The sequence below is a fragment of the Engystomops pustulosus genome, chromosome 10 (assembly GCF_040894005.1).
Source record: "Engystomops pustulosus chromosome 10, aEngPut4.maternal, whole genome shotgun sequence".
Taxonomy (NCBI): Eukaryota; Metazoa; Chordata; class Amphibia; order Anura; family Leptodactylidae; genus Engystomops; species Engystomops pustulosus.
In genome coordinates this window covers 92,804,994-92,877,082 of record NC_092420.1, presented here as the reverse complement: position 1 = coordinate 92,877,082, position 72,089 = coordinate 92,804,994, and the positions used below count along the sequence as shown (strand labels likewise).

At 46.8% G+C, this 72,089-nt stretch overlaps 1 long non-coding RNA gene across 1 annotated transcript; it reads left to right on the top strand.

Annotated features, from left to right (window-relative positions):
* The first annotated feature begins 21,258 nt into the window (after nucleotides 1–21,258).
* LOC140105268 (uncharacterized) lies at nucleotides 21,259–51,319 on the top strand. Its single transcript, XR_011850523.1, has 4 exons — nucleotides 21,259–21,292; nucleotides 32,892–33,008; nucleotides 49,323–49,361; nucleotides 51,021–51,319. It is a non-coding gene; the product is annotated as an uncharacterized lncRNA (long non-coding RNA).
* Nucleotides 51,320–72,089: the final 20,770 nt, after the last annotated feature.

Here is a 72,089-nt window from a genome sequence, read left to right as displayed (position 1 = left end):
AGTGTTCAGTGGATTTACTTGTGGAAAACTACATGGATTAATGCTAAATTACTTTGAGAGAGAACGCAGGGCATCATGGGATCTGTGGGCAAGCTAACTGTCCTCAGCTTGAGGGCACAGACAGACAGACATTAGTTTCCGCCCACTTCACCTCTGGTGATAAAGATTTTTGTCACACACTTTCAGAACAGAAAAGGCCAGAACTTTGGGAAGAAAAGGACGAGCAGCACAACATAGGCATCAAAGGGGGAATCACATCTAATAATTTGGTATAATAACTTTACATTTATGCTTCAAGTCACATGAACTGTCTCATAAATCCTTAGTGGATTATGGAGGGGCGTTATTAACCTGGCACCCGGGATTTGTCACATATAATTAATGATTCATAACAAAAATATATTATAAATGTTTTATAATAATCTCTTGATCCCCTTAAGTCCTACATTACGGCTCATGCCAAGTGCATGCAGGTGGCACATGGGGTGATCTCTGAACCCTTCTACAAAACCTGCCGTAGAGGGGAATCCTGATGGAAGAAGGTGAATAAAAGACAGAGGTGAAGAAGGTACCAAGGTGACACACAGGTAGGTACACACCGAAGCCGTACGTATTAATGACTCCACTCAAGCTTGAAAGTACAGAGAGAAAAATGCTGGAACCATTCATAAAGGGAATTTAGGATATAGGGGAGCAGTGAGAGTTCTGAAACTTCTTAAAGGGAACCTGTCAGCAGCTGTGACCCTACAGATTGCAGCCAGTGTTATGTACTATCCCTGGAGAGATGTATAATCAGACCTCTGTGTATGTTGTTAGTAGCAGCAGGACTGTGATATATGGATTTACATTCCAATATTGTAACCACTCTAAGGGTACTGGGGTTGTGTCCTCACACTCCTGTGCTCTGAGCTCTCTGCAGCTAGTTTTATGTATTGTCCCTGGAGTGATGTGTAATCAGATCTTTGTGTATGTTGTTAGTAGCAGCAGGACTGTGATATATGGATTCATATTCCAGGGATGTAGCTGTTCCATGTGCACTGGGTTCTGCCCTTACACTGCTGTGCTCTGTGCTTGCTGCAGCCAGTGTTCAGAGGCGGATTAAGACTGTTGTGCGCCCTGAGCTGTAGGAATATTATAGCCCCTACAAGTCTGGAATCACTTCCTACATCTGGTACTAGAATCAGCTTCTTGGAGAATGGAGGATAAGTCCCTTCTTTCAATCTGCGGTTTCAGGACCTTCAAAAGGTCTGAAAATGCTACAGGTGTGTAATCAGACCTCACACTGCTGTGCTCTCTGCAGCCAGTGTTATGTAATGTCCCTGGAGAGATGTGTAGTCAGACCTCACACTGCTGTGCTCTGTGCTCTCTGCAGCCAGTGTTATGTATTGTCCCTGGAGAGATGTGTAGTCAGACCTCACACTGCTGTGCTCTGTGCTCTCTGCAGCCAGTGTTATGTATCATCCCTGGAGAGATGTGTAATCAGACCTCACACTGCTGTGCTCTGTGCATCCAGTGTTATGTAATGTCCCTGGAGAGATGTATAATCAGACCTCACACTGCTGTGCTCTGTGCTCTCTGCAGTCAGTGTTATGTATAGTCCCTGGAGAGATGTGTAATCAGACCTCACACTGCTGTGCTCTGTGCTCTCTGCAGTCAGTGCTATGTATTGTCCCTGGAGAGATGTGTAATCAGACCTCACACTGCTGTGCTCTGTGCTCTCTGCGGCCAGTGTTATGTATTGTTCCTGGAGAGATGTGTAATCAGACCTCACACTGCAGTGCTCTGTGCTCTCTGCAGTCAGTACTATGTAATGTCCCTGGAGAGATGTGTAGTCAGACCTCACACTGCTGTGCTCTGTGCTCTCTGCAGTCAGTGCTATGTATTGTCCCTGGAGAGATGTGTAATCAGACCTCACACTGCTGTGCTCTGTGCTCTCTGCGGCCAGTGTTATGTATTGTTCCTGGAGAGATGTGTAATCAGACCTCACACTGCTGTGCTCTGTGCTCTCTGCAGTCAGTACTATGTAATGTCCCTGGAGAGATGTGTAGTCAGACCTCACACTGCTGTGCTCTGTGCAGACGGTGTTATGTATTGTCCCTGGAGAGATGTAATCAGACCTGTGCTCTATAGAGAAACTCAATGTAGTAAGTGCAGAGCAATGTGGTTCCAAATAATTGAAGGGTCAGTGATGGAGTTCATATACAGAATCCGGTCAGTATTGGGGGTGTGGAGGGTCCAGGTCTGTAACTCTTGATGTGTTCCCCACTAACATATTGACCCCGCCAGATGTATCCATTTGCCTCTTCTCTATATTCTCGGTGTCTTCCGTGTTCTTATATCGATTACATTGTATCTGGACATAAAATATACAATTAAATTCACCCAGGAGGAATCTTTATAATTGATTAGTGATAATTGCTCTTTTATGCAGCTATTAATAACGGCGAATATCATGTTTTCTTATGTTCTATGTGGAATAATGAAGAAGGTCACATAAGGATAAAGCCAGAACTGGTGCTGCTGCATTCCCATCGGGTCACTCATGCATTGCTCCTTATTGCCAAGGTATGAAGCTGCGTACAATGCACGGACGTCACATGCACCTTCTCACCACTAGGTGGCGCTACAGAGCTGAGGGTTAGCGGGTAAATGGTATTTGTGTCATGGATATTTATAGATTTTGTGCTTATATCTATGAATCCAAAGATACGTCCTCTCTTCCCCTGGGACATGGCTATTGAGCTATAACTCAACTACAACTCCCAACATGCATATGCAGCAAACACCGATCGCAAGTATTAACCCTTTGATTGCTGCCGGTACGAACGCCGCCATCTTTCTTGAGATTGCAGCTCCCCCTGCTATGACAGCCTTGAGTCTTCGTCGGTAGTATTGCAGTATATGGTAGCAACAATCAGACTATCTAGGGTTGAAGTACCCTAGACAGTCTAAGAAATAGTAAAAAAAAAATCAAAAATAATAACATATTAAAAATTCTAATCACCCCCCCCCCCCCCATTTCTCAAAATCCCCGATCTGTCAAAATGTAAAAAAAACATTTATTCCCGACGGTGACCTCCATAATGGAAAATAGCGCCCAAATGTCCGAAACGCTACTTTTACACCATTTTACATCACATCAAAAATTTTATAAAAAGTGATCAAAAGGTCCCACAGTCCTCAAAATGGTAGCAGTGAAAAATGTCGGCTCCATCCAAATGACTCCCCCCACCCCCCAGCGCCGTACAATGAAATATGAAAAAGTTATTAGTAATCAGGAGGTGGCAATTTTTTTTTTCTCGTACACATTCATTTAATTTTTGAAATTGTAATAAAACACAATAAAACCTGTATAAATGTGGCTTCTCTGTGATCGTACCGAACCAAAGAATAAAGCAGACGCGTTATGTGGGGCGCAAAGTGAAAGTTGTAAAAACTGAGCCCATAAGAAAGTGCGTTTTTTGCCAATTTCCCCACATTTGGAGTTGTTTTCCAGCTTCCCAGTGCACACCATGGAATAATAAATAACGTCACGGAGAAGTAAAATTTGGTCCACAGAAAATAGAGGATAATGTTGAATTACTGGGGCACCTCCCACCTGTCACTTGTACCAGGGATCCTCCACACACGGCTGCAGGACTAGAGAAGTTTACACGGGACTGCACTTGGCTGCTTTCAGCTTTAGTTTGGTGCCGAGTGCAGGTTCTACCAACCAGTACAGTCCAGACTGACCGTATTAACGTTACCCAACCAAAAAATGTACCCCACTCCCCCCTTCCCAAAAACCAAACACAACTACAACTCTTGGGATAAAAAACAGGGGGTCGGCCACAGCTTTATTATTTACATAACAAAAATTAAATGACCTGTGGGAAGAACCCTGACCCTTACCCTAACTTCACCTTGCATGCCTGGCCCCGCCTCCGCGGGGGCATGTCCTAGTTGTTCCGTCAGGTGATTTAACTAACCGCCGAGAGGGTCAAGATTCCACCACAGGCCAAGCTGTGACTACCAACAACAAACATGAATAACAGAATAACAAAGATCGAATAAAAAATTAACAAAAACAATAACACAATACAAAATCAAAGAATAAAATTAACAAAAACCAATAATACAATATGAACATAGGGAGGGTGGGTGGGGATCTCTTGAGCGCGGAGCAGTCAAAGAGGCTGGCTAGCTCCGCGCTCAAGAATAAGTATCCTGGCCCGCTGCCCCCCAGTGGCCAGCGGAACTCACTGGCCACCAATGAGAACTTACAGCGGGGGAAAAGGGGAGGGGGAGAGCAGGAGGGTCCGTGCCCCTTAAAGGAGCAGAGCACGGCCAGTCCTGCAGCCCCCACGCTTATACAGCCTGCGGGCTGAGCAGACTGACCGTATTAACGTTACCCAACCAAAAAATGTACCCCACTCCCCCCTTCCCAAAAACCAACGCAACTACCAATTCTTGGGATAAAAAACAGGGGGTCGGCCACAGCTTTATTATTTACATAACAAAAATTAAATGACCTGTGGGAAGAACCCTGACCCTTACCCTAACTTCACCTTGCATGCCTGGCCCCGCCTCCGCGGGGGCATGTCCTAGTTGTTCCGTCAGGTGATTTAACTAACCGCCGAGAGGGTCAAGATTCCACCACAGGCCACTAGGAGAACAGTGTAACCCTACACTGTGCTCCGACCCCCACACAAAAGGAATAAGGCCCTCTCGATAGCGTCCTGCAAACCAGAAAGGAAAATATCCAGGCCGATGTCATTGAGGTGAACACCGTCCTCCCTCATGAGGCCTGCATTATCTCCCTCCAGCTGCCGATGCCTAACCACTACCCCACACCTGGACCTAACAAAACGCGCAACCCTCATATTCAGCATCCTCCTCGCCCTTTCAATGGATACTGGGTTACGGGCACCATTCCAGATTCCTCGCGGCACGATCTCCGACCATACCACCACCAAGTCCTGGAAGAAAACTGCGAAACGCTCAAAGTCCGACTTCATGACTGAAATCAATTCCGCCAGACGTGTTGAACACATGTCGTTCCCTCCGGCATGCACCACAAGCACCGTCGGACCCGGGGAGGACTTGCTGATTGCCACCACCTCAGGTAGCACTTGCAGCCATTTCAGGCCCCTGATTCCCCTCCAGGACAGATCCGCATTGGTGAACCCCAGGTTTAAACCTCCCGGCCGAACTGCTGCTCGCCGAGCCGCCCAATATATATAGGAGTGGCCGACCAGCCAAACCCTAGGCCGGGGAAAACCTAAAAAGAAAAAACAATTAGTCCAACAACAAATTTGGGCGAACATAACGCCTGAAACAATCAGATTTCCATCTGCCAATACGCATTATATCCCCGTCCGAAAGACCAGCAGCATCAGCTGCCGTTGCAGCGCCTATCCGAAATGAATGTGTCCCAAACTCCGCCGCCGGGACACCCGCCAAGGACAACGCTCTCCTGAACAACGAAGTGAATTGAAACTTGGTCAGAGGAGACCCATCCTGATGGCACAAAAAGGCTTGAGCTGCGGGGCGCTGCGCAATAAAACTACCCAGTAAATGAACCGGACAAAATGGGCCACCTACTTTCCCAACCGACAACCAAACCCCCCGAGCCATATATGTCTGTCTTAGACCGTTTACGCATGGCGCAAAAGAACGCTAACACGAAACTGCACTGAAGCAATAAGATCTCAAACGGTGAAGAGCATACATCCACCGTGACAGCACATAGGCGTTGTAGCAACGCAAAAGAAATGGGTCTACGGGAATCCCTGCGCACCGGCTCCTTGCCCCAACCCCGCAGCAGCAAAAGAACCTGAACATCCTTAGTGACATCCTGAATACCCCACAATTTAAAACAAAGGAAAACCCCGGCCAATCGTTTTTTAACTGCTGTGAACGACAGACCCTGCGCACGTAGGCAGGACAGGTAGCGCAGTGTAGAAGTCTTAGCTACTGTTACCCGATCCCCTCGTTCTTCTGACAGCAAGCTGTACCACTCGCCCCACGCCTTACCATGACTGTTCCAGGTGCTCTCCGCCAATGAGGATTGGATCAACGGTGTCAACTGTTCACCACCAGGTCCCACCGGAAGGGGGGGCAGGGGGACCCCTCCGGGTCCGCCAGGGGGTGGAAATCCCTGAAACGCTGTAGCTGAAAACGAGATAGCACATCAGCAACCACATTAAACTCGCCAGGAAAATGCCTAGCCCTGAAGACTATATTCAACTGCAAACCAAATGAACCAGCCTCAAAACGAAGAACCCACTCCAAAAAACTGCTAAACATTTCAAAAAAAAACCTACAGGATATAGAGCAACCCATGGGAAGGCACATGTCCACAAAGAAAGAATCGTTAATTTTGCAACCCAGTAGATGAAAACAGGACGGATGCACCGGGAGGAGGCGGAAAGCCGACTCAATGGGGGTCATTTACTAAGGGCCCGATTCGCGTTTTCCCGACGTGTTACCCGAATATTTCCGATTTGCGCCGATTGTACCTGAATTGCCCCGGGATTGTGGCGCACGCGATCGGATTGTGGCGCATCGGCGCCGGGACGCGCGCAACGGAAATCGGGGGGCGTGGCCGAACGAAAACCCGACGTATTCGGAAAAACCGCCGCATTTAAAAACCGGAAAAGTGTCGCTTGGGGAGCGCTTACCTTCACCTGGTCCGAGGTGGTGCATTCCGGCGCGATGAGATGACTTTCAGCGCAGCAGCGCCACCTGGTGGACGGCGGAGGAACTACCTTCTTAAATCCCGGCCGGACCCGAATCCAGAGCAGAGAACGCGCCGCTGGATCGCGAATGGGCCGGGTAAGTAAATCTGCCCCAATGTCCGACTTAGCCATAAGGGCCCCCGGACCGGCTTTATTCAACAGGAGAACCGCTTTGTCAAAAGAAGTGTAAGAAACAGCCACCTCCTCCTGGGGAATAACATCGTTGACTGAGTCACCCTCCGGATACGACAAATGGTGTATCAGGCGAAACTTATCCGATTCTTTCTTCGGGACCAAACCAAGCGGGGAGACCCGCAAGTTTTCAAAAGGCGGCAACAAAAGGGGCCCGCCATCCTGCCCAACTCAACCTCCTTTAACAACTTTTCTTCAACCAGTGACTCGTTGTCCCTAACCGATTTAAGATTGTTTGACAACATCAAACCGTCACGCGGCACAAACGGAATCACAAAACCAAAGGTAAAACCATCAAGCAGCACTTTTGCCTCCTGTTTCAGGTGGTAACTGTCTAACCACGGCCGCATCCTTTGCACCCGAACCGGCGTCCTCCCCCCTGACAGCTGTGGAAGATTTCGCAGGGGTTCTCTGCCTTTTCAAACACCGGAGAGCGGAATGGGCCCCGCCACAAATGGAGCATTCGTGCTTAAACTTACAGGATGCAAAGAAGCGGCAGTGGCCTTCGTTAAACAACCAACAGGATCCCGGACGCCTGGAAGCCGCCCCGGACTGTGAGCCCGAGACGGCTCCCGAAGGAAAGGGAGCCTGCGGCTTTTGTGTCATCATAAACTGAATCCAAACATCAGTCGCTTTAGTCGCCCATCCAACCTCCGGACTCGCCGCTAAGCGACGCCGGAACTCCTCGTCATATCTCCACCAAGCTGAACCGCCATGCAACTTATGCGCAGTATATATAGTATCCAAATACACAAACATATCCTGCGCACAGGCCGGCTTCTGTCGCACAATGATACTTGACATAACCGCAAAAGCTTGAAGCCAATTACCAAAGGTCCTTGCGACCTTAGGCTTCTTGTCATCACCCTTCTCAAAACGCTTCTCCTTATCTACCGTCAACTGATCAGGAGATAACAATGACCAAATATCAATATACTCAAAATTAACAATTTTCTCCCGGAGGTCAGCAGCCACCCGCGTGCCCAAAGGAGCTACGCCACAAAACAAGGAATCTCTAAAAAGCATCCCTGCTGACCCCGGGGCCTGCACAGGCGGCAACGATGTCGCCCCTGGGGACGACCCGGAGGCACCAGCCTCCATTCTTGCCACAACCGCCTTAAGGGCGCCCACCACATCATCACCAGCAATAGCAGATTTTTTCCATGCTGTCTCACAGGACAACTCACCCGCTGGAGGAACGACCTGCTGTAGAACCACTGTAGGAGGAGGCGCCATGGGTGCGCTAGGCAACGCTGAGGATGGGACCGTTGGCGGTACCCTCGCCTCTTCCACCCCATGAGGTGTAGAAGAGTGTTGCCGTCTCCGCGACCGCCTCTCTCTGGAGCGGGTGTGACCACCGCTGGACGAGGATGAAGAGCGCCTGGAATAAGTCCGGCCCCAGCTGGATCTACCAGACCGCCTGCTGTCTCTGTCACCTGGACCGCTTACGGCTCACCCAAGTTGCGCGGGAAAAGGAACGGGAAGATCAGGATCGGTGTCTACACCGTCCCTCCGGGCTGTGCGGCCGAGGCCCAGCCCCCGAGCGGTACCCACGCTGCGGAAATTCCGAACAGCTGCAGGCCACGCTGGAGCGGCTATGACCCCTGTCGCGCCGGTCCCGCGGAGCGCCGGCCGCCGAAACAGCGTGCCGGCGGTCCGCGGGCTCATCACTATCGACCTCGTCACCCGCCAAGGCAGGACCCGAGGGGTAGGAGGGGGGCGGGGGGGTGAATGTGGACGAAGGGGGGTGTGTGGTGCTTGGTGCAAACGGTGGCTGCTGAGCCACCGCACTATGTGACATGCGTGTGTCGGAAGCGGGGGCTGTGTCAGTATGTGTTGTTGTAACTGTATCACTGCTGGCACCCAGCCCAAACCACCTAGCTAAACGGCCAGGCTGTTTGGGCAGGGAACCAGCAGGGGGAGCTGCTGCAACCTGTGCTGCGCCTGGAGGCACAGCCAGGTTAACTGGGTGAGGAGACGCAGGAGCAGGCGTGCCCTGCATCTCCTCCCCACGCGGGGACCTTGTCACTGCCGGCGTCGGCCCGCCTGCTGCAGCCGACGCACGGCTACTGGCCTTAGCAGAGCGCGACATGCGCTCTGCCGGCCGCGGAGCCGAGGCAGGGTTCCGAGACGGAGCCCACGCTCGGCTCCGAGTCTTAATGGGGGAGGGACTAAGCCTGCACGGCGCACGACCGCGCCGTGCAGGCCGGGCAGCGGGGGGATCGGGCACCGGAGGAGCCGACACGGGGAGAGAGGGAGCCGGCTGGGACAGCAACGGAGTTAACCAGCCGGAGCCCTCTCTCCTCAGCTTCTCCTCTAATAAAGCCAACAACGCGGGGTCCGCCATTATACTTGCGGGTCCAGGATCTCTTGAGCGCGGAGCAGTCAAAGAGGCTGGCTAGCTCCGCGCTCAAGAATAAGTATCCTGGCCCGCTGCCCCCCAGTGGCCAGCGGAACTCACTGGCCACCAATGAGAACTTACAGCGGGGGAAAAGGGGAGGGGGAGAGCAGGAGGGTCCGTGCCCCTTAAAGGAGCAGAGCACGGCCAGTCCTGCAGCCCCCACGCTTATACAGCCTGCGGGCTGAGCATTCCCCTCGCTGTGTCTTCTGGTTAAAGTGTGATTGGCACCGGTCACTGCACCGATCAGTGACACCACTGCTGTCAGGCTGCGTTCACACATGGTAAAGGTATTTAGCAAGTGTCTGTGCCGGGATTGTTTTGCACAAGATCAGATTTTTGGCGCACCTGCACCGGCTTCCATGTGACAGCAATCGGGGGTAGGCCATCGGACGATGCGACTGATTTGGACTGAGCGCGGGATTTAACTTTCAAATTGTGTCGCAACACAATGCACTTACATGCACCAGGAAGAAGAAGGTGAACTCCGGGGACCTGAGCGGGGAAGCGACACATGCAGGATATCGGGGCACGATCTTAGTGACTCCCTGCACAGCGCATTATACATGGACAATGCACTTACATGCACCAGGAAGAAGAAGGTGAACTCTGGGGACCTGAGTGGGGAAGCGACACATGCAGGATATCGAGTGCACGATCTTAGTGACTCCCGCACAGTGCATTATACACGGACAATGCACTTACATGCACCAGGTAGAAGAAGGTGAACTCCGGGGACCTGAGCGGGGAAGCGACACATGCAGGATATCGGGCGTACGATCTTAGTGACTCCCCGCACAGCGCATTATACACGGACAATGCACTTACATGCACCAGGAAGAAGAAGGTGAACTCCGGGGACCTGAGCGGGGAAGAGACACATGCAGGATATCGGGTGCACGATCTTAGTGACTCCCCGCACAGCACATTATACACGGACAATGCACTTACATGCACCAGGAAGAAGAAGGTGAACTCCAGGGACCTCAGCAGGGAAGCGACACATGCAGGATATCGGGGGCACGATCTTAGTGACTCCCTGCACAGCGCATTATACATGGACAATGCACTTACATGCACCAGGAAGAAGAAGGTGAACTCCGGGGACCTGAGTGGGGAAGCGACACATGCAGGATATCGGGTGCACGATCTTAGTGACTCCCGCACAGTGCATTATACACGGACAATGCACTTACATGCACCAGGTAGAAGAAGGTGAACTCCAGGGACCTGAGTGGGGAAGCGACACATGCAGGATATCGGGCGCACGATCTTAGTGACTCCCCGCACAGCGCATTATACACAGACAATGCACTTACATGCACCAGGAAGAAGAAGGTGAACTCCGGGGACCTGAGCGGGGAAGCGACACATGCAGGATATCGGGCGTACGATCTTAGTGACTCCCCGCACAGCGCATTATACACGGACAATGCACTTACATGCACCAGGAAGAAGAAGGTGAACTCCGGGGACCTGAGCGGGGAAGAGACACATGCAGGATATCGGGCGCACGATCTTAGTGACTCCCCGCACAGCGTATTATACATGGACAATGCACTTACATGCACCAGGAAGAGGAAGGTGAACTCCGGGGACCTGAGCGGGGAAGAGACACATGCAGGATATCGGGCACATGATCTTAGTGACTCCCCGCACAGCACATTATACACGGACAATGCACTTACATGCACCAGGAAGAGGAAGGTGAACTCCGGGGACCTGAGCGGGGAAGCGACACATGCAGGATATCGGGTGCACGATCTTAGTGACTCCCCGCACAGCACATTATACACGGACAATGCACTTACATGCACCAGGAAGAAGAAGGTGAACTCCAGGGACCTCAGCAGGGAAGCGACACATGCAGGATATGGGGGGCACGATCTTAGTGACTCCCCGCACAGCGCATTATACACGGACAATGAACTTACATGCACCAGGAAGAAGAAGGTGAACTCCGGGGACCTGAGTGGGGAAGCGACACATGCAGGATATCGGGCGCAGGATCTTAGTGACTCCCCGCACAGCGCATTATACACGGACAATGCACTTACATTTACCAGGACGACCTGAGTAGAGCCGTGGCGCTGTGCCTGAGAAAGCAGCCAAGTGTTCCTAAACCTGTATAACCTCTTCTACTACATAACAGGGTTGATACAGATAATGACAAGACTGGAACCTGGAAAGGAAATATATAACATAATATGAGATGCCCCGAGGCCGTTACATTATGAGAAAACTATGTTCTTAATGATATCCTCCTCCTCCTGCCGCTGTCATTGAGTAATAATTAATATATTCATTCAGTTTCATTAAAGGAGCCAAGTGATTTCCATATCATCAATGGCTCCGATAATTCCAGGCATCACACAAATGTTTTCATAATGGACTCTGTCTTATTGATTGTATTTTCTTCAAGTGATTGACAGAGAAATCAAAGTAATAATTCTGCCCCTCCCCCCGCTATATCATATTATAATTTACAGATTTAGCACAGGATACAGACACTACTAAGATACTAATACTGAGCAGCTGATCCTGAGTTACATCCTGTAGATCTTTTATTTTATAGAAAAGTGAAAAAACATTACAATAACAGACTAAACTGAATCAAGCTATAACTTCTAGCAAAATAAAACAAAAGAACAATAATATAAACTAAAATAAACTTACAAACTTCTCCTGGCCCAGCCACACACACACCACACACTAAACATGATATACACGAATAATATAACAATATATATATTAAAACAATACACTATAACACATCAAATCTCTACACAAATCCAAACCGAATAAAGCCCAGGTTCAGCGCCTGCAAGCCCCTACATCACTACATGCTCAGAGTCCCAACACTTCAAGGGGATCCTCATGGAATTCAAAAGACCTAAACCCACCCCCAGATCCCGACTTGGGCAATCCCTGAGGGCCAGAGGCTTCTGGAAATGGGTCAACAGAACCCTCTTGTCAAGGACTTTCCTCGACATGGTCCTGATCTCCCACATTCCCAGACCCCACCGGCGAATTACCTTCAGAACCGGGGTAGCGTAAGCCGGAAGATGCCCATGCGGTGTACGGAGATCCTTCACTCGCCCTCCTGTCTCCCATTCCTGGAAGAAAGGCCGAAACCATCCCCTACAGGAGTATACCCACGGAGGAGCCCATCCCCTGCAGGAGTATACCCACGGAGGAGCCCATCCCCTGCAGGAGTATACCCACGGAGGAGCCCTCTCTTTCCAGAGGTTTGCGATATTGATCTTAAGAAAGGTATTCACTAGGAACACCACAGGGTTGACCATACACAACCCTCCTTGTCTCCTCGTGCGGTAAGTAACCTCCCTCTTGATAAGGTTCAGCCTATTCCCCCATAACAGCTGGAAGAACAGACTGTAGACCCGAGTCCAGAGGGGTTCTGGCAACATGCACACACTGCCCAGATATATCAGCAATGGGAGCAGGTAGGTTTTGATCAGATTAACCCTTTCTCTGAGGGTCATAGACCAACCCTTCCACTGGTCCACCCTCTGAGCGGCGATCTTAAGCCTGCCATCCCAGTTTTGCATGGGGTAATCCCCCTGGCCAAATTCGATGCTTAGAACTTTGGCAGTCTTGGGGCCCTGGAAGAGTGTCCGGGAGATCAAAGCCTGGATCCCCCTCTCCCAGCCAGAGACTCTCACACTTATCCCGGTTGATCTTGGACCCAGAAGCCTCTGAGTAGCGGTCAACCTCTGACATCACCCACTGCGCCTCCCCTCTCGAGGACACAAAAACGGTGACATCATCGGCACACGCTACCACCCTTAGAGTGGCTTCCGTTGCCACTTGGTCCATCCCGACTCCCACCAACGGCCCATGATTAACCCTCCTAAGAACACGTACAACAGTGGGCTCAGAGGACAACCCTGGGGAACACGGGACCCAACCTCAAAAGAGCGGCCAATCCAACCGTTCACAAGCGGGAAACTCTCTGCCCCTGCGTACAAAACCTTCAGCCAATTGACAAACTCCCCCGGCAGGCCATACCTCAGAAGGACAGACCAGAGGTACTCGTGGTTAACCCGATCAAACGCTTTTGCCTGATCCAAGGACAGCAAGTACCCCTTCCAGTTACCAGCCCTGCCCTGCTCCACTGCCTCCCGGACACAGAGCACAGCCTCTTCCCATCCGGGGGGTCTCTGTAACATTAAGAGAAAACAAAATTAAACAGTGGTTGGAGAACTCCACCTCAACAACAGAAACTGCTGAAGAAATGGCTTCCTCCTTTAAATAAAACCTGTCTATTCTAGACCTGCAGCTACCCCTATAATAGGTGAACCCCGCGTGGCCTGGGGTGTGCCGGATGTGGACATCCACCAGGCGAGCCTCACTGGCTATGCTATTAAGAGCGACGCTATCATAAGTCAGCTTGTCTCTGGAACCTCCCCTATCCTGCGACCTCGTGACAGCATTGAAGTCCCCTCCAAAGACCACCTGCCGACTTGTAAAAAGGTAGGGCTTGATCCTCATAAAGAGACACTTCCTGTCCCACTTGGACTGGGGACCATAGATGTTAATAAGACGAAGTTCTTGTCCCTTCATGAGGACATCCAGGATCAGGCACCTCCCCATTTCTAACTCAATAACTCGTCGGCATTCTACCGGTGCAGTAAAAAGGACCGCCACTCCGCTATACGGCTCGGCCGCAAGAGACCAATAGGAAGGCCCATGTCTCCCTTCACCACCCCCACACTATATACATCACTGCCCCTTACCCCTGCCCCTTGCCTCCTCTCAGCTAGGCCAAGAGGACCTGGGGTGGCTTTGGCGTCACTGGACACTGAGGGTAGAGCCAGAGAAGAGGCAGCTCCCACCCCGATCTTAGGTGTGCCCTCTGCCTCATTGGCATTAATCCCTTACAGTCTAGATATTTTTTTAATGTTTGTGCATTGCTTTCGCTGGATGCAAGAGGCCTCTTGACCCTACAAACTCCACACAGTCTCTTTGTGACATTCACCTCTCCAGAGGCTGATGTACCGACAAAATAAAACGTTTTCCGTGCCTTTTCCTTTAGCCTGCACAAGATGTGTGGGTGGCCCCATATCACCAGCCCCACCACACTGCTGCCGCCGTACACCATGGCATGCAGCAGCCACAGTGCAAGGGACCACAGGAGCCACCGCACATAGCACCGGACCACCCCCTTCTCACTGGGGGGCAGCGCACAGTACCAGGACCTGCCGGGTTGCCCTCACTGTCCTTGGCTCCTGGTAGGCCTGGGTGGATCAGTTTTCTCCAGGTGGTGCAGGAGCTCAGCTACAGACAACCACACCCTCCAATAGCTCAGCACACAACGAGATGCACTCACTATTCTGCTGCTGGTGCAGTCACTGTGTACATACATGACATTACTTATCCTGTACTGATCCTGAGTTACATCCTGTATTATACCCCAGAGCTACACTCACTATTCTGCTGGTGGTGCAGTCACTGTGTACATACATGACATTACTTATCCTGTACTGATCCTGAGTTACATCCTGTGTTATACCCCAGAGCTGTACTCACTATTCTGCTGCTGGTGCAGTCACTGTGTACATACATGACATTACTTATCCTGTACTGATCCTGAGTTACATCCTGTATTATACTCCAGAGCTGCACTCACTATTCTGCTGGTGCAGTCACTGTGTACATACATGACATTACTTATCCTGTACTGATCCTGAGTTACATCCTGTATTATACTCCAGAGCTGCACTCACTATTCTGCTGGTGGTGCAGTCACTGTGTACGTACATGACATTACTGATCCTGTACTGATCCTGAGTTACATCCTGTATTATACTCCAGAGCTGCACTCACTATTCTGCTGGTGGTGCAGTCACTGTGCACATACATGACATTACTGATCCTGTACTGATCCTGAGTTACATCCTGTATTATACCCCAGAGCTACACTCACTATTCTGCTGGTGGTGCAGTCACTGTGTACATACATGACATTACTTATCCTGTACTAATCCTGAGTTACATCCTGTATTATACCCCAGAGCTGCACTCACTATTCTGCTGCTGGTGCAGTCACTGTGTACATACATGACATTACTTATCCTGTACTGATCCTGAGTTACATCCTGTATTATACCCCAGAGCTGCACTCACTATTCTGCTGCTGGTGCAGTCACTGTGTATATACATGACATTACTTATCCTGTACTGATCCTGAGTTACATCCTGTATTATACTCCAGAGCTGCACTCACTATTCTTCTGGTATTTGAGTCATTGCAAAAAGGAAGCTTTATGCAAACTGATCTAATCTTCTGCTCCATAACATTGCACTTAATCTACATCTAAGAAACAGCGCCTTTATCTTCATATAATATGCAAAGGCCTTGCAGTTAATTAAATTGTGAAGTTATAGAATCCACTTGTAACAGATACACTTACAGGCTTTAGAACTTTAATACATGTAGTTAAGATGCCATTCCTCCCATGTGAAACCGTCAAGATTAAGGACACGGAAAGATTAACAAAGTGGTGGAGCTGGCAAGACTTACCAATAGGTAAGAATGAAGATTCCTCAATAAGTCGCCCTATGAAGTATTTGTAATGTACAATTCCACCAGCACCTTCCTCCAGTCATGTCTATATACAGGCAGTTACATACAAGATAGGTTCCATAGGTTTGTTCTTAAGTTGAATTTGTACGTAAGTTGAAACTGTATACTTTATAATTGTAGATCCAGACAAAAAAAAATTTTTGGCCCCAGTGTCAATTGGAGTTTCAAAATTTTTTGCCTGGTAATTGGACCAAGGATCATCAATAAATCCTCATTACAGACACCTTACAGCTGATCATTGTAGCCTGGGACTATAGTAACATTCAGAGAGGTCACCAGAGGTCACAGAGGTCAGACGACCCCGTCTGTAACTAGGGGTCATCTGTAAGTATTCACACGTATTCACACGTAGCGATTTGAAACACAATTCAAAGGCTGCAGGAGGAGCGCAGCCCAATAACACGGAGTTCACATCGCGCGCCCAATATCCTGCATGTGTCGCTGCTGCACCAAGGTGCGCCAGAGTTCACCTTCTTCTTCCTGGTGCATGTAAGTGTTGATCTTGCAACACAAATTCTTTTTTAAACTCCGCGGTATTTCTGAATCCGTTGGGTTGTCTGACAGCCACGTCCCCGATTTCTGTCACGTGAAAGCCGACACCGATGCGACACAATCCGATCACGTGCAGCAAAATCCCGGGGCAATTCGTCGGAAATCGGAAACATTCAGGAAACCCGGCGAAAGTGCGGCATTCGGAACCTTAGTAAATAAGCCCCATTGGGCCTAGATGCTCCCTGCAGCCTTAGAATTGTGTGAATGCAGCCCGAGGATGTTTTTCTAGGGCCCCTGGTCTCTGGGGCCCCTGCACATAAATATCAATGTTTGTTACATAAATCGTCACCTAATGTATTGTCCCTCTTGATTCATGAATCTTCCAGCCGGTGACCTCCATACCAGATGTGTGTCAGCGGGAGCCAACAATTGCTGTAATAACATATCATAAATTTAATTAATAAGTTTCTGACAGTATAATTTGTGTTCCTCATTGATGTCACACAGTAAGTGACAGATGTGACATTCCTGCTGAGATTATTCAACTCTGCCGTGACTTCTAAACACCATGGGAAATGAAGGAAATTCCCAGTACATACACAGCCTCCTGCTGCATGGAGGGACACTCAGATACTGCAGGGAACCCACTACTGCCTGATTCACTGGCCTCAAGGGTCCGGTGCCATATACCACTGAGGCCAGTGAAGTAAACAATCCCAGTAGGAAAAACTGGAGCTCAGCGCTGGAAGCAGTATCCAGGAGGACTAGTGATTGGGAAGCTACTCCATGGTTCTAGCGGTGGCTTTAGACCTCCTGAGCTTCCAGTTCCTTCAGAATGGAAGTGCTGACATCAAGGCTCAGTGGTTTTGAGCCATTTATCCCAATTTGACCACATGAATGGGACACAACTTCTGCCCAATAGAACCCAAAGCCCCAAGAAAAAGGAGGAGCTGAGTGTTCTTCTCCAAGTCCTTAGCGTTCTTGTTTGAGATATATCCTAATGTCATTAAGGAACAGAGATGACACAGTGAGAGAGATAGCACCCGGCCTCTGGCGTCACGAGCGGCTGAGGAGGTGCTACTATAGGGTGAGGATTGTGTAACTCTGCCTTAAGCTCACACATCACAACATGTGAATTTATAGCTTACACAACATTATAGAAGCACAAGGAATCACATGTAACATTGACCGATGTCATACCAGCTCCAAGACCAAAGTCACAAAAAAAATAAATCAGGGCCCCTCACCTTCCACTGTCATTAACTATCTATCCAGATCTGTGCCTGCCCACTACAGTCCAGGAGACCTCACGGGAAGGACAACACTTCCACATTCAGTAGATACATTGGATGCACAAGGAACAAGCATCCAAGCAAGTCCATCCAGTAAATGATCAATTTTACTGCTCTGTTTCACAAGTCATAATGAGATCCGTTGCTCCATGTAAAACCAACTGGATGATAAAGGAAATTGAGGGATAATTGAGGGGTGAAGCAGCTAGTAAAACCTTTGGGGCAACAGGTGGAACATGCCAGCACCTCATACTTCACTGGGGTGGCTCTCCAGTGTCTTCCTGACATTGAGCTTCATGACCCGTAACATGTGTGTCATCTTCAGGACAGAGGAACTCAATGGAAGTCATATCAAGTAAGTTACCAAGATGATAAATTCCCACAAAGGTGATCGTTGTGTCTTCTCTCTAGTGTCTGGTTAGAGCAAAGTTCTGGACTGTGGTACCTTATGCCAATGGTATGTAAATGTTATCAAGTGGATGTGGAACAGTGGACATAAAGCGGATGGATGTGGACAAGCTGTAGCATCTAGCCGGGTCAACTTGTGGCTAATCCCAATGGGATATTTAAAGTGACACTGTTGCTATTGACCCTTCATCCTCATGTCCCAGCTTAGGTGGCACTGGCCAAGGTGGGTAGACTATTGCAATACACCTGGGGTGACACAGAAATCAGTCAATGACAGCCCGGAAGCTCAGGGTGCAGAGGTCAGACTGAATCTATGGTGCCGGTCCGACTACTGATAAACACACAATGGGCGCACTGGTTCTTTAGACCTGAGCACTTGGGTCATAGGACACAGAAGATGGGTGAGCTGGACATGCAGGAAGAAGATGCTGGCCACCAATCTTACGTAGTCTTGTAGAATATGTACAGTAGGAAAAATTATACTTATTAGAAATTGTCACTAAAGGGAACCCATGGGTGATGTATGTGCAGGTGGAACAAGTGATCAGCGGCTCCGGGAGGTTTAGAAGGATTCACTTTCAACATCAGGTTTAACCTACATATGCAGGATGGAGTTAGGTGAGGACTGGAGTATTCTCGATAAACCATTACTCACAGGTTTCATTCACCTAATTCACTTGACAATAGGAGGAATTTATCCCTCGCAATCATCATGACATTCACATAAGGAGCAGCCTAATCATCTCCCACATCTCCAATTCTAATTGCCAGAGTTCTACTTTCGTAAATACAGATTAGTATTTCCAAAGCAAGTGGCACGTAATGACTTGTGTGCAATAGTGGATTGGCTGCTCGGGGGCCCAAGGCTGCTGGGTGGCCCTTAACCACCTGAAACAATTGCCAAGAGAAGGACATCCAGCCATGAAATCCTCAAGCTCTCAACATATATGCACACAAGGATCCCTCCAGGACTTTTGAAGGTCTTCCAAAGGTTCTTAAACTGCAGGGGACCTCCCTCCATTACCAAGTAGCTATATTTAGGTACTATATGAAGAAAGTAAGTGGCATCAAGGGGAACCTGTCTTCAGGAATAAATTGGCCTAATACACCACTGCCAGTATGTTATCAAGCAGCTGAGCAGCTTCTAGACAATGTTTTGTGCATGGCCCAGTGTGATGGCATCATCCAGAAAATCTACTTTGAAGTGAGATGTAAATTGGTCTTATGAAGTCAAGGAGGCGGAGAGTTTAACACTCAAGTCAAGCTTTCCCTGCCTTAAAACACCCCCTTCACTGTAATTATGGTCCTGGGTCCACGGACATCATTGATTTGATCTCCAGAAGTCCAGCGCATGATGTCAATCACATGGGAGGAGGTGTTCAGAAGGGAGAGCTTGACTTCAGTGATATACTCTCCACCTCCTTGAATTTATACATCTAACTTACAGCTCACTTCAAAGTTGATTTTCTGGATGATAATATCAAGCTGGGCCATGAAGAAGAAACATGATATAGAAGCTGCTCAGCTGCTTCACAACATACTAGTAGTGGTTAATTATGCCAATTTCTGATGACAGATTCCCTTTAAATAATTAGACTTGTAATGGCCCACAATTTTTATACCACCCAGTGCCCATGGCGGTCTTAATCTACCCCTGATTGTGTGATGGAGATGGATCCAGGAATAGGGGCTATCTCATACTTCTCCATGGAGCTGAAGTCCTGGAGTAGATCAGATGGCCTCACTGCTGAGTACTTAGGACATTTGGAAGCAGTAGGTGCGCGATCCCTGGTGGCTTCTGGCAGATAATGCCACCACTGGTAAGATAAGACTGCGAGTGGCCACATTATATGGGCTTAGGATCTGTCAATGTCTGCGCTTTAGTCATTTCTATATATCCAGGGTCATTGTGTAGTGGTCTCTTGTTGCTCCTTATGGCTTTAATATATTACTTAGATATTACGCTATTAACTATCTATCTAAAGAGCCAAAAAATCAGCCATGAAGCAACACTTCAAATGCGGGATAATTTGCAACATCCCCCACCCTAGCCTTCCTTCTCTGGTTGTAGACAGATGGGCCCAGAATACCGGAGTGGCTGGCGGTTGCGGACTGGGCACGCTGATGTCACGGTACTTGGTATGGGGACCGGAGGGCTGTCCTATAGCCTGGCAAGTCTCCAGCAGGTGGGGTGTGCAAGAAATATGGAGGGCGAGGCTGATGTACTGGTTCTCCCTGGGAATACCCCTAAGGTGTATATTGGAATCCCTGGGTGATGGAGGATGGGGAGCCCATGATGGTGAAGCAGCCTGAACCCAGGAGGCACATTGTGCAAATCAACTCACAGTTCTTTATTGGAGCTTGAACAGCAGGAAATGGTCTTAAACAGCAACAGCATAAGGTTCAGCAGGCTGGGAAGCTGGTAGGAGATAGCTGTTCTGCAGGAAGGGTTGATCAGAGCCTGGTAATAGCTTCAGGCTGGGCTGGTAAATGGAGCCGAGTCCAGACAGTGGACCTCTGCTCTGGGGCTTTCTCTACTGACTGGCTACAGGTGTCAGGCAGCTGGCCTGAGACACCTCTGCTTCCTGGTAGTGTGTCTGGATGGCAGCTCTGTAGGAGCTGCACATTGGACTTGCTGCTCACTCTGCTGATCAAGACTATTTTAGACTCCCCTTGCTTTACAATAGTACAGCACCTCCTCGCCTAGAGAGGAGATCAGTCTCCTTAACAGCTCCTACCATGGAGAGGGCGCTATTCACAACAACTGCCCACCCAGTGCATCGGCAGGGTTGTTGCAAATTTTATGATTCATCCTCCCATTGAAGAGATTTTCCATGTTTAAAACCTTTGTGGAATCTATGAGTCCAGTGGGTCAGCAACAGTCAACCATTGACCTTAGGTGACTGAGGTCCTGGGGCGGCCGTATCACCTACAGATGGCACCATGATAACTGTATAATGGGCCCCAGGATTGTGACATGGGCCGGGCCCCGCCTGGGATTGTCTCAGCTTCTTCCTCTCATTCCTCACATACTTCCATGACATTGAGTGTGATAATTGTTGTGTCCTACTGTCCCTGCATCCCAGTGTCATGTGTGGCCCTGCCTCCTATATATAAGCCATTGTCCCCGGCCTCACACTCACCTGTATCAGCTGCAGGATTACACAGGATTACACACACTCAGGTGAGGAGGGGAAGATGTGACTTCAGGTATCAACTAACCCAAGCTGTTAAATTATATATATGAATATATTTGTTTTTTTATGGTATTTTAGACAAAAATGAATAATCATAACCTTAGTTAGAAGGTTTAGTACTAAGATTAAAAGTCAACATTAGTAATGAAATTTACATCCACAAGTTTTTATGATGACATAGAGATCTATAGTCTGTAACAAGGTTTGTAATTTACATATGAAACAAAAGTGATACAGAAATAACCCTCTGAGTTTGTTACTGTATCAGGTGTAAACAATCTTCAGTTTAGACTTCAGATACAGTGGCGATCAGAATAAGAAAACATTGTCTGATCACCTGATTTTTTCAAAAATTATGTAATATCAATTGATGAACATGTGACAGATGTGTAAGGGGTCACCAGGTCACTAGAACAGGGTTTTACTAAATTACCAAAGTATCAAAATAAACATTTATTTTACTACCCCATGATGAGAAGAGAACAGCAATGTTCACAAAGATTGTAAAGACATGTCCTGCAGGTCCCAGCAGTCACCAGTCAGTAGGGAGAGCACAGGACCTCAGCCCCGACCATAGGACCTCAGCACCGGCCACAGGACCTCAGCACCGGCCACAGGACCTCAGCACCGGCCACAGGACCTCACTAGTCTCTCTGCTGGGATCTGCTCCACTCTTCTTCCAGTCTTTTCCACAGTTCTGTGACTGTTGAGGGTTTCTTTGCCATAACTTTGTCCCTGAGTATATTTTTCTATTGGGATTAGGTCAGGACAGTGTGACATGGGGCATTGATGATTGCTACTGATTGAGTGATGAACACAAGGAATGAACCACGTGTTATTGAAGAAGGTTCTGATACTTGTATTCATTCTACCATGTAGCTGTATGAGAGACCCAACTCCAGAAAACATTCCCCAAACCATGACACTTCCTCCACTACCTTTCACTGACCTACGCAGGTTATAGTCCAAATCAAATGTGTTATTCACACTTGTCAGCCAAACAACTTATATTCCGCTTTAAATACTGATATATTCCTCATGTAAAGATAATTACATAGGACACAATGACCTGCGGATTTAGGAAATTGTATGTTGTTCTCTAATTTTGATCACCAATTTGTGTCTCAGCTGCACTTATACACTGTGTAAAACCATGAGTAGTTGGTGGTATATAATGGAAAGATGCAGATGTGTGAGCAGGACTTGGCTTGTATTATACATAGTGGGGGTCATTTACTAAGGGCCCGATTCGCGTTTTCCCGACGTGTTACCCGAATATTTCCGATTTGCGCCGATTGTACCTGAATTGCCCCGGGATTGTGGCGCACGCGATCGGATTGTGGCGCATCGGCGCCGGCATGCGCGCGACGGAAATAGGGGGGCGTGGCCGAACGAAAACCCGACGGATTCGGAAAAACCGCCGCATTTAAAAACCGAAAAAGTGTCGCTTGGGGAGTGCTTACCTTCACCTGGTCCGAGGTGGTGCATTCCGGCGCGATGAGATGACTTTCAGCGCAGCAGCGCCACCTGGTGGACGGCGGAGGAACTACCTTCTTAAATCCCGGCCGGACCCGAATCCAGAGCAGAGAACGCGCCGCTGGATCGCGAATGGCCGGGTAAGTAAATCTGCCCCAATGTCACAGAAAAATAGAAACATCTAAAAGATAGTTGGGAGGAGGCGCATGCGCATAGTCCTGGTTCGTATATGACGGCGCATGCGCATGGACACCATAGAGACGTCGACTCTTAGGCGAATAAAAGGAGCGGGTGAGGCGGGTGATGGAGACCATTGTCCGGATTTGCCGACGGACCCCTCCTATCATGTATCCAGTTAAGTACTCTTTTCAGTGACACTATGGGGCACATTAACTTACCCGGTCCTGTCGCGATCCCCGCGCTTAGTCCAAATCAGTCGGGTTGTCTGACTGCCATGCACCCGATTTGTGTCGCACGAAAGTCGGTGCGATTGCGCCAAAATCTGATCGTGTGCACCAATAACCCCTGTTAAATGCAGCGCAAAACGGGAAAAAGTCGGGAAACCCGACAGAAATGCGCCGTGCGGAGCCTTAGTACATGGGCCGCTGTGTATTGAGTGTGCATAAAGTATGATATCAGACAGAAGTCTATAACACCAGACTGATTTCAGTAACAGGCACTCTCACAGATGTACAGCTATAAGTAGTTTTGTTGCGGCACTTTCTGCCCTAAGGGACGTTTGCATTAATATGTAGCGTATAGTAACTTTGGAATAAGTAGCGCTTTATCCTATTTATGAATAGGCACTTGCACTTTTTTGCCTCTATCTTGACTCTATGGGCATGAGCAATATGAGATGAATTTAACAGCTACATGAATTTGGGCGATACATATATACTCGAGTATAAGCCTAGTTATTCAGCACAAACTCAGCTTATACTCGAGTCAAAACTCACCTTTCCAGCTTAGTTTCATAGTTTATACGGTTGAAAAAAGACACTTGTCCGTCAAGTTCAACCAAGGAAGGGAAGGGATTGGATGAGGAAGGGATTTAGGGGAAACAATTCTATATAACATAACCAGCAATGTTATTTTGTTGTAAAAAGGCATCTAGACCCTTCTTAAAGCTCTCTGCTGTCCCTGCTGTGACCAGCGCCTGAGCTCGGCTATTCCACAGAGTGACCGTTCTCATAGTAAAGAAGCCCTGTCGCCTCCGGTGATTAAACCTTGTTTTCTCCAGACGGAGACAGTGCCCCCTCGTCTTTTGATTTGATCTAATCTGAAACAACTTATCACCATATTTTTTGTATGGACCATTCATATATTTATATAAATTAATCATGTCCCCTCGTAGTCGTCTCTTTTCCAGACTAAATAAATCTAGTTGTTTTAATCTTTCCTCATAACTGAGACCCTCCATACCCCTTATTATTTTTGTGGCTCTACGTTGAACCCTCTCCAGCTCCAGGGCATCCTTTTTATGGACAGGTGCCCAGAACTAGACAGCATATTCCAGGTGAGGCCGAACCAGTGCCTTGTACAGGGGTAATATTACATCCCTATCACGAGAGTCCATACCACTTTTGATACACGACAAGATCCTACTAGCTTTAGAGGCAGCTGATTGACATTGCATGCTGTTATTTAATTTATGATCTACTAGTACCCCCAGGTCCTTCTCAACAAGGGACTCTCCCAGATTTACTCCCCCAAGGACATATTTTGCCTTCGGATTATTAGCCCCCAGGTGCATAACCTTACATTTATCCACATTAAACCTCATTTGCCAAGTGGATGACCAAACATTCAGTTTGTCCAAGTCACCCTGCAGCCTATGAACATCCTCCATAGACTGTATTACACTACACAGTTTGGTGTCATCTGCAAAAATAGACACAGTGCTATTAATTCCTACCTCTATATCATTAATAAATATATTAAATAGTAGTGGGCCAAGCACAGAACCCTGAGGTACACCACTCATAACTGGTGACCATTCCGAGTAGGAATCATTGACCACAACTCTCTGGATACGATCCTTCAGCCAGTTTTCAATCCAATTGCAAATTATTTCTGCCAAACCAATAGCCCTAATTTTACCCATCAGGCGTCTATGTGGGACAGTGTCAAATGCCTTTGCAAAGTCCAAGAACACAATATCCACAGCTGCTCCTCCATCCAGGCATCTGCTCACCTCTTCATAGAAGCAGATAAGGTTAGTTTGACAACTTCTATTCTTAGTAAACCCATGCTGGCTGTCACTTATTATTCTATTTGATGTCACATACTCCAGTATGTAGTCTTTTACTAACCCTTCCAACACTTTCCCCACAATGGAAGTTAAGCTTACAGGCCTGTAATTGCCTGGCGAAGTTCTAGAGCCCTTTTTATATATTGGCACCACATTCACCTTGCGCCAGTCACTTGGCACCACACCAGACATTACGGAATCCCTGAAGATTTTAGACAGTGGTACAGCAATAACAGAACTGAGTTCTTTAAGAACTCTGGGGTGTAACCCATCTGGTCCAGGAGCTTTGTACACATTGATTTTATTGAGCTTAGATTGGATAATGTCTACATTTAGCCAGTCTAGTATATTACAGGGTGCATGACCCGCACTGGCACCACCCAAGTCAGAAGTTCTCTCTTCTATTGTATAAACGGAGCTAAAAAACCTATTAAGTAACTCCGCCTTCTCTTGGTCTCCAGTCACCGATGCCCCATTTTCAGAATAAAGGGGTCCAACCATTTTTTTTTGCATTGATATACTTAAAAAATTTCTTGGGATTTGTTTTGCTATCTTTAGCCACCTGTCTTTCATTTTGTATTTTGGCTGATTTGATTTCTTTTTTACAGATTTTGGTAAGTTTTTTGTAAGTATTGAAAGCCTCTGGTGACCCATCAGATTTATATTTTTTAAATGCCCTCTTTTTCTCATTAATTGCCCTTTTAACTGTAGCTGTAAGCCACGCGGGGTGTAATCTCGCCCGTCTATACTTGTTACCTGTAGCTGTAGCCACGCGGGGTGTAATCTAGCCCGTCTATACTTGTTACCTGTAGCTGTAGCCACGCGGGGTGTAATCTAGCCCGTCTATACTTGTTACCTGTAGCTGTAGCCACGCGGGGTGTAATCTAGCCCGTCTATACTTGTTACCTGTAGCTGTAGCCACGCGGGGTGTAATCTAGCCCGTCTATACTTGTTACCTGTAGCTGTAGCCACGCGGGGTGTAATCTAGCCCGTCTATACTTGTTACCTGTAGCTGTAGCCACGCGGGGTGTAATCTAGCCCGTCTATACTTGTTACCTGTAGCTGTAGCCACGCGGGGTGTAATCTAGCCCGTCTATACTTGTTACCTGTAGCTGTAGCCACGCGGGGTGTAATCTAGCCCGTCTATACTTGTTACCTGTAGCTGTAGCCACGCGGGGTGTAATCTAGCCCGTCTATACTTGTTACCTGTAGCTGTAGCCACGCGGGGTGTAATCTCGCCCGTCTATACTTGTTACCTGTAGCTGTAGCCACGCGGGGTGTAATCTAGCCCGTCTATACTTGTTACCTGTAGCTGTAGCCACGCGGGGTGTAATCTAGCCCGTCTATACTTGTTACCTGTAGCTGTAGCCACGCGGGGTGTAATCTAGCCCGTCTATACTTGTTACCTGTAGCTGTAGCCACGCGGGGTGTAATCTAGCCCGTCTATACTTGTTACCTGTAGCTGTAGCCACGCGGGGTGTAATCTAGCCCGTCTATACTTGTTACCTGTAGCTGTAGCCACGCGGGGTGTAATCTAGCCCGTCTATACTTGTTACCTGTAGCTGTAGCCACGCGGGGTGTAATCTCGCCCGTCTATACTTGTTACCTGTAGCTGTAGCCACGCGGGGTGTAATCTAGCCCGTCTATACTTGTTACCTGTAGCTGTAGCCACGCGGGGTGTAATCTAGCCCGTCTATACTTGTTACCTGTAGCTGTAGCCACGCGGGGTGTAATCTAGCCCGTCTATACTTGTTACCTGTAGCTGTAGCCACGCGGGGTGTAATCTAGCCCGTCTATACTTGTTACCTGTAGCTGTAGCCACGCGGGGTGTAATCTAGCCCGTCTATACTTGTTACCTGTAGCTGTAGCCACGCGGGGTGTAATCTAGCCCGTCTATACTTGTTACCTGTAGCTGTAGCCACGCGGGGTGTAATCTAGCCCGTCTATACTTGTTACCTGTAGCTGTAGCCACGCGGGGTGTAATCTAGCCCGTCTATACTTGTTACCTGTAGCTGTAGCCACGCGGGGTGTAATCTAGCCCGTCTATACTTGTTACCTGTAGCTGTAGCCACGTGGGGTGTAATCTAGCCCGTCTATACTTGTTACCTGTAGCTGTAGCCACGCGGGGTGTAATCTAGCCCGTCTATACTTGTTACCTGTAGCTGTAGCCACGCGGGGTGTAATCTAGCCCGTCTATACTTGTTACCTGTAGCTGTAAGCCACGCGGGGTGTGAATTAGCCCGTCTATACTTGTTACCTATTGGAATAAATTTAGAAGTATAAAAACCCAGGATAGATTTGAATTTCTCCCATTTAACATTAGTATCATCATGTGACAGTATTTGATCCCAGTCTATATCCTGTAGTGCAGCCCTGAATTTCTGGAAATTGGCCCTCTTAAAATTCAAAGTTTTCGATTTTCCCACCTGTTTCTGCTTTTTAACGTTTAAGAGGAAAATAATTATATTGTGATCGCTGTTCCCAAGGGGTTCCCGGACACTGACATTTTGGACAATCTCCTCATTGTTAGAAATCACAAGGTCCAACAATGCGTCACCTCTTGTGGGATCTTCTACCAGCTGCACCATAAAATTATCGTGAAGAATGTTCATAAAATGTCTCCCCTTCATAGATGAAGACGAGCCCTGACCCCAATTTATATTTGGAAAGTTAAAGTCTCCCATTATCACAACGGTCCCCCCCTGTGCAGCCCGCTCCATCTGTTTATATAGGTGACCCTCTATTTCCTCAGAGATGTTAGGGGGTCTATAAATTACACCAAAAATAATTTTCTCAAAGCTCTCTTGGCTTTGAATTTCAACCCACAAAGTTTCAGCCTCCTCACACTCTGAGACCACTGACTCATTCACAATCGCTTTTAAGTCTCTTCTGACATACAGACATACACCACCTCCTCTCCTATTACATATATACATACACCACCTCCCCTCCTATTACATATATACACATACACCACCTCCTCTCCTATTACATATATACATACACCACCTCCTCTCCTATTACATATATACACATACACCACCTCCCCTCCTATTACATATATACACATATACCACCTCCCCTCCTATTTGCCCTGTCTTTCCGAAAGAGTAAAACCTTGAATAGTAACAACCCAATCATGCGATGCATCAAGCCATGTCTCTACTACACCAACAACATCTAATATCTCTAATATCAGAGCCTCCAGCTCGCCCATTTTGCCTGTGATACTTCTGGCATTCGTGAACATACAATTTAATTTTCCACAGTTATTTATCCGATTTAAAGTAATTTTACTGGCACATATATCCTCACCACTGTTCTGCAACTTGTGGATCTCCTTATCCACTGCCTTAGGCCCCCATACACCGCCCACCTCACCACCCACCAACATAACCTGCCCCCTCTCTGACCTGTCTACCCCTTCAGTGTCTTCCTTTTCCTCCTCCCCCGATCCTAGTTTAAATACTCCGCCACCCCTGCTAGGATCCTCTCCCCCGCTGCTGGCTATGGCTATATACTAGGGCAGGGGGCTGGCTATATTCTGGGGGATATGGGCTGGCAGGCTATATACTGGGGGGCAGGTGCTGGCTATATACTATGGGGCAGGGTCTGATAAGCTATATAATGGGGAGGCTGTGACCAATGCATTTCCCACCCTCGGCTTATACTCGAGTCAATAGGTTTTCCCAGGTTTTTGTGGGAAAATTAGGGGCCTCGGCTTATACTTGGGTCGGCTTATACTCAAGTATATACGGTATATATGTTGTACGCTGAATATCTATTGTGAATATTTAATGTGAGGACATTGGTTGGTCCGTTTTTTTCCCACCGTGAGACCCGAGGAGCCGTCTTATATGAACAGTGAAACATGTAGGACTAGCGGGTCTGTTTTGAAATTGATGACTAAAGTTCACTATATCTATAAGTAAGTAAGTAGTGTCCTTTGTTGGGAGGCCTCTAAGTTGATACCAGGACACTACTAGTACACCTTTTTGGTATAATTATAGACAGTGGGGCACATTTACTTACCGGACCACGGAGTTCACAAAAAAGTGCATTGTCCGTGTATAATGTGCTGTGCGGCGATTCACTAAGATCACGCGCCCGATATCCTGCATGTGTCGCTTCCCCGCTCAGGTCCCCGGAGTTCACCTTCTTCTTCCTGGTGCATGTAAGTGCAATGTCCGTGTATAATGCGCTGTGCGGGGAGTCACTAAGATCGTGCGCCCGATATCCTGCATGTGCCGCTTCTCCACTCAGGTCCCCGGAGTTCACTTTCTTCTTCCTGGTGCATGTAAGTGCATTGTCCATGTATAATGTGCTGTGCGGGGAGTCACTAAGATCCTGCGCCCGATATCCTGCATGTGTCGCTTCCCCGCTCAGGTCCCCGGAGTTCACCTTCTTCCTCCTGGTGCATGTAAGTGCATTGTCTGTGTATAATGTGCTGTGCGGGGAGTCACTAAGATCGCCCGATATCCTGCATGTGTCGCTTCCCCGCTCAGGTCCCTGGAGTTCACCTTCTTCTTCCTGGTGCATGTAAGTGCATTGTCCATGTATAATGCGCTGTGCGGGGAGTCACTAAGATCGTGCACCGATATCCTGCATGTGTCGCTTCCCCGCTCAGGTCCCCGGAGTTCACCTTCTTCTTCCTGGTGCATGTAAGTGCATTGTCCGTGTATAATGCGCTGTGCGGGGAGTCACTAAGATCCTGCGCCCGATATCCTGCATGTGTCGCTTCCCCGCTCAGGTCCCCGGAGTTCACTTTCTTCTTCCTGGTGCATGTAAGTGCATTGTCCGTGTATAATGCGCTGTGCGGGGAGTCACTAAGATCGTGCGCCCGATATCCTGCATGTGTCGCTTCCCCGCTCAGGTCCCTGGAGTTCACCTTCTTCTTCCTGGTGCATGTAAGTGCATTGTCCATGTATAATGCGCTGTGCGGGGAGTCACTAAGATCGTGCACCGATATCCTGCATGTGTCGCTTCCCCGCTCAGGTCCCCGGAGTTCACCTTCTTCTTCCTGGTGCATGTAAGTGCATTGTCCGTGTATAATGCGCTGTGCGGGGAGTCACTAAGATCCTGCGCCTGATATCCTGCATGTGTCGCTTCCCCGCTCAGGTCCTCTGGAGTTCACCTTCTTCTTCCTGCAAGTGCATGTAAGTGCATTGTCCGTGTATAATGTGGTGTGCGGGGAGTCACTAAGATCGTGCACCCGATATCCTGCATGTGTCGCTTCCCCGCTCAGGTCCCTGGAGTTCACCTTCTTCTTCCTGGTGCATGTAAGTGCATTGTCCATGTATAATGCGCTGTGCGGGGAGTCACTAAGATCGTGCACCGATATCCTGCATGTGTCGCTTCCCCGCTCAGGTCCCCGGAGTTCACCTTCTTCTTCCTGGTGCATGTAAGTGCATTGTCCATGTATAATGCGCTGTGCGGGGAGTCACTAAGATCGTGCACCGATATCCTGCATGTGTCGCTTCCCCGCTCAGGTCCCCGGAGTTCACCTTCTTCTTCCTGGTGCACGTAAGTGCATTGTCCATGTATAATGTGCTGTGCGGGGAGTCACTAAGATCCTGCGCCTGATATCCTGCATGTGTCGCTTCCCCGCTCAGGTCCCCGGAGTTCACTTTCTTCTTCCTGGTGCATGTAAGTGCATTGTCCGTGTATAATGCGCTGTGCGGGGAGTCACTAAGATCGTGCGCCCGATATCCTGCATGTGTCACTTCTCCGCTCAGGTCCCCGGAGTTCACCTTCTTCTTCCTGGTGCATGTAAGTGCATTGTCCGTGTATAATGCGCTGTGCGGGGAGTCACTAAGATCGTGCGCCCGATATCCTGCATGTGTCGCTTCCCCGCTCAGGTCCCTGGAGTTCACCTTCTTCTTCCTGGTGCATGTAAGTGCATTGTCCATGTATAATGCGCTGTGCGGGGAGTCACTAAGATCGTGCACCGATATCCTGCATGTGTCGCTTCCCCGCTCAGGTCCCCGGAGTTCACCTTCTTCTTCCTGGTGCATGTAAGTGCATTGTCCGTGTATAATGCGCTGTGCGGGGAGTCACTAAGATCCTGCGCCTGATATCCTGCATGTGTCGCTTCCCCGCTCAGGTCCTCTGGAGTTCACCTTCTTCTTCCTGCAAGTGCATGTAAGTGCATTGTCCGTGTATAATGTGGTGTGCGGGGAGTCACTAAGATCGTGCACCCGATATCCTGCATGTGTCGCTTCCCCGCTCAGGTCCCTGGAGTTCACCTTCTTCTTCCTGGTGCATGTAAGTGCATTGTCCATGTATAATGCGCTGTGCGGGGAGTCACTAAGATCGTGCACCGATATCCTGCATGTGTCGCTTCCCCGCTCAGGTCCCCGGAGTTCACCTTCTTCTTCCTGGTGCACGTAAGTGCATTGTCCGTGTATAATGCGCTGTGCGGGGAGTCACTAAGATCCTGCGCCTGATATCCTGCATGTGTCGCTTCCCCGCTCAGGTCCCCGGAGTTCACCTTCTTCTTCCTGGTGCATGTAAGTGCATTGTCCGTGTATAATGCGCTGTGCAGGGAGTCAGTAAGATCGTGCGCCCGATATCCTGCATGTGTCGCTTCCCCGCTCAGGTCCCCGGAGTTCACTTTCTTCTTCCTGGTGCATGTAAGTGCATTGTCCGTGTATAATGCGCTGTGCGGGGAGTCACTAAGATCGTGCGCCCGATATCCTGCATGTGTCACTTCTCCGCTCAGGTCCCCGGAGTTCACCTTCTTCTTCCTGGTGCATGTAAGTGCATTGTCCGTGTATAATGCGCTGTGCGGGGAGTCACTAAGATCCTGCACCCGATATCCTGCATGTGTCGCTTCCCCGCTCAGGTCCCCGGAGTTCACCTTCTTCTTCCTGGTGCATGTAAGTGCATTGTCCGTGTATAATGTGCTGTGCGGGGAGTCACTAAGATCGTGCGCCCGATATCCTGCATGTGTCGCTTCCCCGCTCAGGTCCCCGGAGTTCACCTTCTTCTTCCTGGTGCATGTAAGTGCATTGTCCGTGTATAATGCGCTGTGCGGGGAGTCACTAAGATCGTGCGCCCGATATCCTGCATGTGTCGCTTCCCCGCTCAGGTCCCAGGAGTTCACCTTCTTCTTCATGTAAGTGCATTGTCTTGCTACACAGTATTAAAGTTAAATCCCACGCATGAAAGCGACAAAATCCGATCGTGTGCAACACAATCCCCTTCTAAATACCTGTCTCAGTCCTGCAATCCCCGAAAATGTCGGAATATCCAACGGAAATTCGATCCGCGGACCCTTAGTAAATAAGCCCCAGCATGTCTTTTTATAAAGGGAAGTAATAACATTTTTATATGATTTTGATTAACTAAAACAATAGCTTTTTAGTCAACCCAACCCCACTCCGAAAAAAGGTAAAATACGGTAACATTAAAAATGTGTCGTGCATATCGGTATCAATGAAAAGGATCATGTAAGAAGGATACAATATAACATTTTGTTCTCCCTTCTAAGACACTTGCATCTTCACCCATATGTAACGAAGTAGAATATTGCTATTGAGGCTTTTATGCTATGAAGATCCCCCCTCCCTCTGATGAATGCTCAGCCTGGGGCCCCCCTCACCATGTTCTTGCCTCTACATGAGAAGTCCTAAGTCCATACGAGCACATAAATAGGGGCAGGACTGTTATTTGGAGACATCTGAGTGCTGCGGGTGACTGCATGTCCTCCTGTGTCTCCTGTTAGGAAGGAGGTCACTTTTTTATTATGTTAATTCCAAAATGATAGTGTGTAGAGGAGAAATGGCTCGGCCCATAAAGGGTTACACTGCATGTTTAAGGCTTCACTCTGATGTTTTGTTATGACCCTTTAACTGCAGAGTGGACGTTATCAGGGGGCAACTTCACAGATTCTGGGGGTGCGTAAGACGACGTCTGAGACTGCGCTCTCAGAATGAACCGGAAGATGATCTGGAGGCTCTGGCTGCTCCTGGCGGGTAAGTGGAGGAAACTTCATGGAGACGGGGTCTAAACTTCATACAAAATTCACAAAAGTCTTGCAACAATTTCAAAATACAATTTCCCTGGTCACATAGTAGCAGGTCCATGCCCACAGGTGTTAGTCTGTACATAGCAACACCCAGAGCAAGCGCAATACATAGCAACTCCCAGAGCAAGCACAATACATGGCAACACCCAGAGCAAGCACAATATATAGCAACACCCAGAGCAAGCACAATACATAGCAACTCCCAGAGCAAGCACACTACATAGCAACACCCAGAGCAAGCACAATATATAGCAACACCCAGAGCAAGCACAATACATAGCAACTCCCAGAGCAAGCACACTACATAGCAACACCCAGAGCAAGCACAATATATAGCAACACCCAGAGCAAGCACAATACATAGCAACACCCAGAGCAAGCACAATACATAGCAACACCCAGAGCAAGCACAATACATAGCAACACCGAGAGCAAGCACAATACATAGCAACACCGAGAGCAAGCACACTACATAGCAACACCGAGAGCAAGCACACTACATAGCAACACCGAGAGCAAGCACACTACATAGCAACACCGAGAGCAAGCGCAATACATAGCAACACCCAGAGCAAGCACAATACATGGCAACACCCAGAGCAAGCACAATACATAGCAACACCCAGAGCAAGCACAATACATGGCAACACCCAGAGCAAGCACACTACATAGCAACACCGAGAGCAAGCACACTACATAGCAACACCGAGAGCAAGCACACTACATAGCAACACCCAGAGCAAGCACAATACATAGCAACACCCAGAGCAAGCACATTATATAGCAACACCCAGAGCAAGCGCAATACATAGCAACACCCAGAGCAAGCACAATACATAGCAACTCCCAGAGCAAGCACAATACATAGCAACACCCAGAGCAAGCACAATACATAGCAACTCCCAGAGCAAGCACAATATATAGCAATACCCAGAGCAAGCACACTACATAGCAACACCCAGAGCAAGCGCAATACATAGCAACTCCCAGCGCAAGCACAATATATAGCAATACCCAGAGCAAGCACACTACATAGCAACACCCAGAGCAAGCGCAATACATAGCAACTCCCAGAGCAAGCACAATACATAGCAACACCCAGAGCAAGCACGATACATAGCAACACCCAGAGCAAGCACAATATATAGCAACACCCAGAGCAAGCACAATATATAGCAACTCCCAGAGCAAGCATGATACATAGCAACACCCAGAGCAAGCACAATACATAGCAACACCCAGAGCAAGCACAATATATAGCAACACCCAGAGCAAGCACAATATATAGCAACACCCAGAGCAAGCACACTACATAGCAACACCCAGAGCAAGCACAATGTATAGCAACACCCGGAGCAAGCACACTACATAGCAACACCCAGAGCAAGCACAATATATAGCAACACCCAGAGCAAGCACAATACATAGCAACACCCAGAGCAAGCGCAATACATAACACCCAGAGCAAGCACAATACATATAAACACCCAGAGAAAGCACAATACATAGCAACACCCAGAGCAAGCACAATACATAGCAACACCCAGAGCAAGCACAATATATAGCAACACCCAGAGCAAGCATGATACATAGCAACACCCAGAGCAAGCACAATACATAGCAACTCCCAGAGCAAGCACAATACATAACATCCAGAGCAAGCACACTACATAGCAACATCCAGAGAAAGCACAATATATAGCAACACCCAGAGCAAGCACAATACATAGCAACACCCAGAGCAAGCACAATACATAGCAACTCCCAGAGCAAGCACACTACATAGCAACACCCAGAGCAAGCACAATACATAGCAACACCCAGAGCAAGCACAATACATAGCAACTCCCAGAGCAAGCATGATACATAGCAACACCCAGAGCAAGCACAATACATAGCAACACCCAGAGCAAACACAATATATAGCAACACCCAGAGCAAGCACAATATATAGCAACACCCAGAGCAAGCATGATACATAGCAACACCCAGAGCAAGCACAATACATAGCAACACCCAGAGCAAGCACAAAATATAGCAACACCCGGAGCAAGCACAATACATAGCAACACCCAGAGCAAGCACAATATATAGCAACACCCAGAGCAAGCACGATACATAGCAACACAACACCCAGAGCAAGCACAATACAAAGCAACACCCAGAGCAAGCACAATACAAAGCAACACCCAGAGCAAGCACGATACATAGCAACACCCAGAGCAAGCACGATACATAGCAATACCCAGAGCAAGCACAATATATAGCAACACCCAGAGCAAGCACAATATATAGCAACTCCCAGAGCAAGCATGATACATAGCAACACCCAGAGCAAGCACAATACATAGCAACACCCAGAGCAAGCACAATGTATAGCAACACCCGGAGCAAGCACACTACATAGCAACACCCAGAGCAAGCACAATATATAGCAACATCCAGAGCAAGCACAATACATAGCAACACCCAGAGCAAGCGCAATACATAACACCCAGAGCAAGCACAATACATAACAACACCCAGAGAAAGCACAATACATAGCAACACCCAGAGCAAGCACAATACATAGCAACTCCCAGAGCAAGCACAATACATAACATCCAGAGCAAGCACACTACATAGCAACACCCAGAGCAAGCACAATATATAGCAACACCCAGAGCAAGCACAATACATAGCAACACCCAGAGCAAGCACAATACATAGCAACTCCCAGAGCAAGCACACTACATAGCAACACCCAGAGCAAGCACAATACATAGCAACACCCAGAGCAAGCACAATACTTAGCAACTCCCAGAGCAAGCATGATACATAGCAACACCCAGAGCAAGCACAATACATAGCAACACCCAGAGCAAGCACAATATATAGCAACACCCAGAGCAAGCACAATATATAGCAACACCCAGAGCAAGCATGATACATAGCAACACCCAGAGCAAGCACAATATATAGCAACACCCAGAGCAAGCACAATACATAGCAACACCCAGAGCAAGCGCAATACATAACACCCAGAGCAAGCACAATACATAACAACACCCAGAGAAAGCACAATACATAGCAACACCCAGAGCAAGCACAATACATAGCAACTCCCAGAGCAAGCACAATACATAACATCCAGAGCAAGCACACTACATAGCAACATCCAGAGCAAGCACAATATATAGCAACACCCAGAGCAAGCACAATACATAGCAACACCCAGAGCAAGCACAATACATAGCAACTCCCAGAGCAAGCACACTACATAGCAACACCCAGAGCAAGCACAATACATAGCAACACCCAGAGCAAGCACAATACATAGCAACTCCCAGAGCAAGCATGATACATAGCAACACCCAGAGCAAGCACAATACATAGCAACACCCAGAGCAAGCACAATATATAGCAACACCCAGAGCAAGCACAATATATAGCAACACCCAGAGCAAGCATGATACATAGCAACACCCAGAGCAAGCACAATACATAGCAACACCCAGAGCAAGCATGATACATAGCAACACGCAGAGCAAGCACAATACATAGCAACACCCAGAGCAAGCACAATATATAGCAACACCCGGAGCAAGCACAATACATAGCAACACCCAGAGCAAGCACAATATATAGCAACACCCAGAGCAAGCACGATACATAGCAACACAACACCCAGAGCAAGCACAATACATGGCAACACCCAGAGCAAGCACAATACATAGCAAAACTCAGAGCAAGCACAATATATAGCAACACCCAGAGCAAGCACAATACATAGCAACACCCAGAGCAAGCACAATACATAGCAACACCCAGAGCCAGCACAATATATAGCAACACCCAGAGCAAGCATGATACATAGCAACACGCAGAGCAAGCACAATACATAGCAACACCCAGAGCAAGCACAATATATAGCAACACCCGGAGCAAGCACAATACATAGCAACACCCAGAGCAAGCACAATATATAGCAACACCCAGAGCAAGCACGATACATAGCAACACAACACCCAGAGCAAGCACAATACATGGCAACACCCAGAGCAAGCACAATACATAGCAACACCCAGAGCAAGCACAATATATAGCAACACCCAGAGCAAGCACAATACATAGCAACACCCAGAGCAAGCACAATACATAGCAACACCCAGAGCCAGCACAATATATAGCAACACCCAGAGCAAGCACAATATATAGCAACACCCAGAGCAAGCATGATACATAGCAACACGCAGAGCAAGCACAATACATAGCAACACCCAGAGCAAGCACAATATATAGCAACACCCGGAGCAAGCACAATACATAGCAACACCCAGAGCAAGCACAATATATAGCAACACCCAGAGCAAGCACGATACATAGCAACACAACACCCAGAGCAAGCACAATACATGGCAACACCCAGAGCAAGCACAATACATAGCAACACCCAGAGCAAGCACAATATATAGCAACACCCAGAGCAAGCACAATACATAGCAACACCCAGAGCAAGCACAATACATAGCAACACCCAGAGCCAGCACAATATATAGCAACACCCAGAGCAAGCACAATACATAGCAACACCCAGAGCAAGCGCAATACATAACACCCAGAGCAAGCACAATACATAACAACACCCAGAGAAAGCACAATACATAGCAACACCCAGAGCAAGCACACTACATAGCAACACCCAGAGCAAGCACACTACATAGCAACACCCAGAGCAAGCACAATATATAGCAACACCCAGAGCAAGCACAATACATAGCAACACCCAGAGCAAGCACACTACATAGCAACACCCAGAGCAAGCACAATACATAGCAACACCCAGAGCAAGCACAATATATAGCAACACCCAGAGCAAGCACAATACATAGCAACACCCAGAGCAAGCACAATACATAGCAACACCCAGAGCCAGCACAATATATAGCAACACCCAGAGCAAGCACAATACATAGCAACACCCAGAGCAAGCGCGATACATAGCAACACCCAGAGCAAGCGCAATACATAACACCCAGAGCAAGCACAATACATAACAACACCCAGAGCAAGCACAATACATAACAACACCCAGAGAAAGCACAATACATAACAACACCCAGAGAAAGCACAATACATAGCAACACCCAGAGCAAGCACACTACATAGCAACACCCAGAGCAAGCACAATACATAACATCCAGAGCAAGCACAATACATAACAACGTCCAGAGCAAGCACGATACATAGCAACACCCAGAGCAAGCACGATACATGATAATACACTCAGAGCAAGCACAATACATAGCAACACCCAGAGCAATCGCTATACATAGCAACACCCAGAGCAAGCACAATACATAGCAACACCCAGAGCAAGCACAATGTATAGCAACACCCGGAGCAAGCACACTACTTAGCAACACCCAGAGCAAGCACAATATATAGCAACACCCAGAGCAAGCACAATACATAGCAACACCCAGAGCAAGCACAATATATAGCAACACCCAGAGCAAGCACACTACATAGCAACACAACACCCAGAGCAAGCACAGTACATGGCAACACCCAGAGCAAGCACAATACATAGCAACACCCAGAGCATGCGCAATACATAACACCCAGAGCAAGCACAATACATAACAACACCCAGAGAAAGCACAATACATAGCAACACCCAGAGCAAGCACAATACATAGCAACACCCAGAGCAAGCACAATATATAGCAACACCCAGAGCAAGCATGATACATAGCAACACCCAGAGCAAGCACACTACATAGCAACACCCAGAGCAAGCACAATACATAACATCCAGAGCAAGCACACTACATAGCAACACCCAGAGCAAGCACAATATATAGCAACACCCAGATTAAGCATGATACATAGCAACACCCAGAGCAAGCACAATACATAGCAACTCCCAGAGCAAGCACACTACATAGCAACACCCAGAGCAAGCACAATACATAGCAACACCCAGAGCAAGCACAATACATAGCAACTCCCAGAGCAAGCATGATACATAGCAACACCCAGAGCAAGCACAATACATAGAAACACCCAGAGCAAGCACAATATATAGCAACACCCAGAGCAAGCACAATATATAGCAACACCCAGAGCAAGCATGATACATAGCAACACCCAGAGCAAGCACAATACATAGCAACACCCAGAGCAAGCACAATACATAGCAACACCCAGAGCAAGCGCAATACATAACACCCAGAGCAAGCACAATACATAACAACACCCAGAGAAAGCACAATACATAGCAACACCCAGAGCAAGCACAATACATAGCAACACCCAGAGCAAGCACAATATATAGCAACACCCAGAGCAAGCACAATACATAGCAACACCCAGAGCAAGCACAATATATAGCAACACCCAGAGCAAGCATGATACATAGCAACACCCAGAGCAAGCACAATACATAGCAACTCCCAGAGCAAGCACAATACATAACATCCAGAGCAAGCACACGACATAGCAACATCCAGAGCAAGCACAATATATAGCAACACCCAGAGCAAGCACAATACATAGCAACACCCAGAGCAAGCACAATACATAGCAACTCCCAGAGCAAGCACACTACATAGCAACACCCAGAGCAAGCACAATACATAGCAACACCCAGAGCAAGCACAATACATAGCAACTCCCAGAGCAAGCATGATACATAGCAACACCCACAGCAAGCACAATACATAGCAACACCCAGAGCAAGCACAATATATAGCAACACCCAGAGCAAGCACAATATATAGCAACACCCAGAGCAAGCATGATACATAGCAACACCCAGAGCAAGCACAATACATAGCAATACGCAGAGCAAGCACAATATATAGCAACACCCAGAGCAAGCATGATACATAGCAACACGCAGAGCAAGCACAATACATAGCAACACCCAGAGCAAGCACAATATATAGCAACACCCGGAGCAAGCACAATACATAGCAACACCCAGAGCAAGCACAATATATAGCAACACCCAGAGCAAGCATGATACATAGCAACACCCAGAGCAAGCACAATACATAGCAACTCCCAGAGCAAGCACAATACATAACATCCAGAGCAAGCACACTACATAGCAACATCCAGAGAAAGCACAATATATAGCAACACCCAGAGCAAGCACAATACATAGCAACACCCAGAGCAAGCACAATACATAGCAACTCCCAGAGCAAGCACACTACATAGCAACACCCAGAGCAAGCACAATACATAGCAACACCCAGAGCAAGCACAATACATAGCAACTCCCAGAGCAAGCATGATACATAGCAACACCCAGAGCAAGCACAATACATAGCAACACCCAGAGCAAGCACAATATATAGCAACACCCAGAGCAAGCACAATATATAGCAACACCCAGAGCAAGCATGATACATAGCAACACCCAGAGCAAGCACAATACATAGCAACACCCAGAGCAAGCATGATACATAGCAACACGCAGAGCAAGCACAATACAGCGCAACACCCAGAGCAAGCACAAAATATAGCAACACCCGGAGCAAGCACAATACATAGCAACACCCAGAGCAAGCACAATATATAGCAACACCCAGAGCAAGCACGATACATAGCAACACAACACCCAGAGCAAGCACAATACAAAGCAACACCGAGAGCAAGCACAATACAAAGCAACACCCAGAGCAAGCACGATACATAGCAACACCCAGAGCAAGAACGATACATAGCAATACCCAGAGCAAGCACAATATATAGCAACACTCAGAGCAAGCACAATATATAGCAACTCCCAGAGCAAGCATGATACATAGCAACACCCAGAGCAAGCACAATACATAGCAACACCCAGAGCAAGCACAATGTATAGCAACACCCGGAGCAAGCACACTACATAGCAACACCCAGAGCAAGCACAATATATAGCAACATCCAGAGCAAGCACAATACATAGCAACACCCAGAGCAAGCGCAATACATAACACCCAGAGCAAGCACAATACATAACAACACCCAGAGAAAGCACAATACATAGCAACACCCAGAGCAAGCACAATACATAGCAACTCCCAGAGCAAGCACAATACATAACATCCAGAGCAAGCACACTACATAGCAACACCCAGAGCAAGAACAATATATAGCAACACCCAGAGCAAGCACAATACATAGCAACACCCAGAGCAAGCACAATACATAGCAACTCCCAGAGCAAGCACACTACATAGCAACACCCAGAGCAAGCACAATACATAGCAACACCCAGAGCAAGCACAATACATAGCAACTCCCAGAGCAAGCATGATACATAGCAACACCCAGAGCAAGCACAATACATAGCAACACCCAGAGCAAGCACAATATATAGCAACACCCAGAGCAAGCACAATATATAGCAACACCCAGAGCAAGCATGATACATAGCAACACCCAGAGCAAGCACAATATATAGCAACACCCAGAGCAAGCACAATACATAGCAACACCCAGAGCAAGCGCAATACATAACACCCAGAGCAAGCACAATACATAACAACACCCAGAGAAAGCACAATACATAGCAACACCCAGAGCAAGCACAATACATAGCAACTCCCAGAGCAAGCACAATACATAACATCCAGAGCAAGCACACTACATAGCAACATCCAGAGCAAGCACAATATATAGCAACACCCAGAGCAAGCACAATACATAGCAACACCCAGAGCAAGCACAATACATAGCAACTCCCAGAGCAAGCACACTACATAGCAACACCCAGAGCAAGCACAATACATAGCAACACCCAGAGCAAGCACAATACATAGCAACTCCCAGAGCAAGCATGATACATAGCAACACCCAGAGCAAGCACAATACATAGCAACACCCAGAGCAAGCACAATATATAGCAACACCCAGAGCAAGCACAATATATAGCAACACCCAGAGCAAGCATGATACATAGCAACACCCAGAGCAAGCACAATACATAGCAACACCCAGAGCAAGCATGATACATAGCAACACGCAGAGCAAGCACAATACATAGCAACACCCAGAGCAAGCACAATATATAGCAACACCCGGAGCAAGCACAATACATAGCAACACCCAGAGCAAGCACAATATATAGCAACACCCAGAGCAAGCACGATACATAGCAACACAACACCCAGAGCAAGCACAATACATGGCAACACCCAGAGCAAGCACAATACATAGCAAAACCCAGAGCAAGCACAATATATAGCAACACCCAGAGCAAGCACAATACATAGCAACACCCAGAGCAAGCACAATACATAGCAACACCCAGAGCAAGCACAATATATAGCAACACCCAGAGCAAGCACGATACATAGCAACACAACACCCAGAGCAAGCACAATACATGGCAACACCCAGAGCAAGCACAATACATAGCAAAACCCAGAGCAAGCACAATATATAGCAACACCCAGAGCAAGCACAATACATAGCAACACCCAGAGCAAGCACAATACATAGCAACACCCAGAGCCAGCACAATATATAGCAACACCCAGAGCAAGCATGATACATAGCAACACGCAGAGCAAGCACAATACATAGCAACACCCAGAGCAAGCACAATATATAGCAACACCCGGAGCAAGCACAATACATAGCAACACCCAGAGCAAGCACAATATATAGCAACACCCAGAGCAAGCACGATACATAGCAACACAACACCCAGAGCAAGCACAATACATGGCAACACCCAGAGCAAGCACAATACATAGCAACACCCAGAGCAAGCACAATATATAGCAACACCCAGAGCAAGCACAATACATAGCAACACCCAGAGCAAGCACAATACATAGCAACACCCAGAGCCAGCACAATATATAGCAACACCCAGAGCAAGCACAATATATAGCAACACCCAGAGCAAGCATGATACATAGCAACACGCAGAGCAAGCACAATACATAGCAACACCCAGAGCAAGCACAATATATAGCAACACCCGGAGCAAGCACAATACATAGCAACACCCAGAGCAAGCACAATATATAGCAACACCCAGAGCAAGCACGATACATAGCAACACAACACCCAGAGCAAGCACAATACATGGCAACACCCAGAGCAAGCACAATACATAGCAACACCCAGAGCAAGCACAATATATAGCAACACCCAGAGCAAGCACAATACATAGCAACACCCAGAGCAAGCACAATACATAGCAACACCCAGAGCCAGCACAATATATAGCAACACCCAGAGCAAGCACAATACATAGCAACACCCAGAGCAAGCGCAATACATAACACCCAGAGCAAGCACAATACATAACAACACCCAGAGAAAGCACAATACATAACAACACCCAGAGAAAGCACAATACATAGCAACACCCAGAGCAAGCACACTACATAGCAACACCCAGAGCAAGCACACTACATAGCAACACCCAGAGCAAGCACAATATATAGCAACACCCAGAGCAAGCACAATACATAGCAACACCCAGAGCAAGCACACTACATAGCAACACCCAGAGCAAGCACAATACATAGCAACACCCAGAGCAAGCACAATATATAGCAACACCAAGAGCAAGCACAATTCATAGCAACACCCAGAGCAAGCACAATACATAGCAACACCCAGAGCCAGCACAATATATAGCAACACCCAGAGCAAGCACAATACATAGCAACACCCAGAGCAAGCGCGATACATAGCAACACCCAGAGCAAGCGCAATACATAACACCCAGAGCAAGCACAATACATAACAACACCCAGAGCAAGCACAATACATAACAACACCCAGAGAAAGCACAATACATAACAACACCCAGAGAAAGCACAATACATAGCAACACCCAGAGCAAGCACACTACATAGCAACACCCAGAGCAAGCACAATACATAACATCCAGAGCAAGCACAATACATAACAACGTCCAGAGCAAGCACGATACATAGCAACACCCAGAGCAAGCACGATACATGATAATACACTCAGAGCAAGCACAATACATAGCAACACCCAGAGCAATCGCTATACATAGCAACACCCAGAGCAAGCACAATACATAGCAACACCCAGAGCAAGCACAATGTATAGCAACACCCGGAGCAAGCACACTACTTAGCAACACCCAGAGCAAGCACAATATATAGCAACACCCAGAGCAAGCACAATACATAGCAACACCCAGAGCAAGCACAATATATAGCAACACCCAGAGCAAGCACACTACATAGCAACACAACACCCAGAGCAAGCACAGTACATGGCAACACCCAGAGCAAGCACAATACATAGCAACACCCAGAGCATGCGCAATACATAACACCCAGAGCAAGCACAATACATAACAACACCCAGAGAAAGAACAATACATAGCAACACCCAGAGCAAGCACAATACATAGCAACACCCAGAGCAAGCACAATATATAGCAACACCCAGAGCAAGCATGATACATAGCAACACCCAGAGCAAGCACACTACATAGCAACACCCAGAGCAAGCACAATACATAACATCCAGAGCAAGCACACTACATAGCAACACCCAGAGCAAGCACAATATATAGCAACACCCAGATTAAGCATGATACATAGCAACACCCAGAGCAAGCACAATACATAGCAACTCCCAGAGCAAGCGCAATACATAGCAACACCCAGAGCAAGCATGATACATAGCAACACCCAGAGCAAGCACAATACATAGCAACACCCAGAGCAAGCACAATACATAGCAACTCCCAGAGCAAGCATGATACATAGCAACACCCAGAGCAAGCACAATACATAGAAACACCCAGAGCAAGCACAATATATAGCAACACCCAGAGCAAGCACAATATATAGCAACACCCAGAGCAAGCATGATACATAGCAACACCCAGAGCAAGCACAATACATAGCAACACCCAGAGCAAGCACAATACATAGCAACACCCAGAGCAAGCGCAATACATAACACCCAGAGCAAGCACAATACATAACAACACCCAGAGAAAGCACAATACATAGCAACACCCAGAGCAAGCACAATACATAGCAACACCCAGAGCAAGCACAATATATAGCAACACCCAGAGCAAGCACAATACATAGCAACACTCAGAGCAAGCACAATATATAGCAACACCCAGAGCAAGCATGATACATAGCAACACCCAGAGCAAGCACAATACATAGCAACTCCCAGAGCAAGCACAATACATAACATCCAGAGCAAGCACACGACATAGCAACATCCAGAGCAAGCACAATATATAGCAACACCCAGAGCAAGCACAATACATAGCAACACCCAGAGCAAGCACAATACATAGCAACTCCCAGAGCAAGCACACTACATAGCAACACCCAGAGCAAGCACAATACATAGCAACACCCAGAGCAAGCACAATACATAGCAACTCCCAGAGCAAGCATGATACATAGCAACACCCACAGCAAGCACAATACATAGCAACACCCAGAGCAAGCACAATATATAGCAACACCCAGAGCAAGCACAATATATAGCAACACCCAGAGCAAGCATGATACATAGCAACACCCAGAGCAAGCACAATACATAGCAATACCCAGAGCAAGCACAATATATAGCAACACCCAGAGCAAGCATGATACATAGCAACACGCAGAGCAAGCACAATACATAGCAACACCCAGAGCAAGCACAATATATAGCAACACCCGGAGCAAGCACAATACATAGCAACACCCAGAGCAAGCACAATATATAGCAACACCCAGAGCAAGCACGATACATAGCAACACAACACCCAGAGCAAGCACAATACATGGCAACACCCAGAGCAAGCACAATACATAGCAACACCCAGAGCAAGCACAATATATAGCAACACCCAGAGCAAGCACAATACATAGCAACATCCAGAGCCAGCACAATACATAGCAACACCCAGAGCCAGCACAATATATAGCAACACCCAGAGCAAGCACAATATATAGCAACACCCAGAGCAAGCATGATACATAGCAACACGCAGAGCAAGCACAATACATAGCAACACCCAGAGCAAGCACAATATATAGCAACACCCGGAGCAAGCACAATACATAGCAACACCCAGAGCAAGCACAATATATAGCAACACCCAGAGCAAGCACGATACATAGCAACACAACACCCAGAGCAAGCACAATACATGGCAACACCCAGAGCAAGCACAATACATAGCAACACCCAGAGCAAGCACAATATATAGCAACACCCAGAGCAAGCACAATACATAGCAACACCCAGAGCCAGCACAATATATAGCAACACCCAGAGCAAGCACAATACATAGCAACACCCAGAGCAAGCGCAATACATAACACCCAGAGCAAGCACAATACATAACAACACCCAGAGAAAGCACAATACATAACAACACCCAGAGAAAGCACAATACATAGCAACACCCAGAGCAAGCACACTACATAGCAACACCCAGAGCAAGCACACTACATAGCAACACCCAGAGAAAGCACAATACATAACATCCAGTTCAAGCACAATACATAACAACGTCCAGAGCAAGCACGATACATAGCAACACCCACAGCAAGCACGATACATGATAATACACTCAGAGCAAGCACAATACATAGCAACACCCAGAGCAAGCATGATACATAGCAACACCCAGAGCAAGCACAATACATAGCAACACCCAGAGCAAGCACAATGTATAGCAACACCCGGAGCAAGCACACTACTTAGCAACACCCAGAGCAAGCACAATATATAGCAACACCCAGAGCAAGCACAATACATAGCAACACCCAGAGCAAGCACAATATATAGCAACACCCAGAGGAAGCACACTACATAGCAACACAACACCCAGAGCAAGCACAGTACATGGCAACACCCAGAGCAAGCACAATACATAGCAACACCCAGAGCAAGCGCAATACATAACACCCAGAGCAAGCACAATACATAACAACACCCAGAGAAAGCACAATACATAGCAACACCCAGAGCAAGCACAATACATAGCAACACCCAGAGCAAGCACAATATATAGCAACACCCAGAGCAAGCATGATACATAGCAACACCCAGAGCAAGCACAATACATAGCAACTCCCAGAGCAAGCACAATACATAACATCCAGAGCAAGCACACTACATAGCAACACCCAGAGCAAGCACAATATATAGCAACACCCAGAGCATGCATGATACATAGCAACACCCAGAGCAAGCACAATACATAGCAACTCCCAGAGCAAGCACACTACATAGCAACACCCAGAGCAAGCACAATACATAGCAACACCCAGAGCAAGCACAATACATAGCAACTCCCAGAGCAAGCATGATACATAGCAACACCCAGAGCAAGCACAATACATAGAAACACCCAGAGCAAGCACAATATATAGCAACACCCGGAGCAAGCACAATACATAGCAACACCCAGAGCAAGCACAATACATAGCAACACCCAGAGCAAGCACGATACATAGCAACACAACACTCAGAGCAAGCACAATACATGGCAACACCCAGAGCAAGCACAATACATAGCAACACCCAGAGCAAGCACAATATATAGCAACACCCAGAGCAAGCACAATACATAGCAACACCCAGAGCAAGCACAATACATAGCAACACCCAGAGCCAGCACAATATATAGCAACACCCAGAGCAAGCACAATATATAGCAACACCCAGAGCAAGCATGATACATAGCAACACGCAGAGCAAGCACAATACATAGCAACACCCAGAGCAAGCACAATATATAGCAACACCCGGAGCAAGCACAATACATAGCAACACCCAGAGCAAGCACAATATATAGCAACACCCAGAGCAAGCACGATACATAGCAACACAACACCCAGAGCAAGCACTATACATGGCAACACCCAGAGCAAGCACAATACATAGCAACACCCAGAGCAAGCACAATATATAGCAACACCCAGAGCAAGCACAATACATAGCAACACCCAGAGCAAGCACAATACATAGCAACACCCAGAGCCAGCACAATATATAGCAACACCCAGAGCAAGCACAATACATAGCAACACCCAGAGCAAGCGCAATACATAACACCCAGAGCAAGCACAATACATAACAACACCCAGAGCAAGCACAATACATAACAACACCCAGAGAAAGCACAATATATAGCAACACCCAGAGCAAGCACAATACATAACAACACCCAGAGAAAGCACAATACATAGCAACACCCAGAGCAAGCGCAATACATAACAACACCCAGAGAAAGCACAATACATAGCAACACCCAGAGCAAGCACACTACATAGCAACACCCAGAGCAAGCACAATACATAGCAACACCCAGAGCAAGCACAATACATAGCAACACCCAGAGCAAGCACAATACATAGCAACACCCAGAGCCAGCACAATATATAGCAACACCCAGAGCAAGCACAATACATAGCAACACCCAAAGCAAGCACAATACATAACAACACCCAGAGAAAGCACAATACATAACAACACCCAGAGAAAGTACAATACATAGCAACACCCAGAGCCAGCACAATATATAGCAACACCCAGAGCAAGCACAATACATAGCAACACCCAGAGCAAGCGCAATACATAACACCCAGAGCAAGCACAATACATAACAACACCCAGAGAAAGCACAATATATAGCAACACCCAGAGCAAGCACAATACATAACAACACCCAGAGCAAGCGCAATACATAGCAACACCCAGAGCCAGCACAATACATAGCAACACCCAGAGCAAGCACAATATATAGCAACACCCAGAGCAAGCACAATACATAACAACACCCAGAGAAAGCACACTACATAGCAACACCCAGAGCAAGCACAATACATAGCAACACCCAGAGCCAGCACAATATATAGCAACACCCAGAGCAAGCACAATACATAGCAACACCCAAAGCAAGCACAATACATAACAACACCCAGAGAAAGCACAATACATAACAACACCCAGAGAAAGTACAATACATAGCAACACCCAGAGCCAGCACAATATATAGCAACACCCAGAGCAAGCACAATACATAGCAACACCCAGAGCAAGCGCAATACATAACACCCAGAGCAAGCACAATACATAACAACACCCAGAGAAAGCACAATACATAACAACACCCAGAGCAAGCACACTACATAGCAACACCCAGAGCAAGCACAATACATGGCAACACCAGATTGGTGACATGATAAACATGGATGACCTGTAGGTGATATTTAACCTGATACAACTTTTTTGTATTTTCTGTATACAGCCTTGAGCCGGGCAGCTGACGCACAAGATACAACCACATGTAAGTATGGGCAAATTATTTGTAAAAAGGATAATTTCAATATTGATGTCATCTGTTTACGATCCTCCTAATCCTATGACTTCTCACTGATGCAGATGGAATTTGTTCTCTATCTCCGTCCCCCTACCAAACGGTTCCGTAGCCATCATTGACAAAAGTTTCAGAACTAATTATGCCAATTAGGCTCTCTACTGTCATGTGGGTGGGTCTTGGTTGGGAGCAGATGGCCAAAACCACCCATCTTAAAGCGTAGAATCTATTTTGCCAAAATTAATAGCACAGGAACTACGCGGGGAAGGGATAAATATCAAACTTTATGGAAATCAGTGAAGCAGTAACTAATAAAAGATGCAAAAAGTAGAAGATGGTGGCAGTGGATAAAGAGACAGCCACATACTGCACTGATATCCTTGGGGGACGGTTGAAGTCAATGGCACTTCCACAAGCGATCTACTTTTTATCCTTCTTATGAAAAAAATGAATTCGAAAGATAAAAATAATTGGTCCATGTGATGTGTGAAACAACAAACTTCTCAGTCTGACACAAATCATAGACAATGGGGCACATTTACTTACCCGGTCACCGGAGTTCCTAGAAAGTGCATTGTCCGTGTATAATGCGCTGTGTGGGGAGTCACTAAGATCGTGCGCCCGATATCCTGCATGTGTCGCTTCCCCGTTCAGGTCCCTGGAGTTCACCTTCTTCTCCCTGGTACATGTAAGTGCATTGTCCGTGTATAATGCGCTGTGCGGGGAGTCACTAAGATCCTGCACCCGATATCCTGCATGTGTCGCTTCCCCGCTCAGGTCCCCGGAGTTCACCTTCTTCTTCCTGGTGCATGTAAGTGCATTGTCCGTGTATAATGCGCTGTGCTGTGATTCACTAAGATCGTGCGCCAGATATCCTGCAAGTGTGGCTTCCCCGCTCAGGTCTGCAGGAGTTCACCTTCTTCTTCCCGGTGCATGTAAGTGCATTGGGGCTCATTTACTAAGGGTCCGCGGAGCGCATTTTCGTCGGGTTTCCCGACTATTTCCGTTTTGCGACGCATTTAACAGGGGATTTTGGCGCACGTGATCGGATTTTGGCACATCGGCGCCGGTTTGCAGGCGACACAAATCAGGGGGACGGGCCGTCGGACAACCCAACGGATTTGGACTACGCGTGGGATTTAACATTTAGAATTGTGCCGCAAGACACGCACTTACAAGCACCGGGAAGAAGAAGGTAAACTCCGGCGGATGAAGGAACTCAGGCGCAGGAGCTTCGTGAATCATGCTGGACTTCATCTTTGTCGGACCATCCGAATCGGGGATTGTGACAGGGCCAGGTAAGTACATTTGCCCCATTGTCTTGCTACAAAATTTGAAAGTTAAATCTCATGCTCTGTCCGAATCAGTCAGATATTCTAACAGCACGCCCCCTGCGTCAAAAAAAGTGTGACACAATCGCAATGCACCTGCTACTTAAATACCTGTGCAAGCCTTTTTCCCATTGCAGATAGGGCACAGTCTGAAAAAAGTTTGTCAGTAAATGTGCCCCAAAATGTAAAGAAGACAGAGAAGGTGAATAAAGAACAGGAATTATATTTATAGATTGTTTGTGCATTAAAAAAAGTTAAATGATAAATAATAAATTAATTTTTAATTTACCCAATACAGATGGAACAACATCAAGCACAGTGCAAACTACTGACAAGACAGAAATCACCACCAACCAGATAACCACTACACAAGCCACAACTACCACTGCAGCCCCAACCACCACAGAGTCCATGACTACTACTACTATAGAGCCAACAACTACTACTGCAGCCCCAACCACAACACAGTCTACAACCACAGAGCTTCCAACAACCACAGAACCTACAACTACCACAGAGCCACCAACCACCACAGAACCTACAACTACTGTACTGCTTCCAACTACAACAGAGCTTCCAACAACCACAGAACCTACAACTACCACAGAGCCACCGACCACCACAGAACCTACAACTACCACAGAGCCACCGACCACCACAGAACCTACAACTACCACAGAGCCACCGACCACCACAGAACCTACAACTACCACAGAGCCACCGACCACCACAGAACCTACAACTACCACAGAGCCACCGACCACCACAGAACCTACAACTACCCCAGAGCCACTGACAACCACAGAACCTACAACTACTGCTGTACTTCCAACTACAACAGAGCTTCCAACAACCACAGGACCTACAACTACCACAGAGCCACCGACAACCACAGAGCCACCGACAACCACAGAACCTACAACTACTGCACTGCTTCCAACTACAACAGAGCGTCCAACAACCACAGAACCTACAACTACCACAGAGCCACCGACCACCACAGAACCTACAACTACTGCATTGCTTCCTACTACAACAGAGCTTCCAACAACCACAGAACCTACAACTACCACTGAGCCACCGACCACCACAGAACCTACAACTACCACAGAGCCACCGACCACCACAGAACCTACAACTACCACAGAGCCACCGACCACCACAGAACCTACAACTACCACAGAGCCACCAACCACCACAGAATCTACAACTACCACAGAGCCACCAACCACCACAGGACCTACAACTACCACAGAGCTACCGACAACCACAGAACCTACAACTACCACAGAGCCACCAACCACCACAGGACCTACAACTACCACAGAGCTACCGACAACCACAGAACCTACAACTACCACAGAGCCACCAACCACCACAGGACCTACAACTACCACAGAGCCACCTACAACCACAGAGCCTACAACTACTGCTGTACTTCCAACTACAACAGAGCTTCCAACAACCACAGGACCTACAACTACCACAGAGCCACCAACCACCACAGAATCTACAACTACCACAGAGCCACCAACCACCACAGGACCTACAACTACCACAGAGCTACCGACAACCACAGAACCTACAACTACCACAGAGCCACCAACCACCACAGGACCTACAACTACCACAGAGCTACCGACAACCACAGAACCTACAACTACCACAGAGCCACCAACCACCACAGGACCTACAACTACCACAGAGCTACCGACAACCACAGAACCTACAACTACCACAGAGCCACCTACAACCACAGAGCCTACAACTACTGCTGTACTTCCAACTACAACAGAGCTTCCAACAACCACAGGACCTACAACTACCACAGAGCCACCAACCACCACAGGACCTACAACTACCACAGAGCTACCGACAACCACAGAACCTACAACTACCACAGAGCCACCAACCACCACAGGACCTACAACTACCACAGAGCTACCGACAACCACAGAACCTACAACTACCACAGAGCCACCAACCACCACAGGACCTACAACTACCACAGAGCTACCGACAACCACAGAACCTACAACTACCACAGAGCCACCTACAACCACAGAGCCTACAACTACTGCTGTACTTCCAACTACAACAGAGCTTCCAACAACCACAGGACCTACAACTACCACAGAGCCACCAACCACCACAGAATCTACAACTACCACAGAGCCACCAACCACCACAGGACCTACAACTACCACAGAGCTACCGACAACCCCAGAACCTACAACTACCACAGAGCCACCAACCACCACAGGACCTACAACTACCACAGAGCTACCGACAACCACAGAACCTACAACTACCACAGAGCCACCAACCACCACAGGACCTACAACTACCACAGAGCTACCGACAACCACAGAACCTACAACTACCACAGAGCTTCCAACAACCACAGAACCTACAACTACCACAGAGCCACCGACCACCACAGAACCTACAACTTCTGCATTGCTTCCTACTACAACAGAGCTTCCAACAACCACAGGACCTACAACTACCACAGAGCCACCAACCACCACAGGACCTACAACTACCACAGAGCTACCGACAACCACAGAACCTACAACTACCACAGAGCCACCAACCACCACAGGACCTACAACTACCACAGAGCTACCGACAACCACAGAACCTACAACTACCACAGAGCTTCCAACAACCACAGAACCTACAACTACCACAGAGCCACTGACAACCACAGAACCTACAACTACAGAACCTACAACTACCACAGAGCCACCGACAACCACAGAATCTACAACTACTGCACTGCTTCCTACTACAACAGAGCTTCCAACAACCACAGGACCTACAACTACCACAGAGCCACCAACCACAACAGAACCTACAACTACCACACAGCCCCCGACCACCACAGAATCTACAACTACTGCATTGCTTCTTACTACAACAGAGCTTCCAACAACCACAGAACCTACAACTACCACAGAGCTACCGACAACCACAGAACCTACAACTACCACAGAGCCACCAACCACCACAGGACCTACAACTACTGCACTGCTTCCAACTACAACAGAGCTTCCAACAACCACAGAACCTACAACTACCATACATCCTACAACTACCACTGAGTCACCGACAACCACAAAACCTACAACTACCACAGAATCAACTACTGTATTGTTTCCAACTAAAACAGAACTTCCAGATACCACCAAGGCTGAGTTAACAACGACCTTGACTGCAAGTAGTCCAAGAACAATTCCGCTTAAAGTCAAATTTATTCGCCTGGTTTTCACAGAGGAACTACGGGATATAACTTCACCAGAATATAACGAAATGTGTTCTTATATAAGGCCGAGGGTGAGTAACATTGGGGCAGATTTACTTACCCGGTCCAGTCGCGATCCCGCTGAGAGTTGTCCAACGTGGATTCGGGTTCTGCTGGGATTCACTAAGGTCGTGCACCCGATATCCAGCATGTGTCACTGCTGCGCCGAGGTCCGCCGGAGTTCACCTGCTTCTTCCCGGTGTATGTACGTGCTTATCTTGCGGCACGTTTCGTTTTTTAAATTCCCCGTTTTTCCGAATCCGTCGGGTTGTCGGATGGCCACGCCCCCGATTTCTGTTATGTGAAAGCCGGTGCGATTGCGTCAAAATCCAAATGCGTGCGCCAAAATCCCGGCGGAATTTGGCGCAAAACGGAAAAAAACGGGAAACCCGACGAAAGTGCGGCCGCAGAGCCCTTAGTAAATGAGCCCCAATGAGTTCATTTACACACTCATGTGGATCTCTATTGAGGGCGCAGGTTATCCATGGAGATGACACAAAGGGGGTCGTTTTCCCGCCGTGTTACCAGAATATTTCCGATTTGTGCTGATTTTCCCTGCATTGCACCGGGTTTTTGGCGCATGCGTTTGGATTGTGGCGCACCGGCGACGGCATGCACACGACGGAAATCGGGGGGCGTGGCCAAACAAAAACCCGATGGATTCGGAAAAACCGCCGCATTAAAAAAATAAAAATTGTCGCTTGGCGCACGCTTACCTTCACTCAGCCCGTCTCGGTGTACTCCAGTGCGTTCCGATGATCTTCAGCGCAGCAGCGACATCTGGTGGACGGCGGAGGAACTGCCTTAGTGAATTCCGGCCGGACCTGAATCCACCGCAGAGAACGCGCCGCTGGATCGCGAATGGACTGGGTAAGTAAATCTACCCCAAAGTCTACATATGTAACTCTCTACTACTTCTTAGCTACATGGTTGACTATAAGGGAAGGTCTATGAAACCAGACTTATGGTTAGACATTGGGGCTCATTTACTAAGGGCCCGTGGAGCGCATTTTCGTCAGGTTTCCCGACGATTTCCATTTTTCGGCGAATTGCCCCGAGATTTTGGTGCATCGGCGCCGGCTTGTACGCGACAGATTCGGACAATACGCAGAATTTAACATTTAGAATTGTGTCGCGAGACACGCACTTACAAGCACCGGGAAGAAGAAGGTGAACTCCGGCGGACCTGAGCGGGGAAGCGACGGATGCAGGAACTCGGGCGCACAATTTTAGTGAATCGCGGCAGCTCCAAATCCTCGTAAGACAACGCACACCGCGGGATCGCGACAGGACCGGGCAAGTAATTGTGGACATTGATGGGTCAGTCTAAGAATGTGCCAGATGGTCTTACAGGGGCTGATGAGGGATGATGGGACATGACTACGCTGCCTGATATGAGCTCTCACCACTTATCCAAGTAAATCTTTAGCATCATCATTTATAAGACAAAACCGAAAGCAGGACCAAAATACAAATGATTTCCAATTTTTTCCTGTGCATCTTCTATTCCTAGTACTGACTTTCAAATAATGATGCAACTTACAGATATCAAATACTAATCATGTGTAAGTGGCCTCAGGCGGCAGTAACCTATGTACAATGTCCAGTAATCTACAGACCCGCACATCTTAACTAGAGGACAGAGGATACAGCAGCAGGTTCTATGGCAGAAGGGGACATAATGGGGCAGATTTACTTACCCGGTCCATTCGCGATCCAGCGGCGCGTTCTCTGCGCTGGATTCGGATCCGGCCGGGATTTATTAAGGTAGTTCCTCCACTGTCCACCAGATGTCGCTGCTGCGCTGAAAAGCATCTGAACGCGGTGGAGTTCACCGGCTCGGGCTGAGTGAAGGTAAGCGCGTCCCGAGCGACCCATTTTCCGTTCTTAAATGCGGCGGTTTTTCCGAATCCGTCGGGTTTTCGTTCGGCCACGCCCCCCGATTTCCGTCGCGTGCATGCCGGCGCCGATGCGCCACAATCCGATCGAGTGCACCAAAATCCCGGGGCAATTCAGGTACAATCGGCGCAAATCGGAAATATTCCGGTAACACGTCGGGAAAACGCAAATCGGGCCCTTAGTAAATGACCCCCAATACATTTTAAAAAAATCTACCGTTTGATTTGATGCATTATGAAGCAAACCTTGTGAATGCTGTAGCTACACTGATGCAGAAACATATCTTGTTGAATCCCTGAGCTGAGTGGTTTTGCTGAAAAAACAATTATTAAATGCAGAATAATGGGGCTTATTTACTAAGGGTCGCGCTGCTCACTTTTGTCTGACTTTTTTGGGGATTGCACAGCTTGGACAGGTATTTAACAGGCGTCTGCACTGGGAATGTGTCGCATGCAATCCTTATTTTGGCGCAGCTGCTCTGGCCTCCGTTCGACACAAATGGGGGGGGGGGAGGGCGTCCGTCAGACAATTCGACTGATTTGGACTGAGCGCAGAATTTAACTTTCAAATTGTGTCCCAAGACCAAGCACTTACATGCACCAGGTAGAAGATGGTGAACTCTGTAGGACCTGAGTGGGGAAGCGACACCCCTATATCCTGCCATGTAAAAAGGGTTAACAACGTCTGCATATATGTATAAAGTGCCACCCACACTGGAAAGGGTTACAGTAACCAGCAGCCCCCCCCCTACGTATACAAATAGATAAAAAATTACTTTGCCGCAATGACAGTGTTTATGATCTGCAAGAAGCATGCAATCCAGCTTTCCCAAAGTCCTGAATGTGATAATTGTTTTTTTCTGCAAAACCACTCAACTCAGGGATTAAACAAGATATGTTGCTGCATCAGTGTAGCTACAACATTCTCAAGGTATGTTTTCTTCATAATGCATCAAATCAAATGGTAGGTTTCCTTTAAGAACTATCCACATCCTCAAGACACAGAGCTGAAAGAAATATGTAACTGTATACATAGGGCACAGCACAGTACGACCACTCCTATACAGTATATATGGGCAAAAAACATTAATACTGCCTCTATGCTATATATAATGGTACAGAACAGTACTACTACTCCTATCATGTATATATGGACACAGCACAGTACTACTACTCCTATCCTGTATATATGGACACAGCACAGTACTACTACTCTTATCCTGTATATATGGGCACAGTACTACTACTCCTATCCTGTATATATGGGCACAGCACAGTACTACTACTCCTATCCTGTATATATAGGCACAGTACTACTACTCCTATCCTGTATATATGAGCACAGCACAGTTCTACTACTCCTATCCTGTATATATAGGCGCAGTACTACTACTCCTATCCTGTATATATGGGCACAGCACAGTACTACTACTCCTATCCTGTATATATAGGCGCAGTACTACTACTCCTATCCTGTATATATGAGCACAGCACAGTTCTACTACTCCTATCCTGTATATATAGGCACAGCACAGTACTACTACTTCTATCCTGTATATATGGGCACAGCACAGTACTACTACTCCTATCCTGTATATATGGGTACAGCACAGTACTACTACTCCTATCCTGTATATATGGACACAGCACAGTACTACTACTCCTATCCTGTATATATGGGCACAGCACAGTACTACTACTCCTATCCTGTATATATGGGCACAGCACAGTACTACTACTCCTATCCTGTATATATGGGCACAGCACAGTACTACTACTCCTATCCTGTATATATGGGCACAGCACAGTACTACTACTCCTATCCTGAATATATGGGTACAGTACTACTACTCCTATCCTGTATATATGGGCACAGTACTACTACTCCTACCCTGTATATATGGGCAAAGTACTACTACTCCTATCCTGTATATATGGGCACAGTACTACTACTCCTATCCCGTATATATGGGCACAGTTCTACTACTCCTATCCTGTATATATTGGCACAGCACAGCACTACTAGTCCTATCCTGTATATATGGGCACAGTACTACTACTCCTATCCTGTATATATGAGCACAGCACAGTACTGCTACTCTTATCCTGTATATATGGGCACAGCACAGTACTACTACTCCTATCCTGTATATATTGGCACAGCACAGTACTACTACTCCTATCCTGTATATATATGAGCACAGCACAGTACTACTACTCCTATCCTGTATATATGGGCACAGCACTACTACTCCTATCCTGTATATATGGGCACAGTACTACTACTCCTATCCTGTATATATGAGCATAGTACTACTACTCCTATCCTGTATATATGGGCACAGTACTACTACTCCTATCCTGTTTATATGTGCATAGTACTATTACTCTTATCCTGTATATATGGGCACAGTTTTACTACTCCTATCCTGTATATATGAGCATAGTACTACTACTCCTATCCTGTATATATGGCCACAGTACAACTACTCCTATCCTGTTTATATGTGCATAGTACTATTACTCCTATCTCGTATATATTGGCACAGTACTACTACTCCTATCCTGTATATATGAGCATAGTATTACTACTACTCCTATCCTGTATATATGACTATAGTACTACTACTCCTATCCTGTATATATTGGCACAGTACTACTACTCCTATCCTGTATATAGTATCATAGTATCATAGTATCATAGTATCATAGTATCATAGTATATAAGGCTGGAAGGAGACGCAAGTCCATCAAGTCCAACCTTCAAGAATTAAATAAATGTTTTATCCCCATAACCCGTGATATTTTTTCTCTCCAGGAAGGCATCCAGGCCTCTCTTGAACATGTACATAGAGTCGGCCATAACAACCTCCTGCGGCAGAGAGTTCCATAGTCTCACTGCTCTTACAGTAAAGAACCTTTGTCTATGGTGATGGTAAAATCGCCTCTCCTCTAAGCGTAGAGGATGCCCCCTATCTATGGTGATGGTAGAACCTCCTCTCCTCTAGGCGTAGAGGATGCCCCCTGTCTATGGTGATGGTAGAACCTCCTCTCCTCTAGGTGTAGAGGATGCCCCCTGTCTATGGTGATGGTAGAACCTCCTCTCCTCTAGGTGTAGAGGATGCCCCCTGTCTATGGTGATGGTAGAACCTCCTCTCCTCTAGGTGTAGAGGATGCCCCTGTCTATGATGATGGTAGAACCTCCTCTCCTCTAGGCGTAGAGGATGTCCCCTTGTCCTGGTCACAGGCCGAGGTATAAAAAGATCTTTGGAGAGATCCTTGTACTGTCCGTTCAGGTATTTGTACATTGTAATGAGGTCTCCCCTCAGTCGTCTTTTTTCTAAACTGAATAATCCCAAATTTTGTAATCTGTCAGTGTATTCTAATCCCCCATTCCCCTAATAATCCTGGTTGCTCTCCTCTGCACCCGTTCCAGCTCTACTATATCCTTTTTATACACTGGTGCCCAAAACTGTACACAATATTCCATGTGTGGTCTGACCAGGGATTCCTCTCTTGATACATCCCATTATTTTATTTGCTTTAGCAGCAGCCGCCTGGCTCTGGTCACTAAAATTAAGTTTACCATCCACCAATACCCCCAAGTCCTTTTCAGCTTCAGTTTTACTAAGTAATTGACCGTTTAGAACATAATTATACTTTTTGTTTCCATGGCCCAAGTGCATAACTTTACATTTATCTACATTAAACCTCATCAACCATTTCTCTGCCCATCCCTCAAGCTTCCACAAATCCCTCTGTAATGCTAAACTATCGACCTCAGTATTTATTACTTTACACAGCTTAGTATCATCTGCAAATATTGAAACTTGACTGTGTAAACCCACTACAAGGTCATTAATAAAAATATTAAAAAGAAGTGGCCCCAATACTGACCCCTGTGGCACTCCACTGGTAACATCAACCCAATCTGAGAATGTGCCATTAATGACCACCCTCTGTTTTCTATCACTAAGCCAATTACTTACCCAGATACACAGATTTTCTCCTATTCCCAGCAGTCTCATTTTGTATACCAACCTTTTATGTGGCACGGTGTCAAATGCCTTTGAGAAGTCCAGATATACAACATCCACAGCGTCCCCCAGATCCAGTCTTGAACTTACCTCCTCGTAGAAACCAATCAGATTAGTCTGACAGGACCGATCTCTCATAAACCCATGCTGACGCTGGGTTATAAGGTTGTGCACAGTGAGATACTCCAGGATAGCATCTCTAACAAACCCCTCAAATATTTTCCCCACCACAGCAGTTAGACTTACGGGTCTGTAGTTTCCAGGATCGCTATTTGATCCTTTTTTGTATATTGGTACCACATTTGCTATGCGCCAGTCCTGTGGAACATAACCAGTCCTCAGTGAATCTTCAAATATTAAAAATAACGGTCTGTCTATCACGGTACATAATTCATGCAGAACCCGGGGGTGTATGCCATCTGGCCCAGGTGATTTATCTATCTTAGTGGTTGCGAGGCGGCGCCGTACCTCTTCCTGGGTTAAACTGTTGACATTATAAAAAGAATTAACATTATTCCTCATTGTGTCTTCCACCAGGGGATTTTCCTGGGTAAAGACAGTTGAGAAGGCGACATTCAGTAGATTGGCCCTTTCCTCATCTCCTTCCACCATGACCCCCATGTTATTTCTAAGGGGACCCACACTCTCTGTTTTTAGTTTCTTATCATTTATATACTTGAAAAATAATTTGGGATTATTTTTGCTCTCCCTGGCAATATTTCGCTCAGTCTCTATTTTTGCGGCCTTTATCTGCTTTTTACAGGATTTATTTTTCTCTCTATAATCCTCTAATGCCTCATCGCTACCTTCACGTTTTAGCACCTTAAATGCTTTATCTTATATATATGAGCACAGCACAGTACTACTACTCCTATCCTGTATATATATGAGCACAGCACAGTACTACTACTCCTATCCTGTAAATATGGGCACAGCACAGTACTACTACTCCTATCCTGTATATATGGGCACAGCACTACTACTCCTATCCTGTATATATGGGCACAGTACTACGACTCCTATCCTGTATATATGGGCACAGCACAGTACTACTACTCCTATCCTGTATATATGGGCACAGCACTGTACTATTACTCCTATCCTGTATATATTGGCACAGTACTACTACTACTATCCTGTATATATGGGCACAGCACAGTATCACTACTCCTATCCTGTATATATGGGTACAGCACAGTACTACTACTCCTATCCTGTATATATGGGCACAGCACAGTACTACTACTCCTATCCTGTATATATGGGTACAGCACAGTACTACTACTCCTATCCTGTATATATGGGCACAGTACTACTACTCCTATCCTGTATATATGGGAACAGTACTACTACTCCTATCCTGTATATATGAGCATAGTACTATTACTCCTATCCTGTGTATATGGGCACAGTACTACTACTCCTATCCTGTATATATGAGCATAGTACTATTACTCCTATCCTGTATATATGGGCACAGTACTGCGACTCCTATCCTGTATATATGGGCACAGCACAGTACTACTACTCCTATCCTGTATATATGGGCACAGTACTACTACTCCTATCCTATTTATATGTGTATAGTACTATTACTCCTATCCTGTATATATTGGCACAGTACTACTACTCCTATCCTGTATATATGAGCATAGTACTACTACTCCTATCCTGTATATATTGGCACAGTACTACTACTCCTATCCTGTATACATGAGCACAGCACAGTACTACTACTCCTATCCTGTATATATGGATACAGCACAGTACTACTACTCCTATCCTGTATATATGGGCACAGGACAGTACTATTACTCCTATCCTGTATATATGGGCACAGTACTACTACTCCTATCCTGTATATATGAGCATAGTACTATTACTCCTATCCTGTAAATATGGGCATAGTACTGCGACTCCTATCCTGTATATATGGGCACAGCACAGTACTACTACTCCTATCCTGTATATATGGGCACAGTACTACTACTCCTATCCTATTTATATGTGTATAGTACTATTACTCCTATCCTGTATAAATTGGCACAGTACTACTACTCCTATCCTGTATATATGAGCATAGTACTACTACTCCTATCCTGTATATATTGGCACAGTACTACTACTCCTATCCTGTATATATATGAGCACAGCACAGTACTACTACTCCTATCCTGTATATATGGGCACAGTACAGTACTACTACTCCTATCCTGTATATAAAGGCACAGCACAGTACTACTACTCCTATCCTGTATATATGAGCACAGCACAGTACTACTACTCCTATCCTGTATATATGGGCACAGCACAGTACTACTACTACTCCTATCCTGTATATATGGGCACAGCACAGTACTACTACTCTTATCCTGTATATATGGATACAGCACAGTACTACTACTCATTTCCTGTATATATGGGCAAAGTACAGTACTACTACTCCTATCCTGAATATATGGGTACAGTACTACTACTCCTACCCTGTATATATGGGCACAGTACTACTACTCATTTCCTGTATATATGGGCAAAGTACAGTACTACTACTCCTATCCTGAATATATGGGTACAGTACTACTACTCCTATAGTGTATATATGGGCACAGTACTACTACTCCTATCCTGTATATATGGGCAAAGTACTACTTCTCCTATCCTGTATATATGGGCACAGTACTACTACTCCTATCCTGTATATATGGGCACAGCACAGTACTACTACTCCTATCCTGTATATATTGGCACAGCACAGTATCACTACTCCTATCCTGAATATATGGGCACAGGACAGTACTACTACTCCTATCCTGTATATATGGGCACAGTACTACTACTCCTATCCTGTATATATGAGCACAGCACAGTACTGCTACTCTTATCCTGTATATATGGGCACAGCACAGTACTACTACTCCTATCCTGTATATATAGGGGTACAGCACAGTACTACTACTCCTATCCTGTATATATGGGCACAGCACAGTACTACTACTCCTATCCTGTATATATGTGCACAGCACAGTACTACTACTCCTATCCTGTATATATGGGCACAGCACAGTACTACTACCCCTATCCTGTATACATGGGCACAGGACAGTACTACTACTCCTATCCTGTATATATGGGCACAGGACAGTACTATTACTCCTATCCTGTATATATTGGCACAGTACTACTACTCCTATTCTGTATATATGAGCATAGTACTATTACTCCTATCCTGTATATATGGGCACAGTACTACTACTCCTATCCTGTATATATGGGCACAGTACTACTACTCCTATCCTGTTTATATGTGTATAGTACTATTACTCCTATCCTGTATATATTGGCACAGTACTACTACTCCTATCCTGTATACATGGGCACAGCAAAGTACTACTACTCCTATCCTGTATATATGAGCATAGTACTACTACTTCTATCCTGTATATATTGGCACAGCACAGTACTACTACTCTTATCCTGTATATATATGAGCACAGCACAGTACTACTACTCCTATCCTGTATATATGGGCACAGCACTACTACTCCTATCCTGTATATATGGGCACAGTACTACGACTACTATCCTGTAAATATGGGCACAGCACAGTACTAGTACTCCTATCCTGTATATATGGGCACAGTACTATTACTCCTATCCTGCATATATTGGCACAGTACTACTACTCCTATCCTGTATATATGGGCACAGCACAGTATCACTACTCCTATCCTGTATATATGGGTACAGCACAGTACTACTACTCCTATCCAGTATATATGGGCACAGCACAGTACTACTACTCCTATCCTGTATATATGGGTACAGCACAGTACTACTACTCCTATCCTGTATATATGGGCACAGCACAGTACTACTACTCCTATCCTGTATATATGGGCACAGTACTACTACTCGTATCCTGTATATATTGGCACAGTACTACGACTCCTATCCTGTATATATGGGCACAGTACTATTACTCTTATCCTGTATATATTGGCACAGTACTACTACTCCTATCCTGTATATATGGGCACAGCACAGTATCACTACTCCTATCCTGTATATATGGGCACAGCACTACTACTCCTATCCTGTATATATGGGCACAGTACTACGACTCATATCCTGTATATATGGGCACAGCACAGTACTACTACTCTTATCCTGTATATATGGGCACAGTACTATTACTCCTATCCTGTATATATTGGCACAGTACTACTACTCCTATCCTGTATATATGGGTACAGCACAGTACTACTACTCCTATCCTGTATATATGGGCACAGCACTACTACTCCTATCCTGTATATATGGGCACAGTACTACTACTCGTATCCTGTATATATGGGCACAGTACTATTACTCCTATCCTGTATATATTGGCACAGTACTACTACTCCTATCCTGTATATGGGCACAGCACAGTATCACTACTCCTATCCTGTATATATGGGCACAGCACAGTACTACTACTCCTATCCTGTATATATGGGCACAGCACAGTACTGCTACTCCCATCCTGTATATATAGGCACAGCACAGTACTACTACTCCTATCCTGTACATATGGGCACCGCACAGTACTACTACTCCTATCCTGTATATATGGGCACAGCACAGTACTACTACTCCTATCCTGTATATATGGATACAGCACAGTACTACTACTCCTATCCTGTATATATGGGCACAGCACAGTACTACTACTCCTATCCTGTATATATGGGCACAGCACAGTACTACTACTCCTATCCTGTACATATGGGCACCGCACAGTACTACTACTCCTATCCTGTATATATGGGCACAGCACAGTACTACTACTCCTATCCTGTATATATGGATACAGCACAGTACTACTACTCCTATCCTGTATATATGGGCACAGCACAGTACTACTACTCCTTTCCTGTATATATGGGCACCGCACAGTACTACTACTCCTATCCTGTATATATGGGCACAGCACAGTACTACTACTCCTATCCTGTATATATGGATACAGCACAGTACTACTACTCCTATCCTGTATATATGGGCACAGCACAGTACTACTACTCCTATCCTGTATATATGAGCACAGCACAGTACTACTACTCCTTTCCTGTATATATGGGCACAGCACAGTACTACTACTCCTATCCTGTATATATGGGTACAGCACAGTACTACTACTCCTATCCTGTATATATGGGCACAGCACAGTACTACTACTCCTATCCTGTATATATGGATACAGCACAGTACTACTACTCCTATCCTGTATATATGGGCACAGCACAGTAATACTACTCCTATCCTGTATATATGGGCACAGCACTGTTCTACTACTCCTATCCTGTATATATGGGCACAGCACAGTACTACTACTCCTAACCTGTATATATGGGCACAGCACAGTACTACTACTCCTATCCTGTATATATTTGCACAGTACTACTACTCCTAACCTGTATATATGGGCACAGCACAGTACTACTACTCCTATCCTGTATATATTTGCACAGTACTATGACTCCTATCCTGTATATATGGGCACAGCACAGTACTACTACTCCTATCTTGTATATATTGGCACAGTACTACTACTCCTATCCTGTATATATTTGCACAGTACTACGACTCCTATCCTGTATATATGGGCACAGCACAGTACTACTACTCCTATCCTGTATATATGGGCACAGCACAGTACTACTACTCCTATCCTGTATATATGGGCACAGCACAGTACTACTACTCCTATCCTGTATATATGGGCACAGCACAGTACTACTACTCCTATCCTGTATATATGGATACAGCACAGTACTACTACTCCTATCCTGTATATATGGGCACAGCACAGTACTACTACTCCTATCCTGTATATATGGGCACAGCACTGTACTACTACTCCTATCCTGTATATATGGGCACAGCACAGTACTACTACTCCTAACCTGTATATGTGGGCACAGCACATTACTACTACTCCTATCCTGTATATATTGGCACAGTACTATGACTCCTATCCTGTATATATGGGCACAGCACAGTACTACTACTCCTATCTTGTATATATTGGCACAGTACTACTACTCCTATCCTGTATATATTTGCACAGTACTACGACTCCTATCCTGTATATATTTGCACAGTACTACGACTCCTATCCTGTATATATTGGCACAGTACTATGACTCCTATCCTGTATATATGGGCACAGCACAGTACTACTACTCCTATCTTGTATATATTGGCACAGTACTACTACTCCTATCCTGTATATATTGGCACAGTACTACTACTCCTATCCTGTATATATTTGCACAGTACTATGACTCCTATCCTGTATATATGGGCACAGCACAGTACTACTACTCCTATCTTGTATATATTGGCACAGTACTACTACTCCTATCCTGTATATATTTGCACAGTACTACGACTCCTATCCTGTATATATGGGCACAGTACTACTACTCTGTGGTCAACATTGTGTGCTGCGCCCTTTGGGTATTGCAGGATCATTGCACTGTTCAATCTGTCACAATTATTGGGCTCTGATTTGTTTTCTTATTTTACAGATTATCACATTTATCAGCTTCATTGTCGTCATTGTGGATATAACCAACTTCAGATACGAGTAAGTGGCTGCTATATACAGTGTGTGATGGATCCATAGGTAACGACCTGGTGCAGATCCTCGCCACCATCATCATCACTATCAATACTAGCAGATATACAAGGGGACAGAGACCTGGGGGCCACACAGAGACCTGGGGGCCACACACAGACCTGGGGGCCACACACAGACCTGACGTCTCACACAGAGACATGGAGAATTCATTATATATTCCATACACTGGGTACTTCCTCTCTGCAGTTATATACAGTACACTGGGTACTCCCTCCCTGCAGTCATATACAGTACACTGGGTGCTCCCTCTCTGCAGTTATATACAGTACACTGGGTGCTCCCTCTCTGCTGTTATATACAGTACACTGGATGCTCCTTCCCTGCTGTTATATGCAGTACACTGGATGCTCCTTCCCTGCTGTTATATACAGTACACTGGATGCTCCTTCCCTGCTGTTATATACAGTACACTGGATGCTCCTTCCCTGCTGTTATATGCAGTACACTGGATGCTCCTTCCCTGCTGTTATATGCAGTACACTGGGTACTCCCTCTCTGCAGTTATATACAGTACACTGGGTGCTCCCTCTCTGCAGTTATATACTGTACACTGGGTACTCCCTCTCTGCAGTTATATACAGTACACTGGGTACTCCCTCTCTGCAGTTATATACAGTACACTGGGTGCTCTCTCTCTGCAGTTATATACAGTACACTGGGTGCTCCCTCCCTGCAGTTATATACAGTACACTGGGTACTCCCTCCCTGCAGTTATATACAGTACACTGGGTACTCTCTCCCTGCAGTTATATACAGTACACTGGGTGCTCTCTCCCTGCAGTTATATACAGTACACTGGGTGCTCCCTCTATGCAGTTATATACAGTATACTGGGTACTCCCTATCTGCAGTTATATACAGTACAATGGGTACTCCCTCCCTGCAGTTATATACAGTACACTGGGTAATACCTCTCTGCAGTTATATACAGTATACTGGGTACTCCCTATCTGCAGTTATATACAGTACACTGGGTGCTCTCTCCCTGCAGTTATATACAGTACACTGGGTGCTCCCTCTCTGCAGTTATATACAGTACACTGGGTAATACCTCTCTGCAGTTATATACAGTACACTGGGTACTCCCTCCCTGCAGTTATATACAGTACACTGGGTACTCCCTCCCTGCAGTTATATACAGTACACTGGGTGCTCCTTCCCTGCAGTTATATACAGTACACTGGGTACTCCCTATCTGCAGTTATATACAGTACACTGGGTGCTCTCTCCCTGCAGTTATATACAGTACACTGGGTACTCCCTCCCTGCAGTTATATACAGTACACTGGGTACTCTCTCCCTGCAGTTATATACAGTACACTGGGTGCTCTCTCCCTGCAGTTATATACAGTACACTGGGTGCTCCCTCTCTGCAGTTATATACAGTACACTGGGTGCTCCCTCCCTGCAGTTATATACAGTACACTGGGTGCTCCCTCTATGCAGTTATATACAGTATACTGGGTACTCCCTATCTGCAGTTATATACAGTACAATGGGTACTCCCTCCCTGCAGTTATATACAGTACACTGGGTACTCCCTCTCTGCAGTTATATACAGTACACTGGGTGCTCCCTCCCTGCAGTTATATACAGTACACTGGGTACTCCCGCTCTGCAGTTATATACAGTACACTGGGTGCTCCCTCTCTGCAGTTATATACAGTACACTGGGTGCTCCCTCTCTGCAGTTATATACAGTACACTGGGTGCTCCCTCTCTGCAGTTATATACAGTACACTGGGTGCTCCCTCTCTGCAGTTATATACAGTACACTGGGTGCTCCCTCTCTGCAGTTATATACAGTACACTGGGTGCTCCCTCTCTGCAGTTATATACAGTACACTGGGTGCTCCCTCTCTGCAGTTATATACAGTATACTGGGTACTCCCTATCTGCAGTTATATACAGTACACTGGGTGCTCTCTCCCTGCAGTTATATACAGTACACTGGGTGCTCCCTCTCTGCAGTTATATACAGTACACTGGGTAATACCTCTCTGCAGTTATATACAGTACACTGGGTACTCCCTCCCTGCAGTTATATACAGTACACTGGGTGCTCCTTCCCTGCAGTTATATACAGTACACTGGGTACTCCCTCTCTGCAGTTATATACAGTACACTGGATCCTCCCTCTCTGCAGTTATATACAGTACACTGGGTACTCCCTCTCTTCTGTTATATACAGTACACTGGGTACTCACTCTCTGCAGTTATATACAGTACACTGGGTACTTCCTTTCTGCTTTTATATACAGTACACTGGGTACTCCCGCTCTGCAGTTATATACAGTACACTGGGTGCTCCCTCTCTGCAGTTATATACAGTACACTGGGTACTCCCTCTCTGCTGTTATATACAGTACACTGGGTACTCTCTCCCTGCAGTTATATACAGTACACTGGGTGCTCCCTCTCTGCAGTTATATACAGTACACTGGGTGCTCCCTCCCTGCAGTTATATACAGTACACTGGGTGCTCCCTCTCTGCAGTTATATACAGTACACTGGGTACTCCCTCTCTGCAGTTATATACAGTACACTGGGTGCTCCCTCTCTGCGGTTATATACAGTACACTGGGTGCTCCCTCCCTGCAGTTATATACAGTACACTGGGTGCTCCCTCCCTGCAGTTATATACAGTACACTGGGTACTCCCTCTCTGCAGTTATATACAGTACACTGGGTACTCCCTCTCTGCAGTTATATACAGTACACTGGGTACTCCCTCTCTGCAGTTATATACAGTACACTGGATTCTCCCTCTCTGCAGTTATATACAGTACACTGGGTACTCCCTCTCTTCTGTTATATACAGTACACTGGGTGCTCCCTCTCTGTAGTTATATACAGTACACTGGGTACTCCCTCTCTGCAGTTATATACAGTACACTGGGTGCTCCCTCTCTGCAGTTATATACAGTACACTGGGTGCTCCCTCTCTGCAGTTATATACAGTACACAGGGTGCTCCCTCTCTGTAGTTATATACAGTACACTGGGTGCTCCCTCTCTGCAGTTATATACAGTACACTGGGTGCTCCCTCTCTGCAGTTATATACAGTACACTGGGTGCTCCCTCTCTGCAGTTATATACAGTACACTGGGTGCTCCCTCCCTGCAGTTATATACAGTACACTGGGTGCTCCCTCCCTGCAGTTATATACAGTACACTGGGTGCTCCCTCTATGCAGTTATATACAGTATACTGGGTACTCCCTATCTGCAGTTATATACAGTACAATGGGTACTCCCTCCCTGCAGTTATATACAGTACACTGGGTACTCCCTCTCTGCAGTTATATACAGTACACTGGGTGCTCCCTCCCTGCAGTTATATACAGTACACTGGGTACTCCCGCTCTGCAGTTATATACAGTACACTGGGTGCTCCCTCTCTGCAGTTATATACAGTACACTGGGTGCTCCCTCTCTGCAGTTATATACAGTACACTGGGTGCTCCCTCTCTGCAGTTATATACAGTACACTGGGTGCTCCCTCTCTGCAGTTATATACAGTACACTGGGTGCTCCCTCTCTGCAGTTATATACAGTACACTGGGTGCTCCCTCTCTGCAGTTATATACAGTACACTGGGTGCTCCCTCTCTGCAGTTATATACAGTATACTGGGTACTCCCTATCTGCAGTTATATACAGTACACTGGGTGCTCTCTCCCTGCAGTTATATACAGTACACTGGGTGCTCCCTCTCTGCAGTTATATACAGTACACTGGGTAATACCTCTCTGCAGTTATATACAGTACACTGGGTACTCCCTCCCTGCAGTTATATACAGTACACTGGGTGCTCCTTCCCTGCAGTTATATACAGTACACTGGGTACTCCCTCTCTGCAGTTATATACAGTACACTGGATCCTCCCTCTCTGCAGTTATATACAGTACACTGGGTACTCCCTCTCTTCTGTTATATACAGTACACTGGGTACTCACTCTCTGCAGTTATATACAGTACACTGGGTACTTCCTTTCTGCTTTTATATACAGTACACTGGGTACTCCCGCTCTGCAGTTATATACAGTACACTGGGTGCTCCCTCTCTGCAGTTATATACAGTACACTGGGTACTCCCTCTCTGCTGTTATATACAGTACACTGGGTACTCTCTCCCTGCAGTTATATACAGTACACTGGGTGCTCCCTCTCTGCAGTTATATACAGTACACTGGGTGCTCCCTCCCTGCAGTTATATACAGTACACTGGGTGCTCCCTCTCTGCAGTTATATACAGTACACTGGGTACTCCCTCTCTGCAGTTATATACAGTACACTGGGTGCTCCCTCTCTGCGGTTATATACAGTACACTGGGTGCTCCCTCCCTGCAGTTATATACAGTACACTGGGTGCTCCCTCCCTGCAGTTATATACAGTACACTGGGTACTCCCTCTCTGCAGTTATATACAGTACACTGGGTACTCCCTCTCTGCAGTTATATACAGTACACTGGGTACTCCCTCTCTGCAGTTATATACAGTACACTGGATTCTCCCTCTCTGCAGTTATATACAGTACACTGGGTACTCCCTCTCTTCTGTTATATACAGTACACTGGGTGCTCCCTCTCTGTAGTTATATACAGTACACTGGGTACTCCCTCTCTGCAGTTATATACAGTACACTGGGTGCTCCCTCTCTGCAGTTATATACAGTACACTGGGTGCTCCCTCTCTGCAGTTATATACAGTACACAGGGTGCTCCCTCTCTGTAGTTATATACAGTACACTGGGTGCTCTCTCCCTGCAGTTATATACAGTACACTGGGTGCTCCCTCCCTGCAGTTATAAACAATACACTGGGTGCTCCCTCTCTGCAGTTATATACAGTACACTGGGTGCTCCCTCTCTGCAGTTATATACAGTACACTGGGTGCTCCCTCTCTGCAGTTATATACAGTACACTGGGTGCTCCCTCTCTGCAGTTATATACAGTACACTGGGTGCTCCCTCCCTGCAGTTATATACAATACACTGGGTGCTCCCTCTCTGCAGTTATATACAGCACACTGGGTGCTCCCTCTCTGCTGTTATATGCAGTACACTGGGTACTCCCTCTCTGCTGTTATATACAGTACAATGGGTACTCCCTCCCTGCAGTTATATACAGTACACTGGGTACTCCCTCTCTGCAGTTATATACAGTATACTGGGTACTCCCTATCTGCAGTTATATACAGTACACTGGGTGCTCTCTCCCTGCAGTTATATACAGTACACTGGGTGCTCCCTCCCTGCAGTTATATACAGTACACTTGGTGCTCCCTCTCTGCAGTTATATACAGTACACTGGGTACTCCCTCCCTGCAGTTATATACAGTACACTGGGTACTCCCTCTCTGCAGTTATATACAGTACACTGGGTACTCCCTCTCTGCAGTTATATACAGGACACTGGGTGCTCCCTCCCTGCAGT